This window comes from Nelumbo nucifera, chromosome 4 (assembly GCF_055504915.1).
Source record: "Nelumbo nucifera cultivar China Antique chromosome 4, China Antique-T2T, whole genome shotgun sequence".
NCBI lineage: Eukaryota > Viridiplantae > Streptophyta > Magnoliopsida > Proteales > Nelumbonaceae > Nelumbo > Nelumbo nucifera.
Window position 1 is genome coordinate 59341970 of NC_142652.1, and position 72089 is coordinate 59414058.

At 42.5% G+C, this 72089-nt stretch overlaps 1 pseudogene across 1 annotated transcript; it reads right to left on the reverse strand.

Moving 5' to 3' along the window:
* Positions 1-17670: 17670 nt before the first annotated feature.
* LOC104613394 (acetylornithine aminotransferase, mitochondrial-like) lies at positions 17671-45883 on the reverse strand (annotated as a pseudogene). The gene is made up of 4 exons (XR_016085657.1): positions 45823-45883; positions 44891-45377; positions 21729-22183; positions 17671-18344 (listed from the first exon to the last, which is right to left on the reverse strand). The product of XR_016085657.1 is annotated as an acetylornithine aminotransferase, mitochondrial-like (transcript).
* Between the last annotated feature and the right edge of the window lie 26206 nt (positions 45884-72089).

Genomic DNA, 72089 nt, shown 5'->3' on the forward strand with positions numbered 1-72089 from the left:
TAGAGTTGTCTAGCACATGTTAAAAGAACAAGTGTAGACAAATTGGAATCCAAGAGCAGTCGTTGCCTATTTGTAGGCTACCCCAAAAGCCTTGTAGGTTATTTATTCTATGATCCAAATTAGCAAAAGGTGTTTTGTAGTCGAAATGTTCATTTTTTGGAAGAAGACTATATCTTGGGCAATCATCATCAATAAGTTGTTCTTGATGCGAAGAGCCCAAGGGTAGTGGGAGATGTCCCACAGGCTCTAGAAAATAACCAACCTAAAAGGTCTACCCAGGTTTATAGGCCTCTGGTTCGTTACGGCTATGATCAAGAAAGTTACTTGATGGAACCCAAGAATAGTGAGAAGATCTCGTGACATATACGGAAGCTATGTTTGACATAGATTCCTTGAAGTGGGTAGATGCCATGAGAGATAAGATAGACTCAATGAATACCAATGGAGTCTGGACTTTCGTAGATCCGCCCCTTGGGGTAAAAGCAATTGGTTGTAAATTGATGTACAAGAGGAAAAAGGGCCCTGATGGGAAAGTTGAGACCTACAAGGCTCATCTTGTGGCGAAAGGGTACACTTAGAAAGAGGGAATCGACTATGAGGAAACCTTTCTGCTAGTGGCCATGCTTAAATCCATTAGGATCCTGCTAGCTGTAGTAGCACACCATGATTACAAGACTTGGCAAATGGATGTCAAAACTATATTCCCGAACGGATATCTTACTGAAGATATCTACATGCAGCAACCGCAAGGATTCATTGCTGCAGGTGTGGAACATATGGTGTGTAAACTCAACCTATCCATTTATAGACTTAAGCAAGCTTCTAGGAGCTAGAACATCCAATTTAACTTTACCGTCAAACAGTTTAACTTTAAGCAGAACTCGGATGAGCCCTATGTTTATAGGAAGACAATGGGAGATAAGGTTACGTTCCTAGTTCTGTATGTAAATGACATTGTACTCATTGGGAATGATGTAGGAATGTTAACTACGGTGAAAGTATGGCTTTCGCAGCAATTCTCCATAAAAGATCTTAGAGAAGCATCCTACATTTTGGGACTTCAACTCTATAGAGATATATCGAAGAGGATAATAGGATTATCTCAGTCTACTTACATTAATAAGATTGTCAAAAGATATAGTATGGAGAACTCCAAGAAAAGAAATGTTCCTTTCAGGCATGGAGTCACTCTCTCCAAGGGTATGTCTCCCAAGGCTCCCGAGGAGATTGAAGGCATGAGAGGTTCCCTATGCCTCAACCGTAGGGAGCATTATATATGCCATGTTGTGCACTCGGCCTGACATTGTTCAGGCAATGAGTGTGGTAAGTAGATATCAATCAAACCCAGGACAGGAGCACTGGATAGCTGTAAAAAACATACTCAAATACCTTTGAAGGATAAAAGAGTTTTGTCTGGTATTTGATGGTAGTTCACTATAGATCGTCAGGTATACTAATACCAACTTTCATTCAGACCCAGATGATAGAAAGTCTACATCTGGTTACATCTTTACAATGGGGCCCTATGTAGTAAGAAAAATAGTCCACAACCCAAGACAAGCACACTGACATAAGTGAGGTTGCTTAATGAATGAAGTTGTTCATTCAAGAGTTAGGAATTAAGCACATCACCCATTCCACTGTTGTGTGACAACACTGGATCTACGAGAGATTGTTGTTAGAAAGTAGCATCACCGGAGAACGTGGCAGACCCATTGACTAAGCCACTGACACAGAAAGTGTTTGATAAACACGTGGATAGTTTGGGACCGAGGCTTGTACTCGATTGGACCTAAGTAAAAGTGGGAGTTGTTAGATAGTGTATGCCCTTATCTCCAATCAGATTGATGTACTAGTGAATTTATTGTAAATTACTAATAGTACATAAATGATTTGTGTTATATCTGGTATGTTTTGTGTAATACCCTTAAATTGGACACAGAGACTCGTGTTAGTTTAGAATCTTCACAGCCCAAGTTTATACTGCCAAGGCTGATACTAATGTACTGCCAAGTCGGTTGGGGTGACTTGTCTCAGCTGCCAAGGTGAAACCTAAAGCACATGTAGTGTGGGTTTATTTGAAACCTTAAACCAGACCATTTTCTAGTTATGCTCTAGACCTTGGAGACAGATGGGCAAAACTAGAAAGTTACACCTGACCCCTAAACTCAATTATAGTACTGCACTAGGTGTTGGATTAGATTATCTTTGATATGCCAATTAGTGAGATCCTTAGAGGGGAGTCAAAACCTAGGTATGTTGGGGAAGTATGAGAATTCACCTGAGTGGGTGATCATAGTAACAGGATCAGCCCATTTGTTAGACACCTAGGTTTCTATCACTCTTTCTGATGGAAACCTAAACTACTGGTAGTTGATTTCAAACTTGTTGAGATTTGTTTTGCAAAATATATTTATATAGAGATATACATATATATTATGGTTTCACAAAATGTTTGCAAACAGGTTTTAATTCCCGGTATCAATGTGAGTAGAGAGTGAAACACTGTACCTTACAGCCGAGGGAGAGGTTTGTTGTCAGGCAGTGTTTAATCATTATGGGCTGAGAAGTTTAGTGTAAGACCATTTAGGGCTTTTACCTAATGGGCTAATCTCACATCTACCCACAGTCCTTGGGCCTTCATAAGATGGCTGGACCCAATGACCATTTAGTGTAAATGTTGGGCCCATTAAGGGCCCATACTGATCGACTCAGGGGTTCACTGTATTCAACAGTGAATTCGGTCAAGCCTTATAACAGAGGCTAGACTGAACCCATGTGGTTTATGTGGAGATCAATGATAGGGTCCCACATTATACAAAGAGAGCCAAGCTAGCCAGCACTTAAAGGGAAGTGAGCCTGAAAGCTTAATGGGCCTAAACCCCAATTCGAACTAGGTTTAATTTGATTAATTAAATAGGGGGCAAATCTGGGTATGGATCAGCAAATAAGGATAAGAGAATAACTCTTATTCATTTAAAAAGTCTAGATCCAAATAAAGATTTGGATTAAGAAACTTTTAATTGGATTAGGAGAAGTTGATTCTAATATGCAAATAAGATAAGGGATAAGCCCTTATTACTTAAAGAGTGCAGATCCAAATAAAGATTTGGATTAAGAAACTCCTAATTAGATTATGATGTTAACTATTTAAGGATTATATAAAATGATGAGGGTGAACTGGAAAAATGTTACATAGTTTCACATTTTTCTACATTCAGTTCTCTCTCCTTTTACTCTTACTGCCCTACCCTATTCGATCTCTAGTTCTTGGAGTGACCAAGATTAGATCTTGATATTGATTCTTGTTGGAAGAGTCAATCTTGAAATTGTGCTCACATCCCAGCTTGATTCTTACTGAAGAATTGGGGTTCTTGCTAAAGAATTTCCTTCTTGATCCTACCTCATCCTAAGTTGTGCCATATTTAGTGGAGGAAGAATTTGGTAATCTCTTTGGACGTGAACACCTACATTGAGAGGAGCTTATTGCATGGATTCCGTATTAGGTATTCCTCTCCCTAATCTTGGTTTCATATTTGGTCCGATTTGTTTCAAGAACGAACCTTGAAAAATGCAATTTTTTTAAATCAGATAATAGGATTCCTAGAAGGGAGAAAGAAATTTTGAAATTTCGCCCAACCACCCTTTATGGTTCAATCATCCATATGATGGATCTCCCTTCTCTTCAATAATGACATAATGAAGCAAGCAAAGTAGGTGGAACAGGTGAGTCAAGCACTAAAGTAGGCAAAGGAGCTGAAAGAGGAAGTGGTGTGGGTTGCTCATTCTCACCCTCAAAACACTTCCCCTAAGAAACTCCCTTAAAAGAAATGTGTGGAATCAAAGAAAGTGACATCCATGGTGGCATACCAATTCCCTCGCACTGGATCATAACAACAATACCCCTTATAGTTGCCTACATACCCGAGGAATAGACACTTCTTTGCTTTAGGGTTTAGTTCTGAACGATGAGGACCAAGAATGTGGACAAAGCATGTTAGACAGTTTTGTATGCCCTTAGCTTCAATCAGAATGATGTACTTTATGAGTTTATTGTAAATGAATAAAGATACATATTTGATTCATGTTCCCTTGGTATGTTTCTGTGTAATACCCTTAAACTGGACACTTAATGAAACTCGTGTTAGTTTAGAATGTTCACAGCCAGTGGGTCGATCTGGGGAGACCTATCTTGACAAGGCTGACACTGTGGTGCCACCAAGTCGGTTGGGGTGGCCTGTATCAGCTCCCAGGGTGAGACCCTAGGCACATACAGTGTAGGATTAATTGAAACTTTGAACTGGACCAGATTTTCAGTATTGCCCTAGACCTTGGAGATTGATGGGCAAAACTGGAAAGTTACACCCGACCCCTAGACTCGACTATGATACTGCACTAGGTGTTGGATTGGGCTATCTTTGATGTACCAATCAGTGAGATCCTTAGCGGGGGTCAAAACCTGGGTATGTTGGGACAGTCCGAGAATTCATCTGAGTGGGTGATCATAGTGACAGGATAAGCCCCTTTGTCGGACAAAGCTAATGATCAGGGATGCACTCTCACTGATGGAAACCAAGACTGTCGGCAGCCGATTTCAACCGTTGATATTTGTTTTGCAAAATATATTTTATATAAGATATAAAAGTATATATTTTATGGTTTCTAAAATGTTTGCAAGAAGGTTTTAATTCCCGGGATCCATATGAGTGGAGAGTGCAACACTGTTCCTTGCAGCCGAGGGAGAGGTCCTCTCTTGTCGGGCAGTGTATGATCAGTATGGGCTGAGAGGTTAAGTGTAAGACCATTGAGGATAACACCTGATGGGCTAATCTTGCATCTGCCCACAGTCCCTAGGTGTTACAAGGTAGCTTGGCCTAGGGACCACTTAGTGTAAGTGTTGGGCCCATAGAGCCCATTTGATGGGTTTCAAGGGATAGACTGTCTTCAGCAGTGCATTCGGCCAGGCCTTGTAACAAAGGCTGGGCTGAACCCATGTGGCTGATGTGTAGATCAATGCTTGGGTCCCACGCCATACAAAGAAGCCCAACTGGGCAGCAGTTTGGAAGGCTTTTTGAGTATATAACCTTAAATGGGCCTTAAGCCCATTTCGAACTAGGCTGATTTGATCAGTCATTTAAAGGGGGTGAATTCTAAAGTGGGTCAGCTAAAAGGATTGGGCTTAGACCCTATCCACTCAGAGAGTCCAAGATCTAAATGAGATTTAGATCTGGAAACCTCCTAATTAGATTAGGAGATAGCTGATCTGATCTGCAGATAAGATAAGGATTATCACTTATCACTAAGGGACTTCTAATCCAAATATGATTTGGATTAGCAACTCCTAATCTGATTAGGAGCTGATCCCTTTGAGATTATAAAAGGGGAAGGGGGCGGCAGCCTTTTACATGATCAATAGCATTCTTCTCTTTGAAGAAAGAGAGATTGAGAGATTTCCTGCATACTGCGAATTCTCTCCTACCGCCACCTTCCTGCCATTGCCATTCCTTCAGTTCGATCTCCAGTTCTTGGGAGCAATCAAGATTTGATCTTGATCTCAATCTTTTGGGAAAAGATTGGTTGAGCTATACTCACAATCCGTCCAGTTGATTCTTGCGAAGGGTCAAGTTCTTTTGAAGAACATTGTTGATTCTGCTCCATCCTTCACTGCGCTATTTTCAGTGGGAGCAGATTTTGGATCCTTCCTTGGGCGTGAACACCTCCATTGGGAGATAGTATTTCTCCATATCAGGTATAATCCTCTCCCACTCCTTTTGATTCAGATCTGGTTCAGTTTATGGTTCAAGATTGATCATTGAAAATATGATTTTCTAAATGGGGAATACGATTCCTAGTTGAAGGGAGAGGTAAATTTTTGAAATTCGCCCCTTATTCCGCAATCTTTGGGCGTCCATAGGATGGATCTCTCATCCCCTTCAGTGGTATCAAAGCCATGGTTCAAATCTTGAACCAGTTTGTTTCAGATCTGAACCTGCGTAATTGGGCAGAAGGTGTTCTACCCAATTTGCGCAGATATGGGTTTTGGGAAATTTGTTCCCAAAATTAATGGGCGAATAATCTGAAATTAATTTTATATAAATCTGATTATTATTTAGAATTGTTCTTTATGATTTTCTTGATTTATGGGCTGTTCGTACAAGAGGAGATCGAAATCTTGGTTTGCGCAGGGAACCTGCAAGATTTGCAGTTTCTTGATTTATTTATTACATTTGGTCTGTAAATAATTTTTTTTTATTTTCTAGACTCAATGTATAGGTATTCGATCTGATGTAATTATTAATAGAAATAGGATTTCTATTTATTTTAAATATGGATCGAAGATGGTGGCGCAGAAAGGGAGATTTCACAGAGAAGAAGATTTCGTAGATGGGAGAATCGCTATCCGCAATTTGCACTTTGTGAAACTGCATTCTGTGATCTAACCTCTGTTTTACAGGATGGATTGTGCGAACAGCCCTGATTTATTGATTGTTGCTTTTCTTTTATCAGTAATTAATTTCAGATTATTTTCTTGAATTAAAGATTTAATTAAAGATCAAACCCTAGACCCATTCGAACCAAGATTGGTTCAAACTGTTTGGACCGAATCTAGGGTTTAATCAAGGCTGAAAGTCAGCCCTAATTTTCCCACTAATGGGCCTAAGGATTGATATTTAATTAAATGGTTAATTCGGCCCAACCTGTAAAGGCCCAGTTTTAAACAGTTAAAACTGCTAAAAGCCCACTTAACCCTTAAAGCTATATGGGTTGAACCATTCGGCCCATATACCTAGATAATATTAATGGTTAATATTATGGATTTAAAATTGGCTTCAAATGGGCTTTACAGATAATTAATTGATTTGATCAATTTATCCCTGCATGTGATGTATGGATGTGTGATGTGCTACGTACATGGGCCATAAGTACTTGGCCCATGCTCAATCGACAGTGGCTCTTTCGCACACCATGGCTGAATGCACATCATTGGCATGGTGTCCCTTTTGGTCATTGGATGACCTCCCTCAGTGGTGGGCCCCACACCTCATCATGAGGACTCATGCGGAACCCTAGCCGATTTAGGCCCACCAAAAATCTGGCTTTATGAAAGTCAGTGGGAGCCACTTTGGTTTGACCTAAAGTTAGAACTAGGGCGTATTTATCTGTTCCCTCCAGACAATATGAGTGCATGTGATAGGGAGATTCATATGATGAACTCTCTAAAGGCCTTCCATCATTAGCACGAGGATGGGTCCTTCAGTAATGAGAAAACGCACCAGAAAATGGGCTATCCATTTGCTGTTGGGCTTGTCTAAGTGTTTCATAAGATGATAGGGGCGTCATAGACCGATGTGGGAGGGGCTTCACCAGAAAATGGGAACTCTCTCACGGTACCTTGGCGTTCACGAATATGATGGTAAGTACTCACTGGACAGAAAGGTTTACCTGAAAACGGCTCTGAACCTTATCTGACAGAGGCCAAAGGGAAAACTCATATGATGAGTGGATATGATCCTTCACAGAAAGGTGGTGGGGTTATGCAGCTGAAACAGTTGGCCTCATGCACCCTATGTGATTTCCCACATCTCCAGAGACAACCCGTAGTCTCCGTCACTGAGAAAGGAGGGAAATCTCAGAGACGAATAAATGGAAATGGATCGTAGATTAAAATCCATATCTATGAAATGAACATGAATCAAATTAGGTCGTGGACTGATGTTTGCTCTTTTATCAGAAAATGGCAAACGGATCATTTGCAAAGCTACTTGATGACAACAAGTTGAAGGGCCCAAACTATGCTGACTGGTATAGGAACCTTATGCTGGTCCTTGCTTCTGAAAAACTTGACAAAGTGGCAAAGAATCCTGCCCCAGAACGTCCGGGAGATAGGGCTTCTGAGGCCCGAATGAGAGGCTATCAAGAATGGGAGGAGAAAAACTCCCTTGCCCGGTGTTACATCATTGCCTCCTTGGACAATCCGATACAGAGGCAGTTCGAGCAGATCGAATTTGCCAAAGACATATTGGACAGTCTCAGGACAATGTATGAAGAGCAGAATCGTTCTACTCGACAAAAGGTCTTGAAACAGTTCATGACCACACAAATGTCCAAGGGTCAACAAGTTCACGACCATTGTCTTCGGATGATGGGATACATCAACGAACTGGAGGCTCTTGGATCCGGGCTGGACCTTGCAACCCAGATAGATGCTATCCTTAACTCTTTGCCTCCTTCCTTTAATCCGTTCATCATGAACTATAACATGAACAAGCTGAATGTCAGCTTACAAGAGCTCAGCAATATGTTGCAAAGAGCTGAAGAACTGATTAAAAAGGATGAGCCTGTAGCCATGCTTGTTGAAACTAGCAAGACAGGCAAGAGAAAGAGGAAGGCAAAGAAGCCTCAGAAGAAAGCCACTAAAAGCAAGAAGCAGAAGAAAGACAAAGCATCGGATGCCTGTCACTTCTGCAAGAAGACCGGCCACTGGAAAAGGTAACTTCGAAACTTGTGTTATAGAAACCAATTTGTTGGTAGCTTCTGCGTCCTGGTGTATTGACTCCGGGGCTTCAACTCATGCGTGTAACTCACTGCAGGGGTTCAAGGTAAGCAGAAGGCTGAGTGAAGGAGAAGTCACACTCTACTTGGGGACTACTGCAACTGTTGCAGTCGCGGCCATAGGAACCGTGGAATTATATTTTAGAGAAGGAATAATTGTACTAAAAGATTGTCTTTATGTACAAAATTTAAGAAGAAATTTGATTTCTGTCTCAAAACTGTGTGCAGATGGTTATTCTGTCTAGTAATACGATTACTATTAAAAGAAACAACAGATTCATCGCATACGGGGAACTGGAGAACGGTCTCTATGTTCTACATCCTTCTCTAGAAACTAACATAACCGAAACTACGTCGGCTGAAATCCCCAAGAAGAGAGCCCGTGATACAGTTAATCCCACGTGTCTGTGGCATTACCGACTTGGCCACATCGGTGTTGACCGAATCACAAGGTTGGTAAAGGATGGTCCTTTGGATTTTCTAGCTGTAGAAGATCTTCCCACCTGTGAACCTTGCCTACAAGGCAAGATGACGAAATGACCATTTAACGGTAAGCCTGAAAGATGTACGGGCACACTTGACCTAATACATACTGATGTATGTGGTCCCCTGAGTGTTAGGACACGAAATCAACACGTGTATTTCATCACCTTCACAGATGATTTTTCACGATATGGTTACGTGTACCTAATGAGACACAAGTCTGAATCCTTTGAAAAGTTCAAAGAGTTTAGACAAGAGGTCGAGAAACAGTTAGGAAGAGAAATTAAAGCCCTTCGATCAGATCGAGGTGGCGAATATCTCTCTGACGAATTCAGGGACTACTTAAAGGACAATGGGATAGTATCACAATTAGCTCTCCTGCTACACCACAACTTAACGGTGTTTCAGAGAGGAGGAATAGGACCTTATTAGATATGGTCCGGTCGCTTCTCATACACTTAGAGTTACCCACATCCTTTTGGGGTTACGCATTAGAGACTGCGATTTACGTGCTGAATCGGGTTCCAACCAAATCGGTTCCGAATACTCCATATGAACTTTGGACCGGAAAGAAACCAAGTGTCAGACACTTGAAGATTTGGGGTTGTCCAACTCACGTTAAAAGAACGAGTGCAGACAAGTTGGAATCTAAGACCAGCCGTTGCCTATTTGTAGGCTACCCAAAAGGCTCTGTAGGTTACCTTTTCTATGACCCAAGTGAGCAGAAAGTGTTCTGCAGTCGAAATGCACAATTCTTGAAAACCGACTATATCTTGGACACCCATCGTCAGGAAGTTCTTCTTGATGAGAACTCAGGAGCAGTGGGAGATGTCCCACAAGTTCCAGGTAATGACCAACTTAGAAGATCCACTCGGGCATCCGGGCCACCAGTCCGTTATGGTTATGATCAGGATAGTTACCTGGTGGAAACCTTGACTAGTGAGGAGGATCCCGTGACTTACGCGGAAGCTATGTTGGACATAGATTCCCAGAAGTAGGTGGAGGCCATGAGAGCAGAGATGGACTCAATGGAGGCCAATGGAGTCTAGACTCTAGTAGATCCACCCTCTGGGGTAAAAGCAATCGGTTGCAAATGGATTTACAAGAGGAAGAAGGGCCCCGATGGCAGGATTGAGACCTTCAAGGCTCGTCTAGTGGCGAAAGGGTACACTCAAAAAGAAGGCATCGATTATGAGGAAACCTTTTCGCCTGTGGCCATGCTTAAATCCATTAGGATCCTGCTAGTTGTAGCAGCATACCATGATTATGAGATTTGGCAGATGGATGTCAAAACTGCATTCCTGAATGGAGATCTTACTGAAGATATCTATATGCAGCAACCGCAAGGCTTCATTGCTACAGATTAGGAAAACATGGTATGTAAACTTAATAGATCCATTTATGGACTTAAGCAAGATTCTAGAAGTTGGAACATCCGTTTTGACTCTGCTGTCAAATCGTTTGATTTCGAGCAGAATCCGGATGAACCCTGTGTCTACAAGAAGTTCAGTGGAGATAAGGTTACCTTCTTGGTTCTATATGTAGATGACATTCTACTCATTGGGAATGATGTAGGAATGTTAACTACGGTGAAAGTATGGCTTTCACAGCAATTCTCCATGAAAGATCTTGGAGAAGCCTCCTATATACTAGGTCTTCGACTCTATAGAGATAGATCGAAGCAGATAATAGTATTATCCCAATCTGCTTACATTGATAAAATAATCAAGAGACAGCATGGAAAACTCCAAGAAAGGAAATGTTCCTTTCAGGCACGGAGTCACTCTCTCTAAGAAGATGTCTCCCAAGACTTCTGAGGAGATTGATGGCATGAAAGACGTTCCCTATGCCTCTGCCATAGGGAGCATCATGTATGCCATGCTGTGCACTCGTCCTGGCATTGCTCAGGCAGTGAGTGTAGTAAACAGATTTCAGGCCAACCCAGGGCAGGAGCATTGGACTGCTGTGAAAAACATACTTAAGTACCTTCGAAGGACAAAAGAGTTTTGTCTGGTGTTCGACGGTAGCTCACTACAAATCCAGGGGTTTACAGATGTCGATTTCCAGTCAGACCCAGATGATAGAAAGTCTACATCTGGATATGTTTTCACGTTAGGATCGTGTGCTGTTTGCTGGAAAAGCAGCAAACAGGGGTCGTAAGTAGCAAATTAATAGTCCACAACCCAAGCCGAACACATTGCCGTAAGTAAGGTTGCCTTAAGAAAGAAGGTATTCATTCCTGAATTTGGAATTCAGCACATCACTCATTCCACTGTTGTATGACAACGCTGGACCTATGGGAGGATAGTGTAAAAATGTAGCATCAGCGGAGAATGTGGTAGACCCATTGACAAAGCCACTATCACAGAAAGTGTTTGAGAAACACGTGGAAAGCATGGAACTCCAGCTAATACCTGATTGGACCTAAGTGCAAGTGGGAGCTGTTAGACAGTTTTGTATGCCCTTAGCTTCAATCAGAATGATGTACTTTATGAGTTTATTGTAAATGAATAAAGATACATATTTGATTCATGTTCCCTTGGTATGTTTCTGTGTAATACCCTTAAACTGGACACTTAATGAAACTCGTGTTAGTTTAGAATGTTCACAGCCAGTGGGTCGATCTGGGGAGACCTATCTTGACAAGGCTGACACTGTGGTGCCACCAAGTCGGTTGGGGTGGCCTATATCAGCTCCCAGGGTGAGACCCTAGGCACATACAGTGTAGGATTAATTGAAACTTTGAACTGGACCAGATTTTCAGTATTGCCCTAGACCTTGGAGATTGATGGGCAAAACTGGAAAGTTACACCCGACCCCTAGACTCGACTATGATACTGCACTAGGTGTTGGATTGGGCTATCTTTGATGTACCAATCAGTGAGATCCTTAGCGGGGGTCAAAACCTGGGTATGTTGGGACAGTCCGAGAATTCATCTGAGTGGGTGATCATAGTGACAGGATAAGCCCCTTTGTCGGACAAAGCTAATGATCAGGGATGCACTCTCACTGATGGAAACCAAGACTGCCGGCAGCCGATTTCAACCGTTGATATTTGTTTTGCAAAATATATTTTATATAAGATATAAAAGTATATATATTATGGTTTCTAAAATGTTTGCAAGAAGGTTTTAATTCCCGGGATCCATATGAGTGGAGAGTGCAACACTGTTCCTTGCAGCTGAGGGAGAGGTCCTCTCTTGTCGGGCAGTGTATGATCATTATGGGCTGAGAGGTTAAGTGTAAGACCATTGAGGATAACACCTGATGGGCTAATCTTGCATCTGCCCACAGTCCCTGGGTGTTACAAGGTTGCTTGGCCCAGGGACCACTTAGTGTAAGTGTTGAGCCCATAGAGCCCATTTGATGGGTTTCAGGGGGTACACTGTCTTCAGCAGTGCATTCGGCCAGGCCTTATAACAAAGGCTGGGCTGAACCCATGTGGCTGATGTGTAGATCAATGCTTGGGTCCAACGCCATACAAAGAAGCCCAACTGGGCAGCAGTTTGGAAGGCTTTTTGAGTATATAACCTTAAATGGGCCTTAAGCCCATCTCGAACTAGGCTGATTTGATCAGTCATTTAAAGGGGGCGAATTCTGAAGTGGGTCAGCTAAAAGGATTGGGCTTAGACCCTATTCACTCAGAGAGTCCAAGATCTAAATGAGATTTAGATCTGAAAACCTCCTAATTAGATTAGGAGATAGCTGATCTGATCTGCAGAAAAGATAAGGATTATACCTTATCACTAAGGGACTTCTAACCCAAATATGATTTGGATTAGCAACTCCTAATCTGATTAGGAGCTGATCCCTTTGAGATTATAAAAGGGGAAGGGGGCGGCAACCTTTTACATGATCAATAGCATTCTTCTCTTTGAAGAAAGAGAGATTGAGAGATTTCCTGCATACTGTGAATTCTCTCCTGCCGCCACCTTCCTGCCATTGCCATTCCTTCAGTTCGATCTCCAGTTCTTTGGAGCAATCAAGATTTGATCTTGATCTCAATCCTTTGGGAAAAGATTGGTTGGAGCTGTACTCACAAGCCGTCCAGTTGATTCTTGCGAAGGGTCATGTTCTTTTGAAGAACATTGTTGATTCTGCTCCATCCTTCACTGCGCCATTTTCAGTGGGAGCAGATTTTGGATCATTCCTTGGGCGTGAACACCTCCATTGGGAGATAGTATTTCTCTGTATCAGGTATAATCCTCTCCCACTCCTTTTGATTCAGATCTGGTTCAGTTTATGATTCAAGATTGATCCTTGAAAATATGATTTTCTAAATGAGAAATACGATTCCCAGTTGAAGGGAGAGGTAAATTTTTGAAATTCGCCCCTTATTCCGCAATCTTTGGGTGTCCATAGGATGGATCGCTCATCCCCTTCAAAGCATACATGCCCAAACAACCTAAATGGAACATGAAACATCTCCCCCCTTAGGAAAAGGAAGGCTAAACGGAGTAATGCATGATGGATACCTAATTAATCAAGAGAACTGTTATGAGAATTACATCACCCCAAAACCGAATTGGAACGGTGGAGCTTACCATCATACTTCTTGCCACTTCCAAAATATGTTTGTTATTCCTTTTTGCTACACCATTCTATTGTGGGGTATTTGTGCACTTGATGGACTACTCCATGCTCTAATAAACATGATGTCTGATTTTTCTCAAAGTATTCTTTAGCATTATTTGATCCGAACACATTTACCTTATACTGCAAATTGCATCAATACCATCTAATAAAATTGTTGTACCAAAGAAAATACATCATCACAAGATCTTATCAAGTATACCTAAGAATATTATAAATAGTCATCCATAAACAAAAGAAAATAATGATAGTCACCCATAGAAATAACATGATATGGTCCCTAAACATTAACATGAATAATGTCAAAAACTAAAGAACATCTTTTATTACTTGTCTTAGATGAATGCCTACAATTTTTCCAAATTGACAACCCTCACACTCCAAACTGGACTATTTAACAGGCTCAAACAATTTTGGAAACAAATAATTCAAAGACCTATAAGACAAATTCCCTAACCAATTATGCCAAAGAATAATCTGACCTACTGACTCTGATTCATTACTCTTGTTGCTGACATGATGGCTTTGATGACTGAGAAGAACATTGAAAAGGTAAACTCCATTCACCTCTCGATCACTCCCAATCTTCCTCTTTGACTCCAGATACTAAAAAACACAATGATCAAGAGAAAAAATTACAAACGATTCAAATTTTTTGTCATACTGCTCATAGACAAAAGGTCAATATACTCAATCTAGGAACGCGGAGTACGGAAGACAAGATAATGGTATTAGTTATTTTGACAAACCCCTTCCGAGCAATGGGAACATTGGAACTGTTAGTTGTAGACTCTCTACCAAAGTAGAGGTGGTATGAAGATAAGATGGTGGAAATATTAGTCATATGTTTTGAGGTTCCTAAGTTTATAATCTAGGGAGGTCCTCCCTAACTCGTAGAGGAGGCATAATTTACAGTGGCATATGAACTACATGTATGTGAAAATGAAGTAGAATGACTAGCTCCTGAGCCACTTGCATCTTGTTGTTCATCATGTGGAGAGTTGGAACTAACTATATCTCTCTAACTCAAAAATTGCCCATATCTTTCCAATTCGGATCTAACTGTAGCTACTACAACTAACTCTAAAGAAGTTATAGTAGATGGTCCAGATAAATCACCAATCACTACCATATTAGCATTTCATTTCTTGTATCTGAGCCAACTAGGTATAAGGTGTGGGTGAAACTTCCAACATATATCTCTAGTATGCTTAGGCTTCTTATAGTAGTCATAAATTAAGTCCTTCTTGTCCTCTTTCCTGGCATCACTACCTTGCTTAAGGTTTAAATTTCTCATCATCACATCTCTTCTACTCTCTTCTCCAAACACAAAGGCATATGCCTGAGAGAGTTATACTATAATGAGAAAAAACATGTTGTCATACTTTGGGTTGAATCTTGCTAGAAACTCAAATACTCTATTATTCTCTATTAACTTCTAATAAGTTGTTGCATCTTTACTACTCTACCAAACCACTATCTCCAAATGATCTATATCCTGCCATAAAGTTTTAAGGACTGAAAAATAAACAGTATTAGATTTATCTCCTTGTCTAGTAACAATCACCAGATTCCTCAACTAGGGATGGCAATTTTCCCCATCCCCGACAGGGACCCGACTTCCCCAACCCGATGGGGTCAGGGATGAGAATTGTTTTGGTGAGGCGGGGACGGGGACGGGGACAAGGATTAATAGGAATCCCCGATTGGGGTCGGGGTCGGGGATGGGGATTGAGGTCCCCGCCCCGCCCCGACCCCGATTATGTGTATATATATATATTATTATATTATTTATATTATATATATTAAATATATATTATTACATTATTTATATTATAATATATATATATATATATATCAAAACATATTTAAAAAATTATTTATAATTTAAAATTTTTGTTTATTTTAAGTAAATTTATTTTTCAAATAAATATTGTTATCGAAAAAAATTCAGGGATTCGGGTCTCCGTAGGGAACTCATCCCCATCGGGGATCGGGGATGGAGGACAAATTTTATCCCCGGCGGGGATCGGGGACGGGGACGGGGGTTACTTTTATAATCGGGGTCGGGGATGGGGAATATGATCCCCGCCCCGTTGCCATTCCTATCCTCAACTAGTAGGCCCTAGCAACATTCTCACTTTATAAGTCTCTACAAGTCCAAACCAAATCTCCTTAGCTGTGTTAGCCCATAAAAAGTTCTTGCTTATATAGGGTAATATAAAATTGCATAGCCAGGTTATCACTATGTTATTCTCATATACCCACCGGAAAGAGTTAATCTCAAACTTCTTCTCTTTACCAATGACATACCCCAATTTTCCATGAGTACCAATAGCCATTTTTGTTGATTGAAACCACTCCAAGTAGTTTAAGCCATCTAACTTGACTGCAATTATGGTTCCTATCCCAAAAGGGTCACTAACACCTCCTCCACCTAGTCCCATTTTAGCTATGGACTTCTATTCAACTCCACTGCCCTCCATAATTTCCAAAATAGCTTAAGAAATCAACTGCATATGAGGAAAAATAGATTTACCCCCTTTAAAGGCCTCAATCACCCGTTTGGTAGTGTTTTCAAACTACCGTTGACCCAAATGATTAGACTGTTCGGCCCAGGAGCCATCTAGGCAACCGGTTCCATTTCACCCTTAACCCATTCTTTGGCCAAAAACCATTTACTTGGTCAATGGCCCACTGGTCGGGCAATTGAACCGTCAACCCATTTGACCCGAACAATATTTTTTGCCATTTTTATTTTCATTATTTTTTATTTTTTAATTTAGAACGAGACATATGTTTGAACCAGACGGTCGAACCACTGACCGAAAAACCAGTGGCCAAAGCAGTTCTGGTTAGGGGTAAGCAAGAAAAACCAAAAAACCAAACTAAACCCAAAAACCAACCAAAGCCGAACCAAAAATTTTGGTTAATTAAACCGACCTATATATATATATATTACATATATTTATGTATATTATATATACTTTATATTTTCTATGCATTATAAATTAATAAATATGTATTATATATAAATATATATTATAATATATAATATATTATTTATTATTTGAAATATAATATTTTATAATATATAATATTATTTTTCTATAATATATATTGTAAATAATAAAAAACTGAAAAATAGATGAATCGAACCGATGGTTAACCGATCAACTTCAGTTCGGTTTTGGTAACACCGGTTTTTGGTTTCAAAAGTAAGCCCACGGTTCAATTAACCAAAACGTGAGAACCCCTAATTCTGGTTTTAGGTCGGTTTTTAAAACATTGCCTTCTAGTACCCAAAAACCTTCACCCATAAAGATTATTTTCTCTATGGGAGTAGGTAGAAACAGGAGAAAAGACTATCACTCCCTCCAGAGACCTCAAAAAACTCCCGAATTTGAATTGCCCTCTTCAAAAATCACTACGAAATCCAAAAAAATATACAATGCCCCTTCCTAGGTCAAAATTGAAGAGTCCTACAATCAAAACTCTTCCTCCTCCAGTTCTTCCTGATTTCAATGATCAACCCAAGGTCTGACACAAAGGGTTCTAGATCCACCAAAAAATCCAAGAACTAGGCACTTGGCTGATATAGGGGCTACATGATGGAAGACTCAAAAAATCCAAAAAAAAAAAAACTGCTATGATACTAAGTTGAAAAAAAAAACAATAATCTAATTTGATAATAGTGAGAAAAAAGAAAGAAAAAGAGAGTTCTTAGTGAGAAGAGAAGAAGAGATGGGGAGACTCAAATCAAATTTGTATCTAGGCATATATCATGATTTTATCTAACCCATTTGCAGCTCTAAGAATTTCAAAAGGAACAAGAAGCATTCACATAGGCTGTCTCCTAGGCTCAGACTGGTTTTGTTCGTGTTTGGCATGAATAAGTTTTTCTTCTTTCCCTGTTCAATCGGAGACAAACTGCAAAACTAAAGAACACATTCTCGTATCTGCAATGAGCTCCTGTGTTTGGCATGGATCTTAAGGTAACTAAATATGCATACACACCAGGGAAAAGGGGGTCCCTGCTGCTTTCACCATTTTAAGTTAGGCATCCACCACTTATAATTAATTATTATACATGGCTACGCTTAGAAAATGTTCCAATAATCATAAATCCATACCACAAATAGAAAAAAGGGTACAATATTTATCTGTTACTAGTCTCTTTCTACTAGTTTGAATCAAGAACAGGCAAGCACTTCAACAGAATCTCAGCTGCATGTTCTAGTTCTTGTTCAGATATGACTAGTGGTGGCACGAGTCTTACTACGTTACCTTTTCCAGCAGTCAGTACAAGAAGGCCAGAATTCCGGCATTCATCTACAAGTGGCAATGCTGGCAAGTCGAGTTCAATCCCAATAATGAGACCAAGCCCACGTACTTCTTTCACATGGGGGTTCCTCCCTAGCTTCTGAGCTAACAATTCTTTGAAGTACTGGCCTTTTTTAGACACACTGGACAAGAAACTAGGATTCCTGATCTTATCCAATACTGTTAGAGCAGCTTTGCAGACAAGAGGCCCACCTGCAAAAGTGCTTCCATGGTCACCAGAGTTTATGGCGGCAGCTACTCTTTCTGTCACCAATACAGCACCAATTGGTAGACCTCCAGCAAGAGGCTTTGCAAGAGTCATTATGTCAGGGGTTACTCCATATGCCTCGTAGGCCCACAGGTACCCAGATAAATTTTACAGGAGGCATGAATGCAAGAGAAACATATTACAGATACTGTCCCTAATGGTTTCATGATAATGGTAATACCAAAAGTAGTTAGAAATAAATTTTATCTTCATAAAGATCTCATTGATTATAAACAACAAAAGTTCCCCGAAAGATTTTATAATAAAAATATCTGTAGTCATCCCCTGTCAGGTCTTAATAAAAAAAACACTAACTGTTATTTGCACATCATGCTTACAACAAAATATGCACAATACACTAGATACAACCATATTGTGTATTAACCCAGAAACAGATATGTCATTGTAATAAAGATCTTCAGTTGAAAGGATAGTGAAGTTCAATAATGAATGAAAATGTTATAGAACTAATAGTGTAATTAAATGTCGGTTTTAAATCCTATGAACAAAAGCAACATGCACTTTGATCATGGCACTTTGGAAGAAGAATGCAACGAGGACCAATATTCACATGTAACTCATTCGCAGTCAGAAGACTACATGCTTTGTTTGTGTGAATGTGTTGGGTTGGAGATTTACATGACAAAGAACCATGTATGTAGTAGCTTTGATGGAAGCCCCAAAAGAATCATAAGTTCAGTCTCTCTTCATTTGACAAGTTTAATTTCACTAACAACACACATGTATGTACTTGTGTATGCATGTACTGTGTAAATGCTCTTGAGGTGTTTTTAGACTTGAGAATTTTATGCTTGGCATTCCTGCTGCCATTCTACTCCACAGTTTTGGTCACATAAGCATTTAACACTGAAAGAAATGGCCCATCAATTCGACATCTACATCTATAAAATATCCATGCACCAATTAGTATAACCACCCTATTGGTATGCCAACTCTCAGATGTGCCATGAACAACAAAAGTCTACATACTTATCAAAAAAAAAACAACAAAAATCTACATACTTATCAAAAAAACAACAAAAATCAACATACTTATCAAAAAAAACAACAAGAATCTACTTAAGTCCACATTTTTACCCATTTGTCCCATAACATAAAAAACAGAAGGCTTAGCTTTCAATGGCCAATGACTATTGGTCACTAACCTCCCAAAAGGATATACAGATATGGAGACCTATACCCATGTCATATCATTCAATTGTGTTACAAAACTGTAAAACACAGTATTCTCTGAAAAAAAAATTGAATTCCTTGTAATCTTCAAAACTGTCCATGATGCATGTCCACATAAGTTGAGAAAAGAGTGATAGTTTATTCCACAAGTTAGTTCTTCATAATGGAGTAAGGATAACTAGCATATCAAATATCATGTCAGAATTACAACTAATTCTGCACAGGAAACAACACTCCTACTTATATATGCATTATACAACAGAAAGTTATATAGTGTGAAAATAGAATATGCCAAGTGCGAACTCACAGGGAGGACTGTTACCATCTATTCATTTCATGTCCACTGTCTATGGAATTGTGGGTTTGGCTTCTCTCTTTGTTTGGGTGTAATTGGAGCTCACCAGCAGAAATACGGTTGTCTTGACCAATCTACCTTCAGTTGACCTACAAAAAGGGGAAGATCAATGTGGAGATGTGCAAGAACAGACTTGGTTTGGACAATATGGGAAGAAAGGAATGATAGAATATTTCAAGAGAAGGAAAGATATAACCAGAAACTAAAAGACTGTATTGAATAGGGCAATACAATGGTTGAAGACTTTGGACTTATTCTATTAGTTCTCCTTTAATGACTTTCGGAGAAACTGGTTGGCAATAGCGAGGTGTTCTTCCATCAAGAACAAGGTAGTCCCAAGGTGGTGTCCTCCAGCTGAAGGCTCACTAAAACTGAATTTCAATGGCAGAAGCTTAGAAGGTTGTTCTGTTGTACTCGGGTCCTTTGGGACTTGGTGATGCTGTTAGGGCAGAAATGCTAGCTACAGTACAAGGGGTGCAGCTTGCAAACCAAATGGAGGTACAACAACTAATTATTGAGGGGGACTCAGGTGGTGGTGGGCTGGTTAGGGAAACCTGATGAGACTGTTTGGTTCTATAAGAATGAAGTTAAGAAAATTAAATGGTTAACAAGGAACATGTCAGTCTCTATTCAGTGGGTGGGGAGATCAGCAAACGCTTTGGCCAACGTGTTAGCCAAGCAAGGGGCAATTAGGGAAGAATTTTTTTTGGGCTCAGTTCTGATTCCAGTAATTGTTTCCTTAACTTCTTTGTATTTGCCAGGAGGGGCTGCAGCTCGTGCCTCTCTAAGGGATCTTGCATGAGATTGTAATCCTGAATCAGTTTCTGTTTTAATAAAATTGCACTATTACTCATCAAAAGAAAATGCCAAGTGGCAGGAAAAAAAATGCAAATGAAATAAAGAGATCATGAATAAGCAAGGACTCTACCATTCAGTTCAATAGGAGAAGATGACTCTTCTACAGCAGAGTTGAAGGCCTCCCTTCAAGGATTACAGCTATGTAAGAGACTGGGCTTGAAAAGGATTGTGGCTGAAGGAAATTCTAAGACTGCATCACTGTAATAGGATGGCTTAATCAGCTTGTATGAGAGTTGGCTGTGGACTGGAGATGGACTAATAGGACAGAACAATGTAGCTGATACACTTCCAAGACAAGGAGTCAACAGGGTTGTATAGGGGAGCAATTACTCAGTGTGCTTGTAAATACACAAATGGGTATAGCTGGTGCTAGCCTAAATGCTTTAAATACTGTAAATCACGTTTGAACATATTTTTATCGTTAATGAAATATTTTACTGTTACAGAGAGAGAGAGAGAGAGACTATGAAAGCAGTACTTCTAATATAGTTGTACTGGAGCAATGGTTGATCAATTGATGACCTAGCTAACACAAAGCTGAAATATGAAGCTTGTTACCAAAATTTGAAGAAAGATGAAACACAAACATATTTTAGATTTTAGCCATATGGAGGGATGATGGAAGAACTCACTCCATCTATGTATAAGATAGAGGACCCACTGGATTGACCATCTATTCACTTCCTCGGTCCAAGTAAGTTCTACACCCACCATTTACTGGGCCTTTTTCTCAAGTGGTCCTAGATGTTGAAAGTTTAATATTTTTAAGAGCTTTGTTCACCGTGTGACAGAAGTTGCAAAACTAAAATTCAAAACATAAATGTAGGGTAGAGTGGGGTGGGGATATATGCAGCCTTAATTCAGGCACCTAAGCTGCCCCATTGAACATCTATGATATCTAAATCTCTATTGGCCCATTAAGAAAAATTCCAGATAAAAGATTGACAAACTCGAAACAACAAACCCTCACACCCCAGCTTTGTACTGTTTGTACTTTCTTCTTCTTATCCTTCTAGATACAGAGATTGTTCATTTTCATAACCAATGCAATTCACTGTTACTGATATAAAAAAAATGAAGTTCAAAAGCAAATAGTTGCCTACCTCATCAAAGACCAGGAGTGCCCCAGCATCATCACAAGCATTACGTAATGATTGCAGGAATTCCGTTGTAGAACTATATATACCTCCTTCGCCCTGGATAGGTTCCACAAAAACCGCTGCTGTTTTTCCACGTTGAATTACTTGTTTTGCAGTTTGTATATTCCCATACTCAAGGAAAGTGACACCAGGCATTACAGGTTCAAAAGGGGATCCGTAATGCTCTTTGCTTGTCAAAGCAAGAGCACCCATAGTTCTCCCATGGAAACTATTGGAGAAAGAAATATACTCAAGGAAAGTGACACCAGGCATTACAGGTGGCTCTTTCACATCAGGATGAGAAAACCTCTGAAACTTCCTACCAAATTTAATAGCTGCTTCATTTGCCTCTGTTCCTGAATTTGAGAAAAAGATACGATCGGCAAAAGAACACTCCAGACATTTTGCAAGCTCCACCTGCAGAAACATGGTATTTCCAATTTAACCATCACCAAAAATAAATCAAGAAATAAGAAGAGTAAAAACCACATGTATATCAAAGTGAGAATATCGAGATGGAGTTCAAGTTGTACTTTAAGTGTCCAGAAGCAGCAGGAGCATCCAAGTATCTTTGTGAATTTAAAATTCTGAAAATGAATAAATATAGAAGAGAGCTAAACAGCAAGGGTGCTGTGATTATTAAAAGAAAACCAGCAAAAAAGGGAGAGAAAACAGAGCAAGAAAAGAAAGAGAGAGATGGGAGAAGAGGAAGGAGAGTTGAATCAATCGTACGTCTCTCCAGCCCCATCAAAATCTTTTATTACTTGGAATTCTAACTGATAATACAATTACAAGAATGCCCCCAATAGGGCAGCTGACTAAATAAGTACAAAAGAAAAATGAACCATAACAAGGAAAGATAATATAAACATAAACTAATATCCAGCCCAATCTTTCTACACTCCCCCTCAAGCTGACCATAGATATCAATCATGCCCAGCTTGGTTAGATCATGCTGCAGCTTAGCCTTTAGAACCCCCTTAGTCAAGACATTTGTTAATTGTTCCTCAAAGGCAATAAAAGGCATGCATATTTCTCCTGAAGCAACTCTCCCATATAAGGTGGTGTCTATCTACCTCTCAATGTGCTTTGTCATATCATGTTGCATCGGATTATGAACAATGTTTGTAGCTTCTTGATTATCACAATACAAAATCATAAGCTTATCATAAACAATGGCCAACTCCTATAGGAGAGATCTAAACCACAACAACTGTAAAACTCCATGGGCCATAACCCTATATTCCACTTCAACTGAAGATCTATCCACTATAGACTGCTTCTTACTCCTACAAGAAACAATGGTCCCAACCACCATAACACAATAACCAAATATAGATCTCCTATCATCAATGTAACCAGCCCAATCTGCATTTGTGTAGGCTTCTTGTTTCATGTGACCATGTTTAGCAAAAAGGATTCCCTTTTCCGAGGTACCCTTCAAGTAGCATAGTACTCACTCTGCAGCAACTGTATCTATACCCGAGGAGCATGCATAAACTGGTTGATAACACTGACAACATAAGATATGTAAAGTCAAGCCATGCACAGGTACAATAACTTCCCAGGTAACCTCTAAAACACTTCCTTGTCAGCTAGTAACTTACCATCAGTGACAAAACTTATGATTTGAATTAAAAGAGGTGGACACAGGTTTGGCACCAAGTTTCCCTAATTCAATGAGAAAGTCAAGAACATACTTGTGTTGGGAAATGAAAATAGCCTCCTTAGACTAAGCAACGTCAATTCCCAAGAAATATCTCAATTTATCTTAGTCCTTAATTTCAAACTCTATATTGAGGAAGCCCTTAAGGTTGTTCCCTTCTTCAATATCACTACTAGTGACTACAATGTCATCTACATAAACAATAAAAAATGCCACCAAAGTGTCTCTCCTCTTAACAAAGAAGGTATGGTCTGACTAAGTTTGAGAATAACCAAAGTAAATCAATGCATTCCAGAATCTCTCAAACCATGCCCAAGACTGCTTAAGACCATATAGGGGCTTCTTCAGTTTGCATGCATACCTTTCCTTGCATCTCTTTCCAGTACATCCCAGGAAGGAGAGACATATATAGTTCTTCATGGAAATCCCCATTCAAAAAGGCATTCTTCACATCAAATTGATAAAGAGGTCAATCAAAATATGTTGATAAGGACAAGAGAACCTGCAATGATATCATCTTGGTCTAATTTTCAAGAAGACCCATTGTGCTCAAAAGTAGATAGATTTTTGTTTAATATAGGGTGGGAAAATCATTGGGAAGGTTTGGTTTCCAAAGCATTGCCTAGAGTCACATCAGATCACCACCCCATTAGATTAGGAACAGAATTTTTTTTTACATGGTCCTACTCCTTTCAGATTTGAAAATATGTAGATGACACATCCATATTTTATTCGGAAAGTGGAGGAATGCTGGAAGGACGATTTAAGGAGGATAAGGTGGGAGGGAATCAAATCCCATAAGAAACTACGAAGATTGAGATCTAGACTAAAGGACTGGAATAGGGATCATTTTGGAAGGTTAGAAGAAAGGAAGTTGACTCTTATTTCTCATATTGAAGAGTTGGACAATTTGGAAAATGGGAGAAACCTTCATGTGGAAGAGAGAGAATTGAGATGGAAATTAAAGAAAGAATTAGAGTAAGCCCTTAAGAGAGAGGAAATATCTTGGAGACAAAAGTCAAGACATAAATGGATAAAGGAAAAGGATGTGAACACAAAATTCTTTCAAGCGATGGCCAATGGAAAAAGGTGTTAGAACTTTGTGGCTAGGTTGGAAATAAATGGGGAGCTGATCCCAAATAAGGATGAAATAGCTAGAATCTTTGTAAACCACTTTAAATCCTTTTACAGGAGACCTCTAGAGGAAAGATTAAGTTTATAAGGATTCAAGTGGCCTTACTAGATGAGGAAGCAACAAGATGGCTAGAAAGAGATTTTGAGGAAGAGGAAATAAGAAGGCAATGTTCTCCATGAATATATCTAAAGCACCAGGTCCAGATGGATTGGCTTTCTATCAGGATTGCTAGGAAGTACTAAAAGATGACTTATTTGAAGTCTTTAAGGAATTTTTCAAATACACATATTATTAGCCCTAGAGTTAATGCAACTTTCTTGACCTTGATTCCGAAAAAACTTATTGCTAGCCATCCGAAGGGCTTCCAACCCATTAGTCTGGTGACCAATGTGTTTGCTAAGGTCCTATCGTTGAGGATCAAAGCAATACTCCCCTCTCTCATCAACTAGTTCCAAGGAGCATTTGTTCAAGGAAGACAAATAATTGATCAAATCCTGATAGCTAACAAATGTGTAGAGGAAATGAAGAGATTTAGGATGGAAGGATTTGTGTGCAAATTGGACTTAGAAAAGGGCTATGACATGGTGGACTGGAATTTTTTGTTAGAAGTATTGCAACAAAGGGGGGTTTAGGGAGAGATGGTGCAACTGGATGCTTGGTTGTGTACAGTCTTGTCATTTTTCTATCCTTATTTGTGGAGTGGTTAAAGACTTCTTCCCAGCTTGCAGATGGTTAAGGCAAGGTGATCCCCTCTCACCTTTCCTTTTTACCTTAGTGGTGGATGTCTTTAGTAGGCTTTTTTCTAAGGCAGATAGGGAAGATGAATTTAGGGGATGGAGAGTGGGTAGAGACAATGTTTCAATTACAACTCTAATTTGCAAACGATATCATAATAGTTTGTGAAGAGGGAGATATCAGGAGAGTGAGGAGATTGAAATATTTGATCAAGAAGTTTGAAAGTGTCAAATTTGAAAATCAACTTAGCCAAAAGTTGCATAATAGGGATTAATATGTAGGAGACTGTCCTAAATATGGTAGTTGATTGTTTAGAATTGTTATGCACACACCGCTAGGCAGCACACTGCGGCGCATAGACAGCGGCACGCACAGCAGCACGCACCGCCCAGGGATACCGCACAGCAGCACGCACCGCCCGGCAGCGCGCAGCACGCACCGCCCGGCAACGCGCAGCACGCGCCGCACGGCAGCAGCACAGTGAGACACGCGCACCGCCCGGCAGCAGCAGTAGGGCGGGACCCACATGACAGTTCATCAGGATGGGTCCACACTTATCTTACCACATCAGCTTTGCTCGCCAACTCGCCGCCAACTACTCCATTCCTCATCCCTTATCCTTATCCTATCTTATCTTATCTTATCTTAAGTAAGAGTTGTGTTACCATTGGGAGTAGGTAATTAGGAGTTTGAGTTAAGTTGGATTACCTAGCCTAGCCGAATCCAACAAGGAGTTTCCTTCTGTAATCTCCTATTTAAGGAGCTACGAATTGAAGTAAAAGCATTCAGTTTTCAATCAAGAAAGGTGTTAGAAGAGTTCGGGTGATCTCTTGGACAAATCACCCACGCGATTGCCACAATAGGGTCTGTATGCAAGGGCAAGGGCAAGGGAAGACAGGAGCCTCTCCCGGTGGACCGACCCATGACGAGATCCTACGCGCGGGCCCATAACATTTTGGTATCAGAGCCTACCGTCATGGGGAACAAGAGCCGCTGTCTTCCAAGGTCCACGAACTGGAACACAAACTTGCAGAGACAAGCATGGAGGTACGTGAGGTCAAGGATGATGTCCGAGAGCTTCGACGCTTGCTGGAGACATTCTTAGCCAATAAGGAAAGAAACTCAGAAGGAACCGCCACCAACAACAGTCGCAGACCGGACTGGGTAGAAACGCCTGACGAACATCAGACGGCCACCCCCGACTGCCGCTGTTATCCCCAAATACAGTCGACTAGAATTTCCGTCCTACAACAGCGCTGGAGACCCACTGGGATGGTTGCACCGCTGCGAACAGTTCTTCCGCAACTAGCGCACCGATGACAGAGACAAGGTCAGTCTGGCTGCTTTCCACCTCACAGAAGAGGCACAGCTCTAGTTCTACCGTCTAGAGCAGGAAGAACCCGGGCTTAGTTGGGAACAATTTAAATCCTATTGCCTCCTCCGGTTTGGACCCCCGCTGACAAGCAACCCGCTGGGCGAACTGATCAACCTCAAGCAGACCGGGATTGTGGCGGATTATCAGCGCCAATTCCAAACTCTTCTCGCCAGAGCAGCCTCGGTACGCCCAAACCAGCAAGTCGACATGTTCACAGCAGGGCTAGTGGAACCCCTAAGGGTGGACGTCGAGATGCAGCACCCCTCTAACCTAATCACTGCTATGAACCTTGCACGTGCCTTCGAAAGAAAGATGCAGATCTCCCACGGGAGCTTCAGTATAGGACGGCCGACACCAACATGGACGCCTCCGAAGATAGCAGGAGTGACTCCCTCTTCGATCACCAGCAGAGAACCAAGGCTGCCTGCGGGAAACCCCTCCAAATCAGCATCAAGCATAGGAAGTAGCAGGTCTGCACCCCCCATTGGGCAGCTGACCCGAGCCGAGATGGCGGAACGACGCGCAAGGGGGCAGTGCTTCAACTGCGATGACTTGTACTCCTCCGGCCACAAGTGCAAGAAGTTGTTCTGTCTCCTAGTAGAAGAACCCGAAGAGGAAGAGGACGAGCCTGCAACATCAGAACCAGAAATCTCCCTCCATACCATTACGGGGGTCAAGACCTCCCAAACCATGCAACTGAGAGCATTGATAGCTGAACGGCCAGTCCGTATTCTGGTAGACTCGGGTAGCACCCACAATTTCATCAGTGAACAGGCGGCTCGCAAGTTGGAACTGCCCATGGAAAGAAGACCACAATTGTAGGTGACCGTGGCAAATGGGGAAAGAGTTCACAGCCCCGGAATTTGCAAAGACACCAGAATTCAGGTCGGAACAGAGTCCTTCCAAGCGGATTTATTCGTACTATCCTTGGACGAATTTGACATCGTCCTAGGTGTTAAATGGCTGATCACGCTTGGACCAATTCTATGGGACTTCGCCGCCCTGACCATGACCTTCCACTTGGATGGCAAACCAGTCACATGGCGGGGAACCAGGATAAGAACAAGGGCGCAGCTACATACACTCCAAGGTGGGGACTCACGCGCAACAGATATGGAAAGGCTCCTTACGGACTTCTCTGCAGTATTCAAGGAGCCCAAGGGGCTTCCCCCTCCCAAAGCTTGCGACCACCGAATCCCTCTGATAACCGGATCAGATCCCGTTGTTGTCAGGCCCTACCGCTACCCTCATCAGCAGAAAGATGAAATAGAAAGGCAGTGCGCAGACATGTTACAGCAAGGGATCATCCGTCCCAGCCGCTCCCCCTTCTCCTCCCCAGTTCTCTTGGTGCCCAAGCAAGACGGGACTTGGAGATTCTGTGTGGATTACAGAGAGCTTAACAGCCGGACGGTCAAGGATAAGTTTCCCATCCCAGTCGTAGATGAGCTGTTAGACGAACTCCATGACATGTAGTACTTCTCCCAGCTAGACCTCCGATCAGGATACTTCCAGGTCCGAATGACCCCAGAAGATGTAGAGAAAACGGCCTTCAGAACACACCATGGCCACTTCGAGTTTCTGGTCATGCCCTTCGGTCTTAGCAACGCGCCATCCACATTCCAGGCCCTGATGAACAAGGTGTTTCACTCCCATCTCTGCAGATTTATCTTGGTATTTTTCGATGACATCCTAGTCTATAGCAAGTCTTGGGTAGAGCATGTGCAGCATCTACGAATTGTTCTTGAACTCCTGCAGCAACATCAGCTCTTCCTCAAACGGTCAAAATGCTCCTTTGGGGAATGCAGGGTCCTTTACTTAGGACATGTGATTAGTGGTCAAGGGGTCACTGTGGATGACTCCAAGATTCAGACCATCAAAGAATGGCCCAGACCGCAATCTGCCAAGGCCCTCCGTGGTTTCCTAGGGCTAACTGGCTACTACCGCAAGTTCGTTCACAATTACGGACTGCTGGCAGCCCCGCTAACAAGTCTGCTCAAGAAAAACGCCTTCCTCTGGGACGGTACAGCTGAAGCAGCCTTTGTAAAATTAAGAGAAGCCCTCTCCTCCACACCAGTTCTACAGTTGCCAAACTTTGATCTTGAGTTCACAGTGGAGTGTGACGCCTCCGGCACCGGCATAGGCGCGATACTACAGCAGCAAGGGCACCCAATCGCCTTTTTCAGCTGCAAGCTTGCCGACCGCCACCTTAAGTTGCCCGCCTACGAATGAGAACTTATTGGCCTAGCTAAGGCAGTGCAGCACTGGAGGTCGTACCTGTGGGGCAGATCTTTCATAGTCAAGACGGACCATTACAGCCTCAAATATTTGTTGGAACAACGGCTCCCACCTCGCCACAGCAGCATTGGGTCAACAAACTCCTGGGATTCGACTTTCGGGTAGACTACAAGGCTGGGGCCTTGAACCGCGCCGCAGATGCCTTGTCCCGTCGCGAAGACGACATGCTACTCCATGCAATCTCCCAGCCCCGAGCCTCCCTGCTGGAAGACATTCGGAATGAACTGCCACAGTCACCCGAATGGAGCGATCTGCTCAAGACACTACAAGCGAGAATGGCCAACCCCAATTGGGGCATGCAGGACGGGTTGGTACTATACAAGGGCCGAATTTATCTTCCAACCGACTGCCCCTTAATTCCCTCCGTTATCTCCAGCATACACAACGCCACGCATGAGAGCATCCAGAAAACACTGCACCGCCTCCATGCAGATTTCCACTGGCAGGGCATGAAGGCTTCGGTACGGGACTTCATCCAGAACTGTTCAACGTGCCAGTAGCAGAAGTGGGAAAACTTGCACCCAGCAGGCCTTCTCCAACCCCTCGCCCTCCCCACTCAGATCTGGGCAGATATGCCCACTTCCTGCCCTTATCTCACCCCTACAGCGCGGTCTCAGTGGCCCACACCTTCTTCGGCCACATCTTCTGATTACATGGGCTACCCGAGTCCATTGTAAGTGATAGGGACCCGATCTTTACCAGCGCCTTCTGGAAGGAGCTCTTCCGACTGGAGGGAACAGACCTCGCCTTCTCCTCTGCCTACCATCCATAGACTGACGGCCAAACAGAGGTGGTGAATCGAACAATAGAGATGTACCTCCGCTGCCTTGTGGGAGACCGGCCCAAGCGCTGGGTGGAGTGCCATCCGTGGGCCGAATACTGTTATAACACGTCCTACCACTCCTCCCTTAGCATGACTCCCTTCCGAGTAGTATATGGCCGAGACCCTCCCCGTCTCCTATCGTACGAACCAGGCTCGACACGGCTGGAAGAAGTAGATCGCAGCCTCCAAGATCGCGACGCCCTCCTGGCCGAAGTCTCCTTGCGCCTTCAGCAGGCACAGACGCGCATGAAGCACGCCTACGATCAGCACCACCGCAAAGTCACCTTCGAGCCGAGACAGTTCGTTTGGCTGAGGCTCCAACCCTACCGGCAGCTCTCCCGCAAGCGTCGAGGACCCCCCAAGCTAGCCCCAAAGTTTTACGGGCCCTTCAAGGTTCTCAGGCAGATCGGGAAGGTTGCCTATCAACTCGAGCTACCAGAGCACAGCAGAATCCATGACATCTTCCATGTGTCCCTCCTGAAGCCTTTTACAGGGACTCCCCCGGACCAAGTGCCCCCTCTACCACATCTAAAGGACGGCAGACCCATCCTCCAACCTCGGGCGCTTGTACGGTCGCGCATCAATCAGGGTACCTTTGAGGTTCTAGTGGAATGGGACGGACTACCATCAACTGAGGCCACCTGGATCCCCTAGACCGATCTTCACAACGCCTACCCCGAACTCGAGCTTGAGGGCAAGCTCGTAGTCTAGGAGGGGTGTGATGTTATGGACACACCGCTAGGCAGCACACTGCGGTGCAGTCATAGACAGCGGCACGCACAGCAGCACGCACCGCCCAGCGATACCGCACAGCAGCATGCACCGCCTATCAGCGCGCAGCCCGCACCGCCTGGCAGCGCACAGCACGCACTGCCCGGCAGCGCGCAGCACGCGCCGCACGGCAACAGCACTGTGAAACGCACGCGCCGCCCGGCAGTAATAGTAGGGCGGGACCCACACGACAGCTCATCAGGGTGGGTCCACACTTATCTTACCACATTTGCTCGCTAACTCGCCGCCAGCTACTCCATTCCTCATCCCTTATCCTTATCCTATCTTATCTTATCTTATCTTAAGAGTTGTGTTACCATTGGGAGTAGGTAATTAGGAGTTTGAGTTAAGTTGGATTACCTAGCCTAGCCGAATCCAACAAGGAGTTTCCTTCTGTAATCTCCTATTTAAGGAGCTACGAATTGAAGTAAAAGCATTCAGTTTTCAATCAAGAAAGGTGTTAGGAGAGTTCGGGTGATCTCTTGGACAAATCACGCGATTGCCACAATAGGGTTTGTACGCAAGGGCAAGGGCAAGGGAAGACAGGAGTCTCTCCCGGTGGACCGACCCGTGACGAGATCCTACGCGCGGGCCCATAACAAGAATGCCACATCACCCCTTGGCCTTTAACCTATCTAGGGCTTCCTCTAGATGCCAACCCTAAGGAAAGAAGTTTTTGGAACCCAGTTGTAGAAAGATGTAAAAAGAGGTTGGCCACTTGGAAGAGAAGTTATATCTCTTTGGGAGGTAAGATTACTCTGATTTGATCAACATTGGCTAACCTACCCATTTACTTCCTCTCTATTTTTAGGATTCCACCAAGGGAAGAAAAGAAATTAGAAAAAAAAAATTATGAGGGATTTCCTTTGGGAGTCGGGAGAGACTAGAAAAGACCACTTAATAAGCTGGGAGATTGTGTGTAAAAGCAAGGAAGAAGGTGGTTTAGGTCTTGGGAATGTAAGAAAGAAGAATACAGCTCTCTTAAGAAAATGGTTATGAAGATGGACTTAAGAGAGGGAAAATTTGCGGGTTGAGGTAGTGCCTAGCATACATGGGAAATTGGAGAACAGCTGGGATGTTGGTATATCACGTAGGGCTACCTTGGCAGCACCTTGGAAAGCAATTCATAACCTCCTCGCTTAGTTCCTCAGGTATATTAGATATGATGTTTGCTCAAGGAATTTAATTCGTTTTTGGGAAGCCACTTCGTTTGGTGACTGCCTTTAAAGGAGTTATTCCCTTCTTTGTATTCTATTTCTTTGTATAAAAATGAGGTGATTCGAATTTTCTTGTCCTTCCTTCTTTGCCTATGAGTCACAATTGGGATCTTAGGTTTCAAAGGGGATTGAGGGATGAGGAAGCCATTTGTCTGCCAAAGCTTCACCTCCTTCTTGATAATGCCTGCTTAGAGCTTTCTAAACTAGATAGAAGAGTTGGTGCCCAAGTCCTAAAGGTTTCTTTTCTTCTGCCTCTTTTTTAAAGCTCTTTGTTAGTCCCCTTCCTCTTTGTCCTTTCCCTGGAAAGAAGTTTGGTTTCAGCCGATTCCCCCTAAAATTAATGATTTTTGCTAGGAAGTGGCTCTTGGGAAAATTAACACTCTGGAATACTTGCAAAAGAAGAGACCTTCTCTGTTTATTTCCCCGAATTGGTGCACTCCATGTAAATCTGATGGTTTATCTTGCTACCACTTACTAATCTCCTATTCATTTGCTACAAATATCTAGGATTGGTTTTTCTCTTTGTTTGGGCACAGGTGGAATATGCCAATGGAGGTTAAATATTGTTTAACCCATTTACCTTTGCTCTGCCACTTTGTTCAAAAATAAAAGGGAAAATAAAACATTAGGTTAGCCAGGACCAACATTTGATAATGGCCTTTAAAATTATGGACGATCTTTTGTTCAGCTCATTAACCATCTCATCCTACTTGTGATATGATTAATTATATTTTAACTAAATGTGTTTTTCCCATTTTCCTTCTTCTAAAGAGATACAAGTGCTTTACACCCATCCCCCATGCTGAAAAGAAATAACAACAACACCAATAAAAATAATAGACAGTTTTGGGTTATAAATGAATAATTCTATTTTCACCTTTGATCCTTTTTTCATTTTGTGCTGAATGAAGTGTTGTATGTTTGTCCTTTCATATAGTGCCTTTAGAATTTTCTGCCAAAAGTGTGAATACCAGATACCAATAGGTTGGGACTTAAAATTGCAATTGTAGAATTTGCTGTATCATATATGCCTATGATAAAATTATTCACTAAACCGAATTGCTCAATAAACAGAAATTTATACAGCATCCAACTGTAAGCTAATTATGTTCACAGTATAGAAAAAAGTGACAAAATCACCCATAAGTGCATATATGCATATAATTTCAATCTAAGGGTCTTGAGAAGGGAAATTCAGATAGAGGCCACAACCTGAGATGGGTCATTGTACTCTAAATTGCAGAATGCAAATCATATGTGTGGAACTGTGGACCTACACAGCATCAAGGCATCACTGTCCCCATGTAAGCACGTGGAAAGAGCTCAGATACATCTGGTTGGTAACTTAGCCAGATGGTTAGAGGCCTGAGAAAGATCCCAAAGCTGAATGAGAGTGGCAATGAGTGTCAAAACTTGATGATGCACGATCTGGCAGCTCCTTGCTGGAGGACAGCTCGGACGCCGAGCTGGCTAGTTCGTCGGGTCAACCTGCAAAGAGACAATATCAGAGTACCCAAGATGGGCACTCTGATGCTTAAGTCAGCAAACTGGAGATTTTGGAGAGAGCTAGAGAGCTGCGATGCGAGAGCTAAATTGTTCATACCTCTTGAAATTGGAAATGAGACATTTATATAGGTATTGTTTGGCGTGAGCTCCACACACCGTGTCCGAGATCTCCGGGAAGACATGGCTGACTGGTCCGAAGTCCTCAGAGGTAGCTTTGCATGCAGACTAGGTTTTTGTGTCTTCCCCTAGAACATTCGGTACAAGAGCTGACTTCCAAGAGACCCTGGAGTGACAGGATGCATGTAGAGGAGGTCGGAGAGCACGTCTCGCAGGTCGCCACCTAGACCTCTGTCAGGTTGGCAAGTTCTCAAGGGAGGTCACTCCCCATGCCGAGGTCACTTCGACCAGTACTGGCGAGGTACCACAGGTCGGCAAGTCCTCGTGGAGGCCGCTCCTCACGTCGAGGTCCCTTGGACCAATAACGACGATGTACCACAAGTCGGCCCTGAACAAGGTGCTGCTAGCCGCCCTGCCGAGTTGCCCGAGTTGTGTATGAGGTCGCCAACTGGGTCTCCATCAGGTCGGTGGAGGTAAGTCATCGCGTACGTGGTGCCAGGGTGTCATGCAACGATTTTGGGATCGACATATGGTGTGCTATCACTAAAGGGCCAAATCTGCCCTCATCAATTGCCCCCCACTCTCAAGTTGTGGTCAGCTCGGTGAAGGGAGTAGTTTGTTGCACGTCTCTAGCTCGAAGTGACAGTTCAACTATTTTTTCTCTTTTTTCTTTATTCTTCTTTGCACCGACCCAATTTGCTCACCTAAGCTATAAGAGTTTAAGGGCTAAATGCGGCATTAGGCAGAACATCGCCATCTTGACCACCGAGTGCAGGAGCGAACTCATCAAACCGAGGAGAGGTGCAGTGGGCACTCCGAGGACATCTGCCAAGCTAGGGATGTAGCCATTGAGGAGTTCCATCATTCGCCCAAGTACCTCAAGAACGGAGTTCGTCGTGCCTGCCCTCAAGAAGGGCTTCAAACTGTGCCATGCTTCCTTAGGTCGCTCCACTCACAGACTTCTACGCGGTGTCCCCCAAGTCGGTCCTCAAGTGGGTGACCAACAAGGTCGATGAGGAGTCCAAAACCGAAGTGGAAGATTGCGGAGAGGGCAACAATGGTGTTGTCGATAAGGACAAGGACGATGTCGCATGTTTGAGCGAGCTAAGGTGCACAAAGCGCGGGTTAGTCATCTGTTGTCATCGTGTTTTGAATAGGACAGCTTGAGGGAGCCTTAATGCTAAATGCGGTTTTGCTTCCCATTCGTAGATTTTCATCAAAATGTGTGTATCACGAGTCAGTTCATCCAGGTCGCCAAAGCAAGTCTCAGTCAGGTCACCAAAGCAGATGGTCATGCTGTGGTGCGGGTGCACCTGAATTACGCTCGATGCAACTTTTATCATTCAAATAGATGTGTATAGGTCGGAATTACGCTCACCCTGCGAGCTTATTAGTCATGCTGTGGTGCGGGTGCACCTGAAGCATCTGGGAGCCAGGCACAAAGCGCTGTTGCATCTATGCTATCGCAAGGGAGTGACTCTCCCGGGCCTGTGTTCGCAGGTCAATGCCACACGTGTTGCACCTACTCCTGGAACTGCCAGCCAGCTACTCCTACTAGAGCCATGTGGGGCACACCTTGAGGGGGTGGCTTTACTATCTGCAGGTCGCCTACTCTCAAGGGAACCATGAAGGGATCGATCAACCGTGAAGCTTTGCAATTAGGGTTGGGAGACTATCTGCGCCAAATCACTGAAGCTTGCCCGGGCTGGCCATTCAGATTTTGCCCCCTTGTGATAGCATCATTGATACGTGTGTTGCTATCGGCATTGGACGGTAGGTCGGTGCCATGGCTACACTACGTTAACCCTCAGAAACGCTGGTCGTCTACTCCTACGATAGCCACAAGGAGCTCAACCTACGGGGGCGGCTCTACTAACTATAGGTCGCCAACTCACATGGTAGCCTTGAAAGGCTCGACCCGCAAGGGCAACAGCACAATCCATTGGCCGCCAACTCCCATAGGAGCCACAAAGGGCTCAACCAGAGAAGCGACCTCACAAACAGAGCTAACGAGGCTCGTCCGAGCTTATTACTGTTGAGTGCGGATTTAAAATGAGAGTTGAGAACCTAGATTTTAATTAGCGGTTCCCACAAACGGCGCTAATTGATGATGCGCGATGTCACTTCGACAGGTATTGACAAGGTAAAACAGGTCGGCAAGTCCTCGTGGAGGTCGCTCCTCACGTTGAGGTCCCTTGGACTGATAACGATGAGATACCATAGGTCGGCCCTAGACGAAGTGCTACTAGCCGCCCTATCGAGTTGCCCGAGTTGTGTATGAGGTCACCAGCTAGGTCTCCATCAGGTCGGCACGGATGTAGGTCGCCAACTGAGTCTCCATCAGGTCTCCAACTAGGTCTCCATCATTTTGGCTAAAGCAAGTCATCGCCTACATGGTGTCGGGGTGTCTTGCAACGATTCTGGGGTCAAGATATGGCGCGTTATCACGAGAGGGCCAAAACTGCCCTCATCAAAACTAATGTTATTCATGAGTTTCACTTTGTAGGCTTTGAAAGGACCTCCAATCCATTGCCTAAGGCAATACTCTTTCATTTATGCATTGACTCCAAATATATTAGAGCGGGATACAGTTATTAGTCTATTAGACAGTTATGCCCTTAACTCCAATCAGATTTATGTATCTTTTAACATTTATTGTAAATGAATAAAGTACATAATTGATTCATGTCATTATGGTGTGTTTCTGTGTAATACCCTTAAACTGGACACTTATGAGACTCATGTTAGTTTAGAATCTTCACAACCGTTGGATAGATCTGGGGAGATTTATCCTACCAAGGTTGACACTGATGTACCACCAAGTTGGTTGGGGTGGTTTGTCTCAGCTGCCAGGGTGAGACCAGGTACATGCAGCGTAGGTTTTCTTGAAACCCTAAACCGGACCAAAATTCCAGTATTGCCCTGGACCTTGGAGATAATAGGCAAAACTGGAATGTTACACCCGACCCCTAGACACGATTATGGTACTGCACTAGGTGTCGAATCGGGCTATCTTTGATATGCCAATCAGTGAGATCCTTAGAGGGGGTCAAAACTTGGGTATGTTGAGACAGTCCGAGAATTCATCTGAGTGGGTGATCATAGTGACAGGATCGGCCCCTTTGTCGGACAAAGTGAATGATCGGGGATGCACTCTCTCTGATGGAAACCTAAACTTCCGGTAGTTGATTTCAACCGTTGAATTTTGTTTTTGCAAAATATATTTATATAGAAATATACATATATTATGGTTTCAAAATGTTTACAAAAGGTTTTAATTCCCGGGATCCATGTAAGTAGAGAGTGCAGCACTATTCCTTGTAGCCGAGGGAGAGATCCTCTTTTATTTTATCAATAACACCAGCTTCATTAAATTAAAAGAAAAGAGGGAATATGGATACAAAAGGGGAGATAAAATATCTTAGCTCCCCAAAAACAGAAAACAAAAGGAGTGCAAAGAGAAAAGATTAAAAACTAGCCCAAAAAACAGACTCCCTATTCACTCCTTGCTTGGCCAACCCATCCACAAATGAGTTGGCACTCCTCTTCACCCAACTGTACTGAATCTCAATGTCCCTACCCAGCCATAAGAACTGTTTTTTTTTCATTGTTAAAGTTCCACAAACCACTGTCCTCTGTCTTCAACCAACTAACCACCACCTTCGAATTACCTTCCAGGATCAAACGACTGATATTTAATTACTTTGCTCTTCGAATTCCTTCAAGCGTTGCAAGGATCTCAGCCCTAAGAGAGTCGCCTTCTCCTATAGGGCCAGAGAATAAAGCAATAACAATCCCTTCCTCATTCTTGAAGACTCCTCCAATCCCAGAGGGCCTTGGATTCCTTACACTGCTGCCATCAAAATTCAGCTTTATAAAGCCCAAGGGGAGAGGGGACCAAAACGGACAAAGAGTCCTCTTGCATCTAGCATTGGAAGCAATTTCTTTCCAATTTCTTAGCAAGTCATCCACAGGAAAATCTGAAAACAACTCCAAAGATTTTAGCCAGTGGATAGCCCATAAAAGGATTCGATTTAACAAATCTTCCAATGTTCTTTCCTTGTCAGAAAAAATGCGTGAGTTTCTTTCTTCCCACAAGGACCAGCATACCGCTGCCCTAATACACCTCCACATAGTCTTCCCTCGCTTCCTAGGCCAACTGAAAAAAGGAGAAAACAAACCTTAGACAGTCTCCGGAGGATACCAAGAACACCCAAAATGGGAGAAAACCCACTCCCAAACAGTTTTAGTAGCCTTACAAGAGACCATGAGGTAGTAGCCAGATTCCCCATCAGCTTTACAAAGAGCACATCTATTAAGAAGTAGACAATAGTTGGGTCTCTTTCTCTGAAGTAAGGCTAAAGTGTTGATTCTTTCCAGGAAAATTTTCCAGCAAAAAAAAACAACCCGATGAGGAATAGGTCTGCTCCAAATTTCCTTAACCAAAAAGAACAACCCAAAGGAGATAGGAAGTTGAGTTAAGGTTTCAAAGAATGAAACCCAAAAAAAGGTACCAGAGCTAGAAGGGGTCCAAAATCTAGTGTCTTCCTTTGCAGGGTTTAGGAAGACAATCTCAAGGGAGGCTAACAAAGTTACCAAGCTATCCATGTCTGTACCCCTAATTGCCCTACGCAGGCCTAGGTTCCATCCAAAGCCAGAAGTGGAGGTTGAAGGGACCAAGAAAGAAGATATGGGTTCATTTTTCAAGTTTGATAGAGCATACGAGGAAGGAAACTGGTCCTTCAGAGGAGAATCCCCAACACAAATTTGTTCCCAGAATTTTATTCGGTCACCAGAGTTTAGACCATACTTGATCCAATGGGAGAAAACTGGAAGCAAATTGTTAATGGATTTCCAAGGAAAAACAGCTGAAGCCCTTGCCAAGATTCCAGGATCCCAGCCATTGTCTTCCAGCCCATGAATGCTAACCACAATCTTAGTCCACAATTTATCCCTTTCCAATGAAAACCTCCACAACCACTTCCCCAGAAGAGCCATATTTCTTTTCTTCAAATTACCAATCCCAAGACCTCCTAGTTTTTTACACCTAGTGACCACCTCCCAACTCACCCTATGATCTCTCTTCTCCTCTCCAGGCTCCCACAGAAAGTTCCTTATTAATTTTTCCAAAAGATTGGAAATCTTTGAGGGGATCTTAAACACTGACAAATAGTAGACAGGTAGGTTAGCTAGGGTAGACCTAATGAGAGTGACTCTCCCACCGAAAGAAATATCATTTCTCTTCCAAGCCGCCAGCCTCTTCTCAAACCTCTCCACTACCGAAGCCCAAAAGCTAACACTCTTAGGATTATCTCCTAAAGGGAGGCCCAAGTATGTCAGGGGTCAGTCCGAAATTGCACAACCTATCTCACCTACAAATTTCCTTAGGTCCCTTTCATTCACATTCACTCCCGCCACACAACTCTTATCAAAGTTCACCTTGAGGTTAAATATCTACTCAAAGAGTTGTATTGTCAACTTTAGATTCCGGATCCAATTGAAGCTCCCTCCTTCACAGAATAGGATAGTATCATCTACAAACTGTAGAAGTGTTAAGGGAACCTCTTCCCTTCCTACTCTCCACCCTCTTATCAAATTCCTCAAGTCTGCTCTATGGATCAATCTCCCAAGCACATCAACAATCAGGGTGAAAAGAAAAGGGGAAAGAGGATCTCCTTGTCTTAGACCTCTCAACGCAGGAAAGAAGTCAACCACAGCCCCATTCACCAAGATAGAACAATGACAAGTCTTAACACAACCCCAAATCCACTTACACCACCTGTTTCCAAAACCAAAACTCCTCAACACCTCCATCAAGAAAGACCAATCAACCAAGTCATAAGCCTTCTCCAAATCCAATTTGCAAACCACTCCCTTCTTCTTTGACTTCCTAAAGCTCTCCAAGCTCTCATTTGCAATAAGAATCTTATCGGTGATTTGTCTTCCCTCCACAAAAGCACCTTGGCTGGGTGCAATAATAGAGGGAAGCACCTTCTTTATCCTAAGAGACAGCACCTTTGCAATGATTTTGTACAAGCTAGTCACCTGACTAATAGGTCTAAAATCCTTTGGTTGTGATGCATCTTTCTTCTTTGGGACTAAAGCAATGAAAGTTGAGTTCAAGCCCGGATTTATTACACCCCTCATGTAGAATTCCTCAAAAACTGATCTAAGATCATTCTCTAAAATATCCCAACAGTCCTGGTAAAAGGCCATTGTGAATCCATCTGGTCCCGAAGCTTTTGTCCTATCCATTGAGAATACTGCTTCCTTTACTTCCTCCATATCAAAACTTTTTTCTAACCACTCTCTTCTCTGCACTTAAAGTCGGCCAATCCAATCCCTCCAACCACACTCTCCCATTCATAGGCCTTCTAAAAATAGACTTGAAGTGGTTTACTAGAGCCTCTGCAATTTCTACCGAGTGGGACAACGCTGCTCCATCAACTTCCAAATTAGAGATGAAATTCTTCTTTCTCCTCCCATTTGCCACTAAATGGAAAAACCTTGTGTTTCTGTCTCCCTCCTTTAGCCACTTACACCTGGATTTTTGTCTCCAACTGATTTCCTCCTTAACCAAGATGTCCTCCATCTGCCTCCTCAAAACCCATCTCAACTTCCTTTCTTCCTCTCCAAAGGAACCTCTCTCTTCCTTCAGGTCCAAATCCTCGATTTGCTCCACCAGAACTTGTTTTCTCTCTTCTAATCTTCCAAACTCCAGCCTATTCCACTCCTTTAATTGTGGTTTTAAGTATTGAAGTTTCTTGTGGAACCTCATTCCCTCCCAATCAACTATCGGATTAGCTTGCTCCCACTACTCTCTGGTCTTCTCAATGAAACCCGGATGAGTCAACCACATGTTTTCAAACCTAAAAGGGGTAGGCCCAACTCCTCTTATTTCCTCCTTGACCAACACTATAGGCCAGTGGTCTGAAGTAAGTCTTGGGAGAGCCCTAGAAGTAATATTGCCCCAATGTTCCTCCCAATCTGTTGAGAACAAAAATCTGTCCAACTTATAGCAAATTGGCCTTGATTGAAGGTTGGACCAAGTGAAGTTATTATTTAGGAAAGGAAGTTCTTTAAGTTCAAAAGAGTCCACAAATTGGTTGAACTTCCTTATACTTGTTGTCACTCTCTGTCTGGGGTTGTTGGTTTCCTCTGTAAATCTCACTACATTAAAATCCCCTCCCACACACCAAGGTCCATCCCAGAGGCCTCTAATGTCACTCAATTCTTCCCATAATTTCTCCCTCTACCTATAGTCATTGGGGTCATACACATTTGTTAGTACCCATTCATACCCATCGTCCACCTGTCTGAACTTTAGGGAGACAGAATGATCTTCAATTAGCTCCTCCACACCTATGAGTAAATTTTCTTTCCACAGGGTCACAACTCCTCTTGAGGAACCCCACGAGGGAGCAGCCACCCACTTTATACCCCTAGAACTCCACACACTCCTTGCACATCTGCAATCAAAACCCATTCTTTTGGACTCCTGAAGCATTACCACATCCGGATTAAACTTCTTAATTACCTCTTTAATTGTCGCTCTCTTCCTAATGCTGCCCAACCCCCTCACATTCCAATTTCTTCTATCCCCTTTCACTTCAAACTTCTTGCCCCCCTCAATATCTCTTTTTAATCTCTCCACTTCACTCAACTTTCTATTCTTCATCTTGTTGTCTTCTTTTTTTTGCATGTAGGCTTTTAGATCATTTGGGTTCTTCAGCTTGCACCCCAACTTTTTCACACTCTGCAACTGACTCTTCCCCACTAGTTTCCTCTTTTTCTAAAGTTGCACTCTCCTCACTCCTAGGAAACTTCTCGTTCCTTCTCACATTACCTCCAACAACAGCCCCTTCTGTCCCCTCCATGCTCCCTCTCCGCATTTCCTTCCTCTCCACTTCACCCAAAAGGCTCTCTATGATTTCCCATATTTTTGTCTCTCTGCAAGTTTTCTCACCCACTTCCCCCCTCCTGAGGCAGAGATGTGTGGAGAGAGCATAGGCGAAGGAATGGTAGTAACTTTCTTTTTTGAGAAATTAGAGCACTCTGTCTCCCCGAGTTGGGGGAAGAAAATCATTGTCGTTGTATCAACACAAAGACCCCTTTCTGTACCCAAGTATGTACCTCTCTGTGAGGTACCCTTGTTCAGCTTTGAGAAGACCCGAGCTACCTCCTTTTCGGCCTCTTGCAAAGTGCTAGAACTAGGGAAGGGCTCAGCCAAATTTGGGTTAAGATCATTTACCCGCTTCTCCCCCTCCTCCTTTCCCTCCCCCACTGAATCCCCTATGAACAAACAATCCAGGCTGAAAGAATCCCTATTCTGTTCTTTAGATAGAGCTTCATCTACCACACTGCCTAAACTCCCACAGGCTTCCGATCTTTCATCATAGTCAGAATCTGAGCCACAACTTATCCAACCTTGGTCAGCCTCTTCCTTCTCTTCTGTTCTAACTCTCAAATAGTGCGGGTTCGGGCGATCAAGAACGTTGTGTTTTTGCGCGTCGCCCGCTGGCCGTTGGACCCAGCACAAAGGGCGGCGTCCTTCTGCCTTGCTCGCCATCTGAGCCCCTCCACAGTAGAGAGGGCGAGACCTAGACGATGATAGATGAATGTTGCCATCTATCATCGCCCCATGCCTGCCCCGCCCCACGTGATGGCTTAAGTTGTCATGTGGACTGTTAAAAAAACCACCCGATGCCTGCCCCGCCCCATGTGAAGGCTCACCCACTAACCCGTCTGGCCCAGCCTTCCTTAAAGCCGGTTCAGACAATGACTTTGAACACACCCGAACCTTACCCCTTTTAGCCACATCAGCATAGGACGGGCCACCTTCTTTAAACAACCCAACTTAAAAAACATTGAATTAGAAGCCTTAATAGGAAAGCTTCGAGACTTGGGGCACCCCTACAACTGTTCCCCTTCCTCTATAGTTCGCCCACACGCACCAGGCTTTCCCGCCAGCCCCTAATGGCCACGTGTACACCAACCTGCAGATTCGTCAGCTCCTTCAACCTTTGTTCGTCTTCCCCAGAGCGAGGCTTCATCTTCTGAAGCTAACCAGACCTTGTAACAGGCATCTTCTGAGAGAACTTCAAAGGTACACGGCAAGTACTTCGGCTTGACCCTAGCAACCTTAAGTTCCACAACTCTCAAGTTTCTTAAGTTAACCTCCAACAGAACTCCACCCAACGCTCTGACAATTTTCCTTAGTATTTGATCATTCCAAAGGTTGAAAGGAAGACCGAGAAGTTTGATCAAGAAGCTGCCGACTCTAGATTCAACTTCATTGCAAACTGGAGCCCAGTTCTGGACCTGAATCAAACTTCCCTCTACAAGGAATGTACTGAAATTCAGTTTCTTATCGTCAGAATCTAATAAAGCTTTCTTTTCAGCAAAAGGCAACAACACTACATCTTCATCTAAGCCCAACCTCTCTGCAACTACTTCTAAAACCTTCGTCCAATCTTCTATCACCCTATCTGCCACTAGGACCATCCTCTTCTCCCAGCTCCCACTCCCTTCTTCCAAAGTTACTCGTCAGAGGACAGTCGAGCAAGACACCAAAACTTCAGGGTATTGCTTAAAGCAGGGCACCTGATTACAAAGGACAGAAGGATTACAATCCTTTAAGCCAGGGACTTCTTCCATTCTCCCTTCGACCTCTTGAAGAAATGCCTGAAGATTAAAAGCAAAGGAAGCCCACCCTCTCCGCTTCTGGCCTGCCGGAATACACAACACTTGCCTTTGTTATTACCAAAGAGTTCGGTAACCATTATAAACCACCCATTTCCATTCCTCTTTAGCACAGTTTCGAACCTCTTACTCTCACAGGTCAACGAGTTTCTCCAACCTTCTTCCCGTATAGAATTAATAGTTCCATCTACAAAACCTTTCAACCACACACATGCCTCCTCCAGTAGGAGAATCATTGCCCTGCTCCTTTCTCTGATTTTCACGTGAACCTTCCCCTTTGTCCTTCCCAACTCGAACAAGAAAGATTTGGCTTCAATGATCAACTCCAGTCTCCATTTCCCCGCCAGCTTGAACTTCCTCTCCTCTCCTCTCCTCTCCTCTCCTCTCCTCTCCCATGGTCCTCTCTTATCAGGCAGTGTTTGATCATTATGGACTAAGAAGTTAAGTGTAAGACTATTGAGAGTAATACCTGATGGGTTAATCTTGCATCTGCCTACAGTCCTTGGGTTTTCATAAGGTGGCTGGACCCAAGAACCATTTAGTGTAAATGTTGGGCCCATTAAGAGACCATGGTAATGGAATCAGGGATTCACTGTGTCCTACAATGAATTCGGCCAGGCCTTATAACAAAGGCTGGGTTGAATTCATATGACTGATGTGTAGATCAATGTTTGGGTCCCACGCCATACAAAGAGAGCCAACTGGGCAGCAAGTTAAGAGGTTAAGTGAGCACATAAACTTGATGGGCCTAAAGCCCAATTTCAAACTAGGTTAATTAGATTAATTAAATAGGGGCGGATCTGGGTTTGGATCAACAGATAAGGATAAAAGGATTAGTCTTATCCACTTAAAGAGTCCAGATCCAAATAAAGATTTGGATCAGGAAACTCCTAATTTGATTAGTATTAAGCTGATCTTAAACTACAGATAAGATAAGGGATTATTCTTATCACTTAAAGAGTCCAGATCCAAATAAAGATTTGGATCAAGAAACTCTTAATCAGATTAGGAAGTTGTTTCTTTAAGGTTATAAATAAGAGAGCAGGGCGGACATGCAAAACATACCGGACAAGACATAGCAAATTACAGAGTTCTTCCCTGTTCTCGCCGCCCCTACCCAGTTCGATCTCCACTTGCGGGAGTGATCAAGAATTGTTCTTAATATTGCTTTTTGGTAGAATGAGCAATCTGAAGCTGTGCTCACCAGCCCTCTACTCTATTCTTGTTGAAGAATTCGGTTCTTGCTGAAGACCCGTCCTGCTGGTCCTGCTTCACCTCACACTGTGTCATCTTCGGTGGAAGCAGGTTTTGGTTTTTTCCTTGGGCGTGAACACCTTCATTGGGAGTTACTTCTACTCCGTATCAGGTATATCCCTCTCCTCCCTTTTGGTTTCAAATCTAGTCCAGTTTGGTTCAAGATTGATCATTGAAAATGCAATTTTCTAAAACATGGAATACGATTCACAGATGGAAGAGAGAGAAATTTTTGAAATTTCGCCCAACCTTCCTACAGGATTCAGCCATCCATATGATGGATCTCTCATCCCTTCATAGTGTTCAGTCCCCTTCCATTTCCCTGCTATACTCAAACTCAGTGACCCAAAAATAATAACTAAAAATAAATTATCTCCAAGTTTAAAAACTTTATAAATATTATAGCAATCTGAAATATGAATTAGAAGTTTAAATGTAGAATACGGTAATCCAGGTTAAAAATTTCCAAAATGAATCCTTATGATAAAGATGCAGACATAAGTAAGAACACCACAAAGAAATCCTCACCTGAGGGATCGAATAGTAAACATTACTGACGTGAGTGAGAATGTCTGCCTGCTCACTAACTGCTTCGACCCAATCCGGGTCTCCATGACCAAGCGCGTTCACTGCTATTCCAGAAGTCATATCCAAGTACTCCCGCCCTTCAACATCATACAATTTACACCCCTTGCCACTCGCTAAAACAATCGGAGCTCTAGCATACGTCCCAATAAGAACACTCCTCTCTACCTCCATAACCTCCTTACTCTCCCCAAATCCAAAACTCCACACTCCTCTCTACCTCCATACACCTCTTTCGAGGAAGCCGTCGTTTTCACGTCCACACGAAAACATGGCGAGATTCCCCGAGCATCAACCCCAGAAAAAGGTGTTCCCTTTTCTGGCTTGAACAAGCGCGGAAGATCAAGCGATGGAGAAACCGACTTGTTCAGACATGCAGGGAGCTCATCTTCAAGAAGTTTTGAACGGAACCAGACCAAGTTTCCTCGGACTCAAATCGAGATTTTGCAGAGTTTCAGAGTTTAAATAGAAGAAATAAACGACAAGGATCATTCGACTTACAAGAATAAATTCTGGACATTACGTTATTGCTGCATGTGATAAGATGGAGAAACGCAACGTTAGGGGAAAAAAGAAGATTCGATGCTGCAGAATAGGTGCAGGACATCAAATGCAATGTGCATCGAATGAGTTCGGAAAATCTGAACCTTTTTTGTAATACTGGTTAGAGAGAGAGAGAGAGGCCTCAGGAGTTTTCTGCTTCTCGCTTGGATACGAAACGCTTCCGATTTTCGAAAGGCAGAAATGCTGGCATCTCGGAAAGGAGAAACTTTTCTGTCCCACCTCCGGCGACAGTGACTAAGCCATATGGTTACACGTCGGTTAACCCGGACCCGTATATGGAAAATGTTCCGTTTTTTTCTTTTGGTTTTTACTGATGTAGCCAGTACAGAAATCGTTTTTACGCTGGGCTTGTACGTTCGCCGGAATACCCATTTATGCCGGTTTATAAACCCCTATTTATTTCCAACTCCACCCCCGATACGGACTATTTATATATAGACGAAAATGCCCCTTCAAACTCGACGACCGTTGATCCTTTCCTTTTCTCTTCGTGCTTTCTCTCAAAATAGCTTAGCGATCGTTGGTTCTTCCCCTCCATGCTCTTTCTATAATAGACAATGTATGCATTTAGCTCCATGATATATATTATAATATTTATCGTAAATGAATAAACTACATATTTGATTCATGTTATCATGGTGTATTTCTATGTAATATCCATAAACTGAACACATATAAGACTCGTGTTACTTTAGAACCTTCACAGCCGTTGGATAGATCTGGGGAGATCTATCCTGTCAAGGCTGATACTAGTGTACTGCCAAGTTGGTTGGGGTGGATTGTCCCAACTGCTAGAGTGAGACTTGAAGTACATGCAGTGTGGGTTTTCTTGAAACCCTGAACCGGACCAAAATTTCAGTATTGCCCTGGACTTTGGAGAAAGATGGGCAAAAATAGAATGTTACACCTGACCCCTAGACTCGATTATGATGCTGCACTCGATGTCGAATTTGGCTGTCTGTGATGTGCCAATCAGTGAGATCCTAGATGGGGTCAAAACCTGGGTATATTGAGACAGTCTGAGAATTCATTTAAATGGGTGATCATAGTGACAGGATCAGCCCATTTCTTAGACAAAGTGAATGATCGGTAAAATGCACTCTCTCTGATGAAAACCTAAACCATCAACAGTGGATTTCAAATATATTTGAAATTTGGTTTTGCAAAATATATTTATTATGGTTTCAAATTATTTGCAAAATATTTTAATTCCCGGGATCCATGTGAGGAAAGAGTGCAGCACTGTACCTTGCAGCCGAGAGAAATGTCATCTCTTGTCGAGCAGTGTTTGATCATTAAGGACAGAGAGGTTAAGTGTAAGACCATTGAGAGTTATACCTGATGGGCTAATCTTGCATTTGCCCACAGTCATTGGGCCTTCATAAGATGGCTGGACCCAAAGACGATTTAGTGTAAATGTTGGGCCCATTAAGAGCCCATGGTTATGGACTCAGGGGTTCACTCACTCACCAGTGAATTCAGGCAGGACTTGTAACAAAGGCTAGGTTGAACCCATGTAGCTGATGTGTAGATCAATGTTAGGGTCCCACGCCATACAAAGAGAACCAAGCTAGCCAACATTAAAAGGAAGTGAACTTGTAAACTTAATGGGCATAAAAGCCCATTTCGAATTGGGTTAATTGGATTAATTAAATAGGGGCGGTCTGGGTTTGGATCAGCAGATAAGGATAAGAAGATAAGTCTTATCACTTAAAGAGTCCAGATCCAAATAAAGATTTGGACAAGGAAACTCCTAATTTGATTAGGAATAAGTTGATCTTTAACTATAGATAAGATAAGGGATTATCCTTATCACTTAAAGAGTTCATATCCAAATAAAGATTTGGATAAGGAAACTCCTAATCAGATTAAGATATTGTCTCTTTAAGATTATAAATAGAGAGCAGGGTGGACCTGAAAAAGACACACCAAACACAACACAGAGAGAAGACAAGTTAGTTAGACTGATCTTGCCTTTAGTTCTTTTTCTTCCTGCTCTTGCCGCCCTACCCTGTTCGATCTCCAGTTCTTGGATCTGATCAAGATTTGATCTTGATATTGTTTATTGCTGGAAGAAACAATTTGAAACTGTGCTCACTACCCCATTCGATTCTTGCTAAAGAATCACAAGTTCTGGGTGAAGAACTATCTGCTGATCCTACTTCATCCTAAGTTGTATCATCTTCAGTGGAGTTAGGATTTGATACACTCTTGGGGCGTGAACACCTACATTGGGAGGAGCTTTTTGCGTGGATTCCAAATCAGGTATATCCCTCCCTAATCTTCATTTCAAATTTGGTTTGGTTTGGTTACAAGAACAAACCTTGAAAATGCAATTTTCTAAATTAGGAATAGGATTCCCAGATGGGAGTAAAGAAATTTTTGAAATTTCGCCCAACCTTCCTACAGGGCTCGGCCATCCATATGGTGGATCTCCCATCCCTTCACTAGTATCAGAGCCAGGTTCAAGTCATGAACCAAATTGGAACAGATTTGAATCTACGCAAATGGGCAAACACGTTCTACCCGATTTGCGCAGTTGGCATTTTTTTTCTGGAAATTGGTTTCCAGATTTTGGGCAGATGATCTGGAAAATAATTCTTTATTATTCTATCATATTTATAGAATTGTTCTGTGAATGTTTCTTGAATATTTGGGTTGCACATGTGATAGAGATCGAATCTTTTTGGTGCCAAGATTGGTGCACCCTACGATTTCTTTTCTATTCAATTTTGGTCTATAATTTTTTTTTTGTTTTAGACAAATTGTATAGGAATTCGATGTGATGTAATAATAGAAAAATTAGGTTTTTTCTATTTTATTTCCATCTGAAAATTACTGAAGTGTGCAACAGAGGAGAAGAATATCCAAGAAAATCACAATGCAGCCTTCTGATTTCAGTTTCTTGATAATTTAATTATCTTGAATTAATTTATTTTTCAGATCATTATTCTTGAATTAAATCTTGAATGGGACACCAAAACTTGGGCCGATTTACACCAGATTTGGTCCAAACTGGTTAGACCGAATTGTTGGTTCGATGGGGTTGGTTTTTCTGACCCTAATTCAATTTAGGCCAGACGGTCGATGGCCCACTTCAAATTTTAATTCGGCCCACCTCTGTGAAAACCTAGCTTTAATATGATAAAACTGAATCAGCCCAGATTTAGCTACATGGGCTTAATTGCTTTTGTAGTACAACCCATGTACCTAGATAAAGTTATATGATAACATTATGGGCTTTGTTCGGCTAATACTGAATTAATCTAATTAATTAAGGTTTTTACAGATATTTTAATTGATTGGATCAATTTGGATGTGTAATGTGCTACGTTCATGGGCCATAAGTACTTGGCCCATGATTATTTCGATAGTGGCTCTTTTGCACACCATGGTTGAATGCACATCATTGCCATGGTGTCCATAGGATCATTGGATGATCTCTCCATTTGATGGGACCCACATCAGCTTCCTCCCCAAGAGGAACCTTGCGAAACCCTAGCCGTTTAGGGCCCATTTAAATCTGGCTTAGAGAAAACCAGTGGGAGCCACTATGGTTTGATCTAAATAAAATTAGGATGTAATATTCCGTTCCCTCCACTAAAATATAAGTGCACATGATAGGGAGATTCATATGATGAACTCACTAAAGGCCTTCCATCATTAGCATGAAGATGGATCATTCAATAATGAGGAAAATGCACCATAAAATTGGGCTATCCATTTGCTGTTGGATCTATTGGATTGTTTCATAAGATGATAGGGGTGTCATAGACCGATGTGTGAGGGTGAAGGGGATGAGAGATCCATCCTATGGACGCCCAAAGATTGCGGAATAGGGGGCGAATTTCAAAAATTTACCTCTCCCTTCAACTGGGAATCGTATTCCCCATTTAGAAAATCATATTTTCAAGGATCAATCTTGAACCATAAACTGAAGCAGATCTGAATCAAAAGGAGTGGGAGAGGATTATACCTGATACGGAGAAATACTATCTCCCAATGGAGGTGTTCACGCCCAAGGAAGGATCCAAAATCTGCTCCCACTGAAGATGGCGCAGTGAAGGATGGAGCAGAATCAACAATGTTCTTCAAAAGAACTTGACCCTTCGCAAGAATCAACTGGACGGCTTGTGAGTACAGCTCCAACCAATCTTTTCCCAAAAGATTGAGATCAAGATCAAATCTTGATTGCTCCCAAGAACTGGAGATCAAACTGAAGGAATGGCAATGGTAGGAAGGTGGCGGCAGGAGAGAATTCGCAGTATGCAGGAAATCTCTCAATCTCTCTTTCTTCAAAGAGAAGAATGCTATTGATCATGTAAAAGGCTGCCGCCCCCTTCCCCTTTTATAATCTCAAAGGGATCAGCTCCTAATCAGATTAGGAGTTGCTAATCCAAATCATATTTGGGTTAGAAGTCCCTTAGTGATAAGGGATAATCCTTATCTTATCTGCAGATCAGATCAACTATCTCCTAATCTAATTAGGAGGTTTTCAGATCTAAATCTCATTTAGATCTAGGACTCTCTGAGTGGAAAGGGTCTAAACCCAATCCTTTTAGCTGACCCACTTCAGAATTCGCCCCCTTTAAATGACCGATCAAATCAGCCTATTTCGAAATGGGCTTAAGGCCCATTTAAGGTTATGTACTCAAAAAACTTCCAAACTGCTGCCCAGTTAGGCTTCCTTGTATGGCGTAGGACCCAAGCATTGATCTACACATCAGCCACATGGGTTCAGCCCAGCCTTTGTTACAAGGCCTGGCCGAATGCACTGCTGAAGACAGTGTACCCCCTGAAACCCATCAAATGGGCTCTATGGGCCCAACACTTACACTAAGTGGTCCCTGGGCCAAGCTACCTTGTAACACCTTGGGACTGTGGGCAGATGCAAGATTAGCCCATCAGGTGTTATCCTCAATGGTTTTACACTTAACCTCTCAGCCCATAATGATCATACACTGCCCGACAAGAGAGGACCTCTCCCTCGGCTGCAAGGAACAGTGTTGCACTCTCCACTCATATGGATCCCGGGAATTAAAACCTTCTTGCAAACATTTTAGAAACCATAATATATATACTTTTATATCTTATATAAAATATATTTTGCAAAACAAATCTCAACGGTTGAAATCGGCTGCCGGCAATCTTGGTTTCCATCAGTGAGAGTGCATCCCTGATCATTACCTTTGTCCGACAAAGGGGCTGATCCTGTCACTATGATCACCCACTCAGATGAATTCTCGGACTGTCCCAACATACCCAGGTTTTGACCCCCGCTAAGGATCTCACTGATTGGTACATCAAAGATAGCCCAATCCGACACCTAGTGCAGTATCATAATCGAGTCTAGGAGTCGGGTGTAACTTTCCAGTTTTGCCCATCAATCTCCACGGTCCAGGGCAATACTGGAAATCTGGTCCAGTTCAAATATTCAATTAATCCTGCACTGTATGTGCCTAGGGTCTCACCCTAGCAGCTGAGACAGGCCACCCCAACCGACTTGGTGGCACCACAGTGTCAGCCTTGTCAGGATAGGTCTCCCCAGACCGACCCACTAGCTGTGAACATTCTAAACTAACACAAGTCTCATTAAGTGTCCAGTTTAAGGGTATTACACAGAAACATACCAAGGGAACATGAATCAAATATGTATCTTTATTCATTTACAATAAACTCATAAAGTACATCATTCTGATTGAAGCTAAGGGCATACAAAGATATCTTGGATTTGGGCTAAGGACAATGTATGAAGAGAATAATCGTTTTACTCGTCAGAAGGTCTTAAAACAGTTTATGACTGCACAAATGTCCAAGAACTAGCTAGTTCATGACCACTGTCTTAAGATGATGGGGTATATCAATGAACTGGAGGCTCTTGGATTTGGGCTAGATCATGTCACCAAAGTTAATGCCATCCTGAACTCTTTGCCTCATTCCTTCAATCAGTTCATAATGAATTACAATATGAACAAGCTAAATGTTAACCTTCAAGAACTCAGCAATATGTTGTAGAGGGACGAAGAACTGATAAAAAATGATGAATCCATTGCCATGCTTGTTGAAGGTGACAAATCAGGCAAGAAGAAGAGGAAGGCAAAGAAGAAACCTCAGAAGAAAAATAGCAAGCCTAAAAAGCAGAAGGAATGAGGCAAAGAGGCCAATATGTTGGCCACTTCTGCAAATAGGTCGGCCACTAGAAGATGAACAATCCTCAGTACTTGGAGACCAAGAAACAAGGTAATTTCGAATCCTTTGTCACAGAGGCCAATATGTTGGCCACTTCTGCTTCCTGGTGTATTAACTCCGGGGCTTCTATTCATGCATGTAAAACATTGCAAGGGATCAGGACAAGCAAAAGACTGAGTGACGGAGAAGTGATTCTTTACTTGGGAACTACTACAAGTGTTGCAGCTACAACCATAGGAATTATAGTATTGTACTTCAGAGAAGGAATAATTATATTAAAAAATTGTCTTTATGTACCCAATTTGAGAAGAAATTTGATTTCTGTTTCAAAATTATGTGCGAATGGTTGTTCTGTTCTTTTTAGTAATGTGATTACTATCGAAAGAAATAATAAATTCCTCGCATATGGAGAACTTGAGAGAATGGTCTCTATGTTCTCCATCCTTCTCTAGAAACAAATATAACCGAAACTATGCCGAATAATAACCCCAAGAAAAGAACATGTGATACAGTTAATCCCACGTGCCTGTGGCATTACCGACTTGGCCACATTAACATAGATCGTATCACAATGTTGGTAAATGGTGGTCCTTTAGATTTTCTAACTGTATAAGATCTCCCAACCTGTGAACCTTGCTTTCAGGGTAAGATGACAAAATGACCATTTAACGGTAAGCATGAAAGATCAACAGGCACGCTTGACCTTATACATACTGATGTATGTGGTCCTACGAATGTTAGGACACGTAACCAGCACATTTATTTCATAACATTTACCGATGATCACTTTCGATATGGTTATGTGTACCTAATGAAACACAAGTCTAAATCCTTTGAAAAGTTCAAAGAGTTCAGGTGAGAGGTCGAGAAACATTTAGAGAGACACATTCAGGCCCTTCGATCAGATTGATGAGGCGAATATCTTTCTGACGAATTCAGAGACTACTTAAAGAAAAATGGGATAGTATCACAAGTAGCCCCTCCAGCCACACCACAGTTAAATGGTGTGTTAAAGAGGAGGAACTAGACTTTATTGGATATGGTCCGCTCACTTCTCGTACACTCAGAATTACCCACATCCTTTTGGGGTTATGCATTAGAGACTGCAATATACGTGCTGAACCGGGTTCCAACCAAATGCGTTCCGAAGACTCCCTATGAGCTTTGGACCAGTAAGAAACCAAGTGTAAGACACTTGAAGATTTGGGGTTGTCCAACACATGTTAAAAGAATGAGTGCTAACAAATTAGATTTTAAGACCAGTCATTGCATGTTTGTAGGTTACCCAAAAGGCTCTGTAGGGTATTTATTCTATGACCCATGAAAGCTGAATGTTCTGTATTTGAAATGCCAATTTCTTGGAGGAAGATTACATCCTGAATAATCATCGTCAAGAAGTTGTTCTTGATGAGGAGAGCTCAGGGGAAGTGGGAGATGTCCCACAAGCTCTAGTTAATAACCAACCTAGGAGATCTACTCGAGCATCCGGGCCTCTAGTTCGTTACAGCTATGACCAAGAAAGTTACTTGGTGGAAGTCACGACCAGTAAGGAGGATCCCGTGACTTATACGGAATATATGTTGGACATATATTCCTTGAAGTGGGTAGATGCAATGAGAGATGAGATGGACTCAATGGAGACCAATGAAGTCTGGACTCTAGTAGATCCGCTCCCTAGAGTAAAAGCAATTGGTTGCAAATGGATCTATAAGAGGAAGAAGGGCCCCGATGGTAAGGTTGAGACCTACAAGACTCGTCTTGTGGCGAAAGGGTATACTCAAAAAGAAGGAATCGATTATGAGGAGACCTTTTTGCCCGTGGCCATGCTTAAATCCATTAGGGTCCTGCTAGTTGTAGCAGCATACCATGACTACGAGATTTGGCAAATGGATGTCAAAACCACGTTCCTTAATGGAGATCTTACTGAAGATATCTATATGCTGCAACCGTAAGGTTTCATAGCTGCTCAAGAACACATGGTATGTAAACTCAACCGATCCATATATGGACTTAATCAAGCTTCTAGGAGCTGGAACATCCGGTTTGACTCTACTGTCAAACAGTTTGACTTTGAGCAGAATCCGAATGAGCGTTGTATATACAGGAAGACCAATGGAGATAAGGTTACATTCTTGATTTTGTATGTAGATGACATTTTACTCATTGGGAATGATGTAGGAATGTTGAGTACGGTGAAAATATGACTTTCACAACAATTCTCCATGAAAGATTTTGGAGAAGCCTCTTATATCTTGGGACTTCGACTCTATAAAGATAGATTGAAAAGGATAATAGGATTATCCCAATATTCTTACATTGAGAAAATAGTCAAGAGATACAGTATGTTGAACTCCAAGAAAGGAAATGTTCCTTTCAGGCATCGAGACACTCTCTCCAAGGGTATGTCTCCCAAGACACCTGAAGAGATTGAGGGCATGAAAGAAGTTCCCTATGCCTCTGCCGTAGGGAGCATCATGTATGCCATGCTCTGCACTCAGCCAGACATTGCTCAGGCCGTGAGTGTGGTAAGTAGATACCAGTCTAACACAAGACAATAGCATTGGACCACTATGAAAAACATACTGAAATACTTTCGAAGGACAAAAGAATTTTGTCTAGTATTCGATGGTAGTTCACTATAGATCCTATGGTATACTGATGTTGATTTCTAGTCGGACCCAAATGATAGAAAGTCTACGTCTGGGTACATCTTTACGATGAGGTCCTGTGCAGTTATCTGGAAAAGTAGCAAACAAGGGTCCACAACAGATTCCACAACCGATGCCGAGTACATTGCCACAAGTGAAACTGCCACGGAAGTCGTATGGATGAAGAAGTTCATTCAGGAGTTAGGAATAGTTCCATCTAGCACATCACCCATTCCACTGTTGTGTGACAACATTGGAGCCATTGCTTAGGCTAAGGAGCCACGAGAAGTCAAAGCACATCTAAAGGAAGTACCATGTACTACGGGAGATAGTTGGAAGACGGGACGTCCTGATTCAGAAAGTAGCATCAGCGGAAAATGTAGCAGACCCATTGACTAAGCCACTAACACAGAAAGTGTTTAAGAAACACGTGGAAGTATAAGACTCTGACTTGTACCCTATTGGACCTAAGTGCAAGTGGGAGCTGTTAGACAGTGTATGCCCTTAGCTCCAATCAGCATGATGTACATTATGACATTTATTGTAAATGAATAAAGTACATATTTGATTCATGTTATTGTGGTGTGTTTCTGTGTAATACCCTTAAACTGGACACATATGAGACTCGTGTTACTTTAGAACATTTACAGCCGTTGGATAGATCTGGGGAGATTTATCCTGCCAAGGTTGACACTGGTGTACTGCCAATTTGATTGGGGTGGCTTGTCCCAACAGCCAGGGTGAGACCTGAAGTACATGCAGTGTGGGTTTTCTTGAAACCCTGAACCGGACCAAAATTCCAGTATTGCCTGGACCTTGGAGATAGATGGGCAAAACTGGAATGTTACACCTGACCCCTAGACTTGATTATGATACTGCACTCGGTGTCAGATTGGGCTGTTTTTGATGTGCCAATCAGTGAGATCCTTAGAAGGGGTCAAAACCTAGGTATGTTGGGGCAGTCTGAGAATTCATCTGAGTGGGTGATCATAGTGACAGGATCAGCCCCTTTCTCAGACAAAGTGAATGATCGGGGATGGACTCTCTCTGATGGAAACCTAAACTGTCGACAGTGGATTTCAAATGTGTTTGAAATTTGGTTTTGCAAAATATATTTATATAGAGATATACTTGTTTTAATTATCGTGATCCATGTGAGGAGAGAGTGCAGCACTGTACCTTGCAGCTGAGGGAAAGGTCCTCTCTTGTCGGGCAGTGTTTGATCATTAAGGGCTGAGAGGTTAAGTGTAAGACCATTGAGGGTTATGCTTGATAGGCTAATCTTGCATCTGCCCTTAGTCCTTGGGCCTTCATAAGACGGCTGGACCCAAGGACCATTTAGTGTAAATGTTGGGCCCATTAAGAGCCCATGGCGATGGACTCAGGGGCTCACTGTACTCAGTAGTGAATTCGGCTAGGCCTTGTAACAGAGGCTAGGCTGAACCCATGTGGTTGATGTGTATATCAATGTTAGGGTCCCATGCCATACAAAGAGAACCAAGCTATCCAGCATTAAAAGGAAGTGAGATTGTAAACTTAATGGGCCTAAAAGCCCATTTTGAACTAGGTTAATTGGATTAATAAATAGGGGCGGTCTGGGTTTGGATCAGTAGATAAGGATAAGAAGATAAGTCTTATCATTTAAAGAGTCCATATCCAAATAAAGATTTGGATCAAGAAACTCCTAATTTGATTAGGAATAAGTTGATCTTTAAGTACAGATAAGATAAGGGATTATCCTTATCACTTAAAGAGTTCAGATCCAAATAAAGATTTGGATAAGGAAACTCCTAATCAGATTAGGAGGTTGTCTCTTTAAGGTTATAAATAGAGAGCAGGGCGGACCTGAAAAAGACACACCAGACGCAACACAGAGAGAAGACAAGTCAGTTGGACTGATCTTGCCTTTAGTTCTTTTTCTTCCTGCTCTTGTCGCCCTATCCTGTTCGATCTCCAGCTTTTGGATCTGATCAAGATTTGATCTTGATATTGTTTATTGCTGGAAGAAACAATTTGAAGCTGTGCTCTCTACCCCATTCGATTCTTGCTGAAGAATCACAAGGTTTTGGTGAAGAATTACCTACTGATCCTACCTCATCCTAAGTTGTGTCATCTTCAGTTGAGGGAAGATTTGGTACACTTTTTGGGCATGAACACCTATGTTAGGATGAGCTTTTTCTGTGTATTCCTTATTAAGTATATCCCTCCCTAATCTTGATTTCAGATTTGGTTCGGTTTGGTTAGAAGAAAGAACCTTAAAAATGCAGTTTTCTAAATTGGGAATAGGATTCTCGGATGGGAGTAAAGAAATTTTTGAAATTTTGCCCAACCTTCCTGCAAGGTTTGGCCATCCATATGATAGATCTTGCATCCCTTGACCCCCTTCTCTTTATGCTCCCTATGTCAAATAGATTCGTTGTTTCCAAAGAACACCTACGATTGGTTCGTTCCCCTTCTCTCCGCACTCCCTCTATCTAATAGATTTGGGTTTTGAAAGAATGTTGGCGATTGTTTTGTTATACGACTGCGGGGTGAACAGAAAACGTTCACTAGCGAGCTTCTTCCCCTTCCTCTCCGTGCTCTCTCCTATCTAACAAATTCGTAGTTTCTAAAGAAGGCTCATTTCAACAGTGTTTATTCCACAATAGAGTGTTTATTCTACAGCAAAGGCTACGATAAAAATTGCCGGCGAGCCTGGGACTTCTTTCAATCTTGGTGAGTGTGTTCTACCATAGAGGCAGCGATAAAATTCATCGACGAGTATTGTGTCCCCTCCTCTCGGCTCAAGGATTTCCTTGTTGAAATCCTAGGAGCTCTATCATATTATCCCTCCTGGTTGTTGTCGTTGTTCCCTCAAATCTCCCAACGCCAATGGTTGTCTCCGATGCTTTCGACCTAATTTTGGGTTGGCAGAGTTACCCTCTTGGTAGCTACAGAGTTGTGCACTTGGGCGTCCGCTGTTTCTAGTAATCGTAGTTACACAACTCATTTAAAAATGTGTTGATTAATTATTTTTCACTATTGTCATTTTCTAACTAACTAGACCTTGATGATAAATGCATTGATGAGAGTTCAGATGTTCCTAAAATTTGATATCCCGTCACTGCCAATAAAACCAATATTATTTGAGAAAGGAAAGAAAGAACTGGTAGATGAAAAAAATGAAAGTTCCCTAGAATTATAAACTTCCTTTCCATATGTTATTGTATTATTTAACCATATCTCATATGTGAGCATTCTTATACTACAGGTAGAATTATCTATGCTTTTGGCATTTAAAATTGTTTATGATGGAATAGGGTGGGAATTGATAGAAGAAAAGAAACTTTGGATTCACCCATAAGTATAATACTTATATGGAGTAGTACAATTGCAAAAGTGCCCCTAGAGAAATTAAGTAAAATAGTAATTAACTCAATACAATTGGCATTTGTAGGTGTGTGTTGCTTTCATGCTTCATTTAGTAGCTACAAGTGGGATGTGACATAGTTTCCTATCAATTACGATAGGATATGTTGTAATTAGAAATTGTGGCGATAGGTTACTCATGTTATCTCCATTGTAGGAAATGTCAGGTCCCATCATTGGTTCACGATGCTCTACAAAATGCGTTCGTGAGTTATTGGATAGTTTGCCTTTGAAATCGGAGCACAAGGATAAGCTCCAACAAACCCCCTTTGGTTATTTCTTAAATGTCCCACATGTCAGGGTCGAAGCTAGCATACTCGGCGAGATTGTGCAATCATGGGACTCAACTCCCCATTGCTTTACTATAGCTAAAAAGCTCCTTGAATTTTCGGAACATGATGTAACCTTGATCACTGGGCTTAGCTTGAAGGGCAACATTGTTGACCTGTCTAATGGCTTTCCTAGTAAGGCATCGTTCATGGCATCCTTCAATTTGCTAGAAAGCCGCGTGTCCAATGTAGAGCTAGATGCAATGGTGTGTCGATTGAACAACATTGTTTGCTTGGATGGCGATGAGTACATTGAGGAGGTTGTGAAGCTGGTCATCATGTACATGTTTGGCTCTATATTGTTTCCGCAGGGTAATTCTCGTGTAAGTTCCATCTGGGCCGCTTATATTGATGACTTGGAGGATATTGGAGATTATGCATGGAGGAGATGCGTGCATAAGTACCTGGTAGGTGGCCTAGATAGGCTCACATCCAATATGGAAGCGGGTTCTAGCACAGGCGCATCCAGCATTAGTGGCAAGTTATTTAGATGAAGTGTCGCATTATTGGTTAGTTATCATGTTCATTTAAAGGTTAACATGTATCTTAAATTTACCTACTTGACACATGCTTATTAGTTGCTTCATGCTATAGGTTTGGGTGTATGAGCATGTGTTGATGTTCATTTCGTCAATTCCTGGTGCCAGTCCCCGACTATTTAAGTGGGTGAAGTTGGGGTACCGGTGGAAGGTGAATAGAGCAAAAGTTTTGAAGAATGCTAGAGTTGAATTGGTACTTGCTTTACATCCTTAAATCATGATATCAATTCTTTGATTTGTTGATGTTGAGATTTGGAGATGCCTAATCTGACTTATTGACACTTGAACCCCTTTTAGGTTGTTGAATCTCTAGCCACCAATGCTAATGAGCTGCCTTTACTAGATATGGGTGCAGAGGTCCCGGTTAGTATAATTAATGGGTTTATTCTTGTTAATTCCAATCCTACAACAGTAAAGATGTGTCGTACCCATTACATATTGGTTAAAGGATACATAATCACATGTTTGTGATATTAATTAGGTTGGTGAGACTGATGGCCCAAGTAACGAGGAGAGGCATGGTGCGAATGATCACCCTGATCCTTACTGTGAGCGTAATGGGAGGAAGGTATGTATGGCCCTAAGTCAATAGTTCAATTAATATTTCATGTGGTGGCATTTAAGGAATTGTACCAATAAATTTATATGTTTTTGTGTCTAGGGTTTCTGTAAAAGTTGCATGGAATCATTAGAATACCAAATTCTATAGATGGAGGCCAGCCAATATGCATTGGCGATGAAGCAGAATGTAGCGTGTCCCGCTGAGGTGAATAGGCTCTGTGCAATGCTGACATCCAATGGATTAGATCCTGATGAAGTCCCTGCAAGCGAGGGTGAGTTAAAATTAGCCTCCTACTGGCCTGAAGATGAGTATGATCACAGCGTCGTGCCACATGTTGATTTACCCGGGAACACTGCTGCAATAAACTCTTCGGAACGGGTTACTACAAAAGTGACAACCCAGTCTTGTGAGATCTTTGAGCCGTCCCCCTCTATTATGTCCATGTACCAACGTAGATCACAACGGGCTTGGAGAGAGCGGTTCCAAAGTAGCGCAGTGGTCTCCCCCTATCAAGTTCCAGGGCAGCGTGGGCATGTTGCGAAGGAGTTTGTCGTTGCGGCCGATTCAAAGAAAGGGCAACAAGTGAAGGTAAAATGAAATTACTAGTTGTTTGTAGGTTTGAATTTCTTATTTGCATAGTGATTACCGATGTCTTTGTCGCAGTTTCTCAATGGACCATCAATTTAGACTTCCTTTAAGAATAAGAAGACGCTACAAAAAGATGATTTGGCAGTCATTAAATCGTTCTTGCATAGTTCCATGGGAGAGTAAGAATAAACCCCCATTCCTTGCATGTGCCATATTGTTAACCCACTTTCTTGGTTGATTCTAATGAATGGAATCCCATTATTGCAGCCAACAACATGTATGGAGTAATGATGATTTTTGGTTGAGCACATGGTAGATATGTATGCATGCGTCGCGTATTTGACACAACCACTTGGGTATATCTTTGTTGCACATGCAATAAATAGGGCTTTTAATAGTTGGTGCGATTGTATCCCATGATGACCTTTTCCTCGATATTCTGCAGGTGATTGATGCATATGGATTCTTGTTAAGTGCAAGACCCACAAATGTAGTGAAAATCTGCTACGTGTCATCGATGGCCCCGGTAAGCCTTGTGGAGTAATAAGTTGTATTAAAAATGCATTCCGCATGGCATTGCATTGCTTTTCACTTATCTAAATTTCTTTACATATTATAGCTTTATTTCGCTAGATCTGTACAATTGGTTGCGGCCCGATCTGATATTGGCATCAGAGAAGGTCTTTATACCAATAACGGATGGACCACATTGGCAGTAATTGGTGGTTGATATCATCCATAGCAAAATCCTAGCTTACAGCTCCATGAATACCACTTGCAATTGAGTGCATGCTAGACCTGGTTGCCATCCATGGAGAGTATTATCATCCATACTAAGCATTTTGCGTTGTGAGAGTATTACTGTCGCAATATGGTTGCTGTCCATGGATTGCCTGCACGATGAAAAACAACCACTTAAGTTAGTTTGATGCCCTATATCCTTTAACCAGATGTGGAGGGAAATAAATTTGGATCCAAGGCTCCCGTTGGTGTGTGGCACCTCTGTCAAAGATGTTGCTCGTCCCTGCCTTAGCACGCCCCACCCTTGCAATTTGTAGTTGTGAAAGGGGGATTGTTTGACATTCGATATGAAGACGTCTAACATGCCTTGCGAATACACCCCACCCCTCAAGAGTAAGCTGTAGAACTGATATTCATAGGCTTTGTTTTATTATGAGTCGGGAATCGGAAGTGTACAAGCTTGTTGAAGATTGCTCATTGAAAGAATCAGTGGTCGCTCCTCATCAGTTGTCATAGTCCTTACGTCACTTGCGACTCCAATGGAGCAAAATGAAGGTTTTGCGCCGTTTCTCTCCGTTAGGCAAGATCGTTAGAAATTTAGTGGGCTGGAGGGCGTAATGATGTCCTTTAGACGGGAGACCCAATGTATGTATGCAAGGCTACTCTGGTCATGCCAACAGAAGGGGGGGGGGGGGGGGGGGGGGAGCCGTTTCAATCGCCAAATTCGCATCATCGGTCGCACAAGACTGAGTCGAAGAGGCCCATCCTACACGTATCATAGATGGTTGCTTGAGATACTGCTATCTGCTCTGGCCCTAAGTTCGTTGATTTCATGATTCAGGTCAACGATTTGGGTTTTCAATGCAAGATTCTCCATTTGTAAATCATTCACTTCCATCTGTAGGTTACGACATGTTCGCACGAGGTATTTGAATTCTAGGTAGTTGACGTCTACGATGTGTATGCGGCACACCTCCTTCAGATGTCAAATTGCCAGACTAGCAGCATATTGACAACTTGCATCAAGAACCGATCGAAGTTCACCCGTGAAGGAGATTTCAGTTCCATTAACCACCATATTCACAGTTGATTGATAAAGGCCGTTCCCAGCACTGATTATCCATTCAGGCTCTGATGCACTTAATTGGCAGAGAATCATGTTGAGCATTTCGCCCCATAAGAGTATTCCCGTTGCAATATGGTTGCCGTCGTTGGATCGCCAGCACGATGATAACAAACACTTATATTAGTTTGATACCCTATATCCTTTAACCGGATGTGGAGGAGAATAAAATTGGATCCAAGGCACCCGATGGTGTGTGGCACCTCCATCAAAAATGTTGCTCGTCCCTACCTCAGCACGCCCCACCCTTGCAATTTGTAGTTGTAAAAGGGGGATTCTCTAACAGTCGATGTAAATACATCTGACATGCCTTGCGAATATGCTCCACCCCTCAACAGTAAGCTGCAGAACTAATATTCATAGGCTTTGTTTTATTATGCACGGAAATCGGAAGTGTACAATCTCGTTGAAGATTTCTCATTGTACGAACCGGTGGTCGTTCCTCATCAGTTGTCATAGTCCTCACTTCACTTGTGACTCCGGCGGAGAAAAATGAAGGTTCTGCACCATTTCTCTCTGCTGGGGAAGACCGTTGGGAATTTAGTGGGCTGGAGGGCGTAATGATGTCCTTTAGACGGGAGAACCCTGTGTATGTATGTATGCCATATGAGCTGAGTTGCTTAAATTATAAGGTAATTGATTTCAAATCTAGATGATTTATACAGACTTTTGATACATAAAAATTACATAGCATAGTAGTGATAATATTTGTACCGTATGCATGGTTACTCTGGTTATGCCAATAGAAAAGGGGGGGGGGGGGGGTGGGGTTACACTATTATCATATTATAAGAGATAGACATAGGCCATGCCAACAAAAAAAGGAGGGGTGTTACACTATTATCATATTATAAGAGATACACATATCCATTCAATTGTGAAATTCATATCATCGGCTGCACAATACTGAGTTGAGGAGGCACATCCTACATGTATAATAGATGATTACTTGAGACACTGCTATTTGGTCTGGCCCTAAGTTGATTGATTTCAAGATTTAGGTCGACGATTTGGGTTTTCAATGCGAGTTTCTCCATCTATAAATCATCCACTTCCTTCTTTAGGTTACAACATGTTTGTGTGAGGTGTCTGGATTCTAGGTAGTTGACGTCTATGATGTGTACATGACACACCTCCTTTAGATGTCGAATTGCTAGACTGGTAGCGGACTGACAACTTGCATCTAGAACCGGTCGAAGTTCACCCGTGAAGGAGATTTCAGTTCCATTAACCACCATATTCAAAGTTGATTGATAAAGGTCATGCCGTGAGGCACTTTCATTAAAGATGTTGCTCGTCCTTGCCTTAGCACGCCCCACCTATGCAATTTGTAGTTGTGAAAGGGGGATTCTCTAATAGTCAATGTGAAGACGTCCGACATGCCTTGCGACTATGCCCCACCCCTCAAGAGTAAGCTGCAGAATTGATATTCATAGGCTTTGTTTTATTTATGAGTCAGGAATCAAAAGTGTACAAGCTCGTTGAAGATTTCTCATTGAATGAACCGGTGGCAATTCCTCATTAGCTGTAATAGTCATCACGTCACTCGCAACTCCAACGGAGCAAAACGAAGGTTCTACACCATTTCACTCCGTCCGGCAAGACCTTCAGGAGTTCAAATCTAGATGATGCATACAGACTTTTGATACATAAAATACTTACAATTTTAATGATAATATTTGTACCGTGTGCATAGCTACTCCGGTCATGCCATCAGAAAAGTCAACGAGGCCCATCCTACATGTATCACAAATGGTTGCTTGAGACATTGCTATCTAGTCTGGGCCTAAGTTCATTGTTTTCATGATTCAGGTTAATGATTTGGGTTTTTAACTCGAGATTCTCCATCTGTAAATCATCAACTTCCTTCTTTAGGTTACGAAATGTTCGAGCGAGGTGTCTGATTTCTGGGTAGTTGGCATCTACGATGTGTACGTGGCACACCTCCTTCAAATGTCGAATTGAAAGATAGGCAGCGAACTGACCACTTGCATCTAGAACCAGTCGATGTTCCCCATGAAGGAGATTTCGGTTCCATTAACCACCATATTCACAATTAATTTATAAAGGTCATTTCCCACACTGATTATCGATTCAAGCTCCGATAAACTTAATTTCCAGAGAATCATGCTGAGCATTTCGCGTTATGAGAGTATTACCATTGCAATATGGTTGCCGTCACTGGATCACCTACACAATGAAAACAACTACTTACATTAGTTTGATGCCCTATATCCTTTAACCGGATGTGGAGGGGAATAAATTTGGATCCAAGGCCCTCGTTGGTGTATGGCACCTCCGTCAAAGATGTTGCACGTCCCTGCCTCAGCACAACCCATCCTTGCAATTTGTAGTTGTGAAAGGGGGTATTCTAACAGTCGATGTGAAGACGTCTGACAAGCCTTGCAAATACACCCCACCCCTCAAAAGTAAGCTACATAATAGATACTCATAGGCTTTGTTTTATTATGAGCTGGGAATCGAAAGTGTAGAAGTTCATTGAATGAACCAGTGGCCATTCCTCATTAGTTATCACATTTCTCCTCGTCGTGCAAGACCGTCAGAAGTTTAGTGGGCCGAAGGGCGTAATGATGTCCTTTAGACGGGATCGAATTCGAACCGAATCAGGCAATATCTGAATTCGAATCCGATTAAAAAATTCGATATCCAAATTCGATTTAATATCCGATGGATATTGAAAATTGATATTCGAATTCGAATCCGATTAAATATTCAAATATTCTATTTGAATTCGACTAATTAAAAATAAATAATTTATTTATATAAAGTATATAAATATATTAATTATTTATATAATTTAATTATTGTATATATACATTTTATAAAATATTTAAAAAATTTATATATTATATATAAGAATTAAATAATCAGTCGAATTCGGATATTTATCAAATCGAATCAGGTCATATCGAAATTCAAATCCGATTAGCTATTCGATATAAATAGGATATCCGAATTCGACCAATTAAATATTCGAATTATCCAAATTCAATTTGATTATATCGAATTTCAAATTTAAAAATTGGATGTTCAAATACCAAGGTTTTTATTTATATGGAAAAACTTTGGTGGTTGGAGGCCAATGTCTATGCTGTTGAGAATATTTTTGGGAGCAGAAGAGACAGAGAAGAAATCTTCAATAAAGGGGTTCCCTGACCCAAACTGGGTAAGCATCAGTTCACAACTCTCAACCCCGAAGACCTCTTTGCGCTATTTGGTGAGCTACCTGATTAGCACTCCTTTTAACAAAACTAAACCTGACATCTATAGTACCTGCAAGGGCCAGACAATCGTGCATTAATTCAGGGGTATTTTCGACCTTAGAGTAGTCAAATTGTGTCATTTTCCCAGTTAATTTCAATGTTGTGACCTCTGAGGGTCCTGTGCAAATTCTGTGCAAAACTGGGAAGTTTTCATGGCTGAAATGCAAATTTTGGGAAATTGGTGTGAAGTCCAGCTGAGAGGGGGTGTTTTTGGAAAAAAACTGAAAGCAGGAGGGTGCCTCCTAGCTGTTAAACCCAGTTTGGCGCCCCACCTACTGTATTAGCATGCTCCCCACGCCTTAGAAAACCCTAGGGTGCCTTTTAACCCATTCTTTTCACTCTTAACAAAACCTAGTCACCCCTAACTGCTAAATCCTCACATTCCATCCCTTCTAATCTCCACCATCCATTTTAGGGCACTCTCTTTTTAACATTCTAACCCTAGGAGCCACCTAACTTCTAATCCTCATCATTCAACTCCCCACCATTAAATCTCAGCCATTCCCTCCATCTTATATCCTAACCATTCAATTTAGGGCACCACCTATTCTTTTAACCTTAACCCTTCAACCCTAGATGTTCTAATCTACACCCTCCATTTTTGGGCGCCCAAATCTCAATCCTACATAATATTGGGTGCCTTCTCTTTTTATTTTCATCCATAGGATCACCTTAGAACAATCCTAACCCTCCATTCTAAACCCTAGGGCACCCATATTTTTGCAAAAACCCAGCTGCCACCCCCCTCTTTCTCTCTAATTCCCAATTATATTTCCACCCTTCTCTATAAAAAGGACCCTAGAGGCCCTGGAGAAAGGGTTGGTTAATTCACCTAGTTAACAAGGCTAAGGTTTCTTGAGGAGTTCAAGGGTTGTAGAAGGGGAGGGCACCCAGATCTTGTCAGGAGGGGTTCCTGCAAGTTGTTCAACCATTTTGCAACTACCGCCACTGGATCTGATAAACCATTCTTTTCTTTCTTTATTTTCTTTTTTGTTATTTTTATTTATGCAATCTTTTAGATTTAATTCTTGTTCGTTTCTCTGTTTTGCAGATCTAAATTCGTTCAGTTCAAGGCTAAGGTGTCTCGAAGGGTTCGAGGGTTGTAGAAAGGACGGACGCTCGGTTCTTGTTAGGAGGGGTTTCTGCAAGCTGTCTGGCCAATCTGCAACTACCGCTACCATATCCGGATTTTGGATCATTTTTTTTTATTTATTTGTTTTATTTCCTTTGTTGATTCCCATACTTTATTAAATTCTGATTTTTATTTATTGTCTTGTTTAAATTCAAAACATTTAATTTCAGTAATAATAGATTTTATTTTCATATTTTCTACCATTCCCGATTGCATTTTCTTGTTCGGATCTAAGTATATATTAATTTTTCACTTGCTTCCCTGTGGATACGACCCGTTCTCACCCATTTACTATGTTAGTAGTTGATTGAGAAACGGTAAAAGTTATAAATGTTTAAACTGGTGTTTCAGAGTGTTTAACGACGTGCTTCTGGACACACCAACCACTACCCACCAGTCCATGCGAATTGTTGATGCTCGGATTGGTCGAAGACAACAAAGTAATTTCGCTCCCGAGCTTCGACGGAAATGGCCGAGGACTTCAAAGGTCCAAAGAGGGGAGGCCAAGGCCAAGGACTACGTTCGAGGTGGAAGGTCTCTTTGGATGCTATAGGAGCCGAAGGCTGGTACAAAGTGTGATGTGCAAGGGGTCCAAAGGAGACCTCGGTAAGGAGGTGTGATAGCAAATTCTAATTTACGATGAGATTGAACTGACTTGCGGTTTGGGCTTCTGGGTTGTGATGAGGTTGAACTAGATGAGCTTCTGGGTTGCGATGGACTTCTAGGTTGTGATGAGATTCTGGGTTGTGATGAGGTTGAAGGTTGTGATGAGATTTTGGGTTGTGATGAAATTCTGGGTTGCGATGAGGTTGAAGGTTGCAATGAGCTTCTCGGTTGCGATGAAGTTCTAGGTTCAGTGAGGTTGAAGGTTGCGATGAGGTTTTAGGTTGCAATGAGGTTTTGGGTTGCGATGAGTTCTAGGTTGCGAGGAGGTTGAAAGAAAGGTGGGATTTGGATTTCTGGGCTATGAAGGGACTGAACCATATCATGATAAAGGTATGGTTTTGGGTGAATTTTCAAGCGCAATTTGGTCCAATGATGGTTTTGAGCACACAAGGAGGAGGTTACCTACACCAGAGAAACTTAAAACATGGTTTTGAATTATGTTGGGAAGGTCTATCACGCCTAGCCTTCTTGAGGTGGGATTTTGAATCGCAAACCAACAACTTTTAAGCTTTAAGCCTTAAAGTGTACAACAACTGAGCGCGAACTTGAGCCTAAATGTCTCCCCACAAAAGTCCTTAAAAGTCCCTAGTAGAGTCGCGAGCTGTGAGCTCCGGGAAGCTCATGGTCAGCTCAAAGAGATGGAGATGCCACCCACTTTTTAGAGGAAATGGGCCCTCATTTTTGGGTTTAGGAATATTTGAATTAAGTCCTTGATAGTGACTCCATTTTCCATTGAAAAGGCACTTAACTGAGAGATTTTTGGGTTCAAAGGATTGGGAAAGGGAAGGAGTTAGGAACCCCTCTCTCCAAGGTGCTGTAGCAGCCTAAAACGGGAGAAGTTCAGGTTCAAATTCCGGAAAAACACAAACTAACAAGATTGCTCAAAGATCCTGAAATCTGGTGAAAATGTTCCCAACTTCACCCGGAATTGATTTGAGGTGATGTTATCAGGTCTTAGGTACTAGTTTCCCTAAGACCCTCGCCTCTCTACCTCTTTTTCTCAATCTGGAGGAAGCTGGGAATGCAAGTTTCCTAGGATTTCAGGGCTCTAAGCAACCTGAGACTAAACTAAAAGCAAAGAGAGTGGAATGAGAGGCTTACCTCCCATGTACAACCTTGAAACCAACTTTCCAACAACTGAAAGGACTTCAAATGGAACTTGAGCAAGGCAAGAGCTGGTTTGAGTGCTTCTGGTAAGTCTGGAAAGCAGGGGATGAGATGTGAGCTTGGCTTTAGGGATTTCAAGTAGAATGGGGGGTTATAGAACTTGAAAAACTGCACTCTCCTCCTCAAGCTCGAGCTGGGCCTCAAGCTTGAGTTGGTTTAAAACTCGTCCAGCTATAGTGTCTGTGGTTTAGCAAAGTTTTTTCACTGAAATAGGCAAGGATTTTGAGAAAGAAGGGCCTACAATTGACCCTTCCTTCTTTGTGCAACAAATCTTCTCAATTTTGGGTGGTTTCTTATGGGTTTCGTACGTCCAATGAGGGATTTGGGCATGTCAGACATTGCAGCCTCGTATTTGAGGCTGACAATGGCAAAAAACATAAATTTGATGAACTTTTAAAAGAGGTTTTGTCATTTCTTAGTTTTAAGGGGGGGCTTGTTTGGTATTTTGAGCTCTTTAAGCCTATTAGGCTCAAATTCATTGGTCCAGGTGTTTTAACGGGGTTAAGTAAGGAGCTGACGTCAGTCCCCTCCCACTTAAGATGCTAGGTTGGACAGCTGATGTGGCAATTCAATCTGGTGCGTCAAAATGGTATCTTTCTAATTTAACGGTCAAATTGATGAATCTGGTCATGAAATTTGGTATGCTAGGTTGTTTTGGGTCTCTGAACACATCAGTGATATCTGATTGGACAAATGGGGTCGGGATGATTGAAATTAGTGGCTGACAAATTCGGATCAATAAGATTTGTTGAAATAGAATCTTTGTTTAATGAAGGGTCAAACAGAGGAATTTTGGGATGAAATTTGGTGTGTAGGCATTTTTGAACATCCTGAATCTGATGGAAGTGATGGATCTTTGGTCAGAGGTGTAGATTGACTAGTTCAGTTCAGATCATGATCTTATGGTTTTCTAATCAATGAGAGGGTATGAAATGGAATCTTACTTTTTCAACGGTCAAATGGAAGTGTTCAGTCGTGAAATTTGATGTGCTAGGGTTTTTTGGGTGTCCGAACATGGTGGTGGGGTCTGATTGGTCAAATAAGGTTTGGATTATGGAGATTTATGATAGGTGAGCTTTTAATCAATAAAATTCGCCAAAACAGAATCAAGGCTTAATGTTGGGCCAAATGAGGAAATTTTGGGATAAAACTTGGTGGGTAGGTATGGATTGGGATTATGAGGCTGTTGGAAGGGTTTGATCGTGTTAGGTATGTGCATATCACGGGGTTTAGGTTCGAGGAGCGTCGTAGTGTTAAACGCGTTGAAATGGAATCTCTGATGGATATTAGCTAAATCTAGGAATTTAGGGTTAAAATCTTGTGTGATTGTTTGTTTGAGGGTTTTGTTTCACATGATGGAGTTTGATCAGGGATTAAGTATGGTGATGTGGCATAATTAAGACCATCAAAAGGGAATCATGTAGATTTAACGGTGGATTATGGGCATTTGGGCTAAAATTTGGTTTCTTAGGGTTTTGGCATGTTTTAAAGTGACTGGTGTGGTCTGATTGGGCATCCGGAATGAAGGATATGGGTCAAAGAAGGAACCTAGCAAAAATTCGGTGCTAACACTCATCATCATAGCAACAACGGCGATAGCAATTGGCAAGCATCATCCACATCATCATTGGGGTTCGGCCTCGGGTGGTGCCTTAGCCTCGGCCCGGAAGGCCTACACCAAGCAATTGAACATCCAGGGGCTAGCTCCCAAAAATCCAAAGCAAGATGAAGCCCTCACCTTTATGGATGAGGTCCTGGTGGATAGCGGCTTCTCCGCCGACATCCACTTCTACGACGCTTATGAAAAGATGAAGCTAGCGCTCGAGCACCTCTAATCAGTCGACGTGTCACTTGTCGACTTCTCTGGAAATGTTGTCAAATCGAAGGGAAAAATCACCCTACTAGTCATGATAGGGACAGAGCCTCGGTAGGTGACGAGGATGAACGAGTTCCTGGTCGTGAAGATTGGCTCCCCCTACAACACCATCATCGGGCGACCGAACTTCCACACACTCAAGGCAGCCATCTCCTCTTACCACCTCGCCCTCAAGTTCCCCACTGAACACAGCGTCGGAGTCGTCCGAGGGGACCAACAAACTGCCCGCCAGTGCTATGTTGCGACACTGAAGGGCAAGAACAAGGAAGCCCTGCCATTGAGGGGCCTCGACCTCAGGGAAGAGAAAACGAGCCAAGGCCAACCGGCTGGGGAACTCATCTCGATTCCCTTATATGAGGTCATGCCTGAGAGAACAGTCCACGTCGGGTCTAACCTTCCTACAGAAAGCCTATCCGAACTAGTAAGTTTCCTCAAAACTAATGCCGACATCTTTTCTTGGTCTACCACTGACATGCCCGGAATTGACCCTTCAATCATCACTCACAGGATGAGCGTGGACCCGAGCTCTAGGCCAGTTTGGCAGAAAAAGAGGAACTTTGCACCGAAGCGATGAAAGGCCATAGTTGAGGAAGTTGACAAGCTACTCGATGTTAGCTTCATTCAAGAGGTACATTACCCTAACTGGTTGTCCAATGTGGTTATGGTGAAGAAAGATAACGGAAAGTGGTGTATCTATATTGATTTCATAGACCTCAACTGAGCCTGCCCCAAAGATAGTTTTCCTTTGCTGAGGATAGACCACCTCGTCGATGCCACCGCAGGGTACAAATTACTCATCTACTAAATCAAAATGCACCTTCAGCCGAGCCCATGACCGAGCCCCAAAAGAGGAGGAAAGGCCTCGACATACCTGGAAGTTGTTCGTTGATGGATCATCCAACTCTAAGGGAAGTAGGGCCAGCCTTATACTCCTCACCCTAGACAACATCGAAGCAGAGTATGAGGCCAACGAACCAAGTTAATGGTGAGTACGAGGCCAAAGAACCAAGTTAATGGTGAGTACGAGGCCAGAGAACAGAGCATGGCCAAATACCTAGAAAAAGTGCAAGAGCTTGTCCACCACTTCCAACACTTCTCCCTACGACAAGTCCAATGGTCTGAAAACATGAGGGTCAACGCCCTATCAAAGTTGGCAAGCACCTCGGGCACAGCCCACGGCTGTACATTCCGTGTGGAGAAGAAGTTGGCTCATCCTAGCATCGAAGAAGTCCAAGTGTTCCCAATATAGGCCGAGCCTTGTTAGATGGACCTCATCATTGCCTTCCTCCTGACTGGGCAGTTGCTTGCCGATAGAAACCAAGCCAGACGAGTCCGGCGGCAAACCACCCATTATACGTTGCTTGAAGGGAAGTTGTATAGAAGATCTTTTACCTTGCCCTACCTCTGATGCCTCCGCTAGGAGGAGGGCGAGTACGTTCTCCGAGAGATTCACGAAGGCATCTGCAGCAGCCACATTGGAGGTAGAGCCCTGGCCCATAAAGCACCAAGGCAAGGGTATTTCTAGCCAACGGTTCAGAACGACACAACCGAGCTTGTGAAGAAATGCAACCGATGCCAGAGACACTCCAACATCTCCCATCGGCCAGCCATGACCCTGTTGCCCCTCAGCAGCCCATGGTCCTTTGCCAAATGGGGCATGGATCTCCTCGGCCCCTTCCCTCAAGCCATAGGAAATAGAAAATACCTCGTCGTCGGCATTCACTACTTCACCAAGTGGGTTGAAAACGAGCCCTTGGCCACCATCACAGCCAAAATGATACAAAATTTCTTCTCTAAGAACATTATCTACTACTTCAGCCTTCCCCACATGCTAGTCACCAACAACAGAAAGCAGTTCGACGATGCAAGGTTTAGAGAATGGTGTGCCTCCCTCAACATCAAGCAAGAATACACCTTAGTGGGCTATCCACAAACCAACGGCCTAGCCGAAGTCACCAATAAAACTATCCTAGAAGGGCTGAAGACTAGGCTTGACAGAGCCAAAGGCCTCTGGGTCAACAAACACAACAATGTCCTATGGGCCTACTGGACGACACCTTGGACTGCCATGGGAGAAACCCCATTCAACCTAACTTATGGCATTGTGGCCATCATTTTGACAGAAATCGGCAAGCTGACGCTTCGAACCGAGGCATATAATGAAGCTAAAAATGATGAAGAACTTAGAACCAACCTAGACTTACTGAAAGAGGTCCAAGAACAAGCTCAAATCAGGGTGGTAGCCTACTAGTAGAGGGTAGCCCGCTACTACAATTCACGGGTGAAAGAAGACACTACAAGGAAGGAGACCTCATCCTAAAGAAAG